Source organism: Rhinoderma darwinii, chromosome 6 (assembly GCF_050947455.1).
Source record: "Rhinoderma darwinii isolate aRhiDar2 chromosome 6, aRhiDar2.hap1, whole genome shotgun sequence".
Classification (NCBI taxonomy): Eukaryota; Metazoa; Chordata; class Amphibia; order Anura; family Rhinodermatidae; genus Rhinoderma; species Rhinoderma darwinii.
This window is the reverse complement of record NC_134692.1, coordinates 10,814,064-10,886,152: the sequence shown is the minus strand read 5'-3', so window position 1 is coordinate 10,886,152 and position 72,089 is coordinate 10,814,064. Positions and strand designations below refer to the sequence as shown.

Sequence of the window (72,089 nt, the reverse complement as noted above, 5' to 3'; positions counted from 1 at the left end):
GAGACTTTGTGATCAGCTTATTATTAAGGGACCCTTATAACAAGTAGGGATTGTCCATAGCGGAGAACCCCTTTAAGTTCTGTTTTACAAGTACTCGAAGTCTCTTTACGTGCAGTCTACAATAGATATCAAGCATTTGTAACAAAAATGGAATAGGATGGTAACGTGTGAACGCCGCTCTGAATTAGATTTTTTTTTTAGACCTCTGTGTAAAATCTGTATCATCCTTCCCAGCAGTCACCAGTTATTTATATTGCTGCCCCTTCAGGTGCCCGGGCCCGTGTTTTACTGCGGCTCCAAACCCCCATAACGCCACCACTGCCGCCTGGATTACCTCTATATTTGGACTCTAACCAATTTCTTCCAGCGCTCTCTGTATACAAAGGGTGAAGGGGGGGGGGGGGGGTTTCCTTTCTTCTTCCTGAAGACAAGTAAAGTTTAGTGTGATAAAAGATGTCGGTGGCGCCCCCTCTGCCAGCGGTGCCCTGTTCTCACGCTGAGAGGATGGGTGTCACAGCAGCTTTTGTAGGGACGGCCTGACGCTGCTGACAGGAGACAATGGCCCCACAACACAACAATTCCGAACATAGGAAAGAAGCTTCTAGAACGAGGAACACGACGACGGCGACACTGGCATCTGGGTGAGAGGGGTAGAGAAGCTCCAACTGGGCCCACAGACAGGTACAAAGGACCCCACTCAAAATATAACCCAAACAGGAGAAAAACAGGTTTTTCTTATTATTTTAAGGTGTGAGCTTTAAAGAGACCCCGCACTGTTTTTTTTTTAATATTCTCCTTTTTGGTTTTTTTGGGGGTGGAGGGGGGGGGGTACATTTTCACAAATTCAGAAATATATAGAGGTCACTACCTTTTGGTGTCACTTTCCTGCTCTTTGTTCTGCAATATCGATTGCTTTTTAGCTCCGCTCCTTTAGGACGCCGCTATGATCAGTGACTCCAGCTTAGTTGCAGTGTCTATTGGAATCTGAGAGAGTCTAAAATCCACCTACTGTCTCAATAAAGGCTCAGTTTACTTCCTTGTCATTCCACCATGCTTTATACTGTAGCTCTGCTTGTTCAGATTAGCAGAAATTCAATCAAATTTATTTTATATAGAATATTGGTCATAACAAAAAGAACTTTATGCCTATAATGACTTGTATTGATTGGAAAAAAGAAAAGCCTGATACACTGTGTTATACCCAGTGCAGGGCCTGATTCAAAAGGCACCAAAGAAAGAATCCATGTGTCATGCTCCGCCCCCCTCAGGCCCTGCAATAAACACAGTGTGTCAGTTTTGCCTGGTGTGTTCCTTTTAAAAGAGGACCTCTCAGCTCTCCTGACCTGTCTGTTTTAGTAACTACATTCCCAACACAACAATTCTAGAGCATCTTTTCTTAGAACGCTGCATTGTGCCATGCCTCTGTTACTCCTCCTGGAAATGTATTAATACATTAGCCTATTGACAATGATGATGGTATCTCTGCACACTTTGACACTGGAAGCACTGATTGGACAGTGTCCAGCCCCATTAGCTAGGGGAATGGTAACCAAGTTATTGATAAATTCCAGGAGGTATAACAGAGGAATGGCACTAATCACCTGAAATTCCTGTGGTCTCAATATGATATGAAGTACAATGACAGTACATCAATACAGGTATCCAGTGCAAGTTCTTTCTCTATTCTAACGTTGCGGTCATTTTGTGGTTTTGCATTTCGACTTCCATGTGTGAATTGACCCTTGGATCTGGAACAGTTAGGCTGGGTTCACACAGAGTTTTTTGACGAGTTTTATAACGCGGAAACCGAAAATGCCGCCCATTGATTTCAATGGGAGGCGAAGGCGGTTTTCTCCCGCGAACGCTAAAACCGGCTCGCGGGAGAAAGTAGGGACATGCCCTATATCCGTGCGGTTACGCCTCTGACCTCCTATTGACATCAATGGGAGGCAGAGAAAGCGTATTTCGCGGCGAAAAACGCAGAGAAAATTTGCGTGCAGGGAGAGGAAAATCTGCCCCAAACTTCCAAACGGAATTTTGAGGCAGATTTTCCGCCTGCAAAAAACTCAGTTTGAACCCGGCCTTAGGATATGTTCACACAGCATATTTTCGACCGTTTTTCAGGTCGTAAACGGTCGAAAAATCGGAACCAGAACACCTCCAAACATCTGCCCATTCATTTCAATGGGAAAAACAGCGTTCTTTTCCGACAGGCTGTGTTTTTACGCGGCCGTTTTGAAAAACGGCCGCGTAAAAAACTGCCGTGAAAAGGAAATGCATGTCACTTCTCGTGACGTTTTTGGAGCCGTTTTTCATTGACTCTATGGAAAACAGCTCCAAAAACGACCGTAAAAAACGCAGCGGCTTAAAAAACGTGTGAAAACAGCTCCGTATTTTTAGACGTTTTTGACTCCGCGTGTGAACATACCCTTACAAATGTTTTTAATTCGTTTCAAAAGAAGGAATCTGGAAAGCCACACTGCCCCAACCTTCAGGGCTAAGAGGATGGGACATGAGATGCATCAGACTGCAGGACAGGAGGGAAGACAGACGGCGGAAATAGCAGTATGGACAGATGAATGGACAGGTGCACGGAACGTGGAGGATCTGAGGGACCTGCTCAACCAGCGAGAGCGAAACGCCAGGTGCCTGACTGTAAATACCAGCTGATTATCATCCAGGAGAAAAAAGGCACTTGGTTGGGAGGGGGTAATCACCGGGTTCTTTGAAGGAGTTAATTACTGTTTGATGTAGCCGAGTTCTGTGAAATCACACCCATCCCTAATATAAGGGACATATATGGTCTGAGCCATTGAGATCAACTTTGTCTAAAGGTAAAGAGAATAAAATGGAGAATGGCGCCGCCCTTGTGGCACTAAATTATGGAGAATCTCTTCCAGCTTTGGTTGTCATAGCTCGAGCTGTTGGTGCAGATTGGGATGTGACCAGTGCTGCTTCTTCCAGTCTTAGGCCTCATGCACACGAACGTATTTTTTTCCTCCCGTAAATACGGGTCCGTTGTCACCAGTATTCCACCCGTATGTACGGACCCGTTTTCTCTGCACTCATCGGCAGCCCCTTTTCTCTATCAGTGCTGGATAGAGAGAAGGGGCAGCCATTTCGAGCAGAGTTTCTGCCACGATTGAAAGTAAAAGAAGTTCATACGTACCGTTGTCTTGGTGACGCGTCCCTCTTTCGGCATCCAGTCCGACCTCCCTGGATGACGCCGCAGTCCATGTGACCGCTGCAGCCTGTGATTGGCTGAATCGGTCACATGGGATGAAACGTCATCACGGGAGGCCGGACTGGAGGAAGAAGCAGGGAGTTCTGGGTAAGGTAACTTTTAATAGTATTAACTCCAGCGGTAGTCACTGTCCCGGGTGCTGAAAGAGTTACTGCCGATCAGTTAACTCTTTCAGCACCCTGGACAGCGACTATCCCCTGACGTCGCCTAGCAACGCTCCCGTAATTACGGGAGCCCCATAGCCCGTGCCGTAATCGCGGCCTGATATAGGACATGTTCTATATTTTTCAACGGCCCGGGCACCTTCCCGTAAGCAAACGGGGAGGTACCCGTGACCAATAGAAGTCTATCGGCCCGTAATTACAGGCGTTTTTACGTTCGTGTGCATGAGGCCTTACGATTGTATAATGAAAAGTTCTACAGATTCCTCATGTACTTAGTGTTTCAATTCATTTTTAAAATCTCTGCTTGCTGTTAGGGTATGTTCACACGCAGAGGTTTCAGACATAACTCGAGCGTTTTACGCCTCAAATTATGCCTGAAAAAACACCCCTAATACGCCTACAAACATCTGCCCATTGCCTGCAATGGGGTTTACGGTGTTCTGTTCCCACGAGCCTTTATTTTACGCGTCGCTGTCAAAATACGGCGCGTAAAATGACGGCTCGTCAAAAGAAGTGCATGTCAGTTCTTGGGACGTTTTTGGAGGCATTTTTCATTGACTCCATTGAAAAACAGCTCCAGAAACGGCCGTAAAAAACGCAGCGAAAAACGCGAGTTGCTACAAAAACGTCTGAAAATCAGGAGCGGTTTTCCCTTGAAAACAGCTCCATGTTTTCAGACGTTTTTGCTCACTGTGTGTGAACGTACCCTTAGTGAAAGGAAACATTGATTAATTCCAGAGGCCGAAAACCGCTGGGTTCACACAGAGATTTTTGCCGAGTTTTTTTACGCGGAAACCACGCCGCAAAACTCGCCAAAAACCGGCCGAAAATGGCTCCCATTGATTTCAATGAGAGGTGGAGAAAGCGTATTTTCCGGCGTTTTATGCCCGCGGTGCTCAAAGGCCGCGGGCGAAAAACGCTGCGAAAATCGGCGTGCAGGCAGAGGAAAATCTGCCTCAAACTTCCAAACAGAATTTTGAGGCAGATTTTCCGCCTGCAAAACACTCCGTGTGAACTCATAAGCTGAAGGTTGTTACAATTGTATCCACTCTAGCCAATACGCAACACAAATTTCTCTCGTTTGCTACAATGTATCAGTGCAGGTAGCATGTATCAGCCTGGACTCCAAGTGTTTCGCTCACGTCATTCAGTTCAAGGACATGATCGCAGCAGCAGCAGCGGGTTATGCTGATGTTGTGGGGGCAGGGATGTGTCCTCTCATGTGATGACATTAGTGAGGACAGGACTGCATGTGACAGGGACAGCGGGTGGAACAAATCAAAAGTTTTACACCAGCTTTCTGGCGTAAAAAAGTTGCAGATTTTGACACGCACCGTAGTTGCGTTAACATTTGTGACTTCATACTTTTCTCAACACTTTTCGAAAGTGGTGCGGAAAAGGGGCGGGGCCTAGGCAAAAGGGAAAAAGCCTCTGCGGGAACTACAAATTTTTTATAATTTACGCCAGGAAACTGGCGTAAATGATAACAGTTATCTATGCCAGCTCCTAGCTGTGGGGTGTAGCAATTTAGAGGCCGATGCTGGGCCTCTGTTTGCCCACACCCCGATTTGACTACAAACCTTCCCCTTCCGACACAATAAAAATAGTTATACTCACCTCACTGCTTCTCTTCTCCTCACCGGGTGCTTCATGCCGTTGCTCATTTAGGTCCTGACACCAGGTAGCGTCAGTACCTATGAGATACAGCACTTAATGTCCTGAGTGCTGCGCCGTCGCATGGATACAGATGCTGCCCGCTGTCAGTACCCTAAACGAGCATGAAGAGGAAGCCGGAGGGGAACTGAGTGAAGAGAAGAGGAGTAGTGAGGTGAGTATGTCGTTTTTTTATTTTATGTGATGGGGGATAAGGCGCAGTCGTTACGCGGCACAGCCGGGCACAATTTTGGCGCACTGCGAGCGGAAAGATGAAACACATTTATTAAGAGACTTTCGAATTGGTAATTAAGACTGACGTATAAAATGTGCCCCAGTCTATGATGTGAGGTGGGGGATGGGGAGAAGTGAGAGGTCACAGACTGAGCCGTACATAGCGGAACGAGTAGGGTTCCCTTTAAACTAGTCGTTCTGGAAGGTTTCCATCAATTCTCCTCTATAACACACTGTTGCATGGGACGCATTGTTAAAGGGTAACTAAACTTTAAAAACTTTTGCCATGTCATAGTGACATGTCAGGCGTTTTGATGGATGGGGGACCGAGCACTGAGACTCCCACCGATCACTAAAACGAAGCGGCAGAATCACTCGGGTGAGCGCTGAGCCACCTAGTTTCTGATCGGCTTTTCTGTTTACGGGCTCGCAGACATTCTATTGAGCGCGTACACCAGTGGCTTGGCTTTCCGAGAAAAGCCGATCAGAGACGAAGCGGTTCAGCGCTCACCCGAGCGATTCTGCTGCTTCGTTTTAGCGATCGGTCTTGGTCTCAGTATTTGGACCCCCACCGATCAAAACTTTTGACATGTCACTATGACATGTCAGAAGTTTTCTGAAAGTTTAGTTACCCTTTAAAAACCAAACATTGTTATCTGGAAACATTTGTGTTGTATTTGAGAAATTTTCTTCCTGATGAAATAATGAAGCAGAAAATGGCAGAAGGAAAACAGAAAGATAATGCGATGGGCTTAATAAAAGTTCATGACACCGCGAGCAACTCAATTACAGTCATGTGACGGCGGACGAGCGATAATCTTCTGAACAATGTCAGACTTGGCTGTTATGTCACCGTGACCATATGATGTGTTCTCTTAGAAGGAGTATAATATTTCATGTAATATCATATACTCGTCTGTATGGACAGAAATGAATGATTTGTGAGGAGCTAGAACCACGTCAGGGGTGCAGAGGGTCGACGTGCCAAGAGAGCCCAAAGCCCCCTCAGCCACAAAAGAAGATACCAGTATTATAAATGGCACATGGTGGGTGGGAGCCTGTTATAGATTTTGCATTGGCAGCAGTGCTAGGAAAGCACCTTGCCACTTCAGCTCCTGTCGGCTGCCCTACGCAATTTTGGAGTCCATTGACTACGGTGTGCCATTCATGTGGGCTACAAAGAAAGCAGAGGGGAGCCTACAGGAGCGGAAGTGGCACAATGCTTTCCGATCGTTCCTCCAAGCACATTGACGATCGTTCCTCCCCGTACATTGACGATCGTTCCTCCCTGTACATTAACGATTGTTCCTCCCCGCACATTGACGATCGTTCCTCCCCGCAAATTGACGATCGTTCCTCCCCGCAAATTGACGATCGTTCCTCCCCGCACATTGACGATCGTTCCTCCCCGCACATTGACGATCGTTCCTCACCGTACATTGACGATCGTTCCTCCCCGTACATTGACCATCGTTCCTCCCCGCACATTGACGATCGTTCCTCCCCGTACATTGACTATCGTTCCTCCCCGTACATTGACGATCGTCGTCCCCCCCGTACATTGACTATCGTCGTCCCCCCCGTACATTGACGATCGTCCTCCCCCCCCCCCCGTACATTGACGATCGTTCCCCCCGTACATTGACGATCGTTCCCCCCCCCCGTACATTGACGATCGCTCCTCCCCGTACAATAACGATCGTTCTTCCCCCTTTATCTTTTCCTCTTCTTTTTCTACAAATCCTAACGTTTGTCAATTCTAAAACATCATTACATTCCAATATTGGAGCAGATTTACTAACTATCCGAAATACAGACCGCTAAGAATTAGGGTATGTTCACGTTGACGTTTTACGCCCCGAATTACGCCTGAAAAAACGCCCCTAATACGCCTACAAACATCTGCCTATTGCTTTCAATGGTGTTCTGTTCCCACGAGCCTTTATTTTACGCGTCGCTGTCAAAATACGGCTCGTAAAATGACGGCTCGTCAAAAGAAGTGCATGTCACTTCTCGGGACGTTTTTGGAGGCGTTTTTCATAGACTCTATTGAAAACAGCTCCAAAAATGGCCGTAAAAAACGCAGCGAAAAACACGAGTTGCTAAAAAACTTCTGAAAATCAGGAGCTGTTATCCCTTGAAAACCGCTCCGTATTTTCAGACGTTTTTGGTCACTGTGTGTGAACATACCCTTAGATTGGATGCGCTAAATTGATCACAGTGGCTAATGCAGGATAATAAATTTGGCGCACACTTCTGTCTAATGTTGTTCCATCTCTTACTTTAGACAACTTTTTATGACAAATTTAGGCGCATCTTAAGCCACGCCCCTTCCCTGCAAGTCACGCCCCTTTTCAGATGAGTCGCAAACGCCTGTTCTTTTTGGCAGATTTCATTGATAAATGTGTCGCAAATGATTTTCGCCAAAAAGATGGTGCAACTTAGGACAGAATTCTGGCGCAGCGCCAATAGTAAATCTGCCCCATTGTTGCCAAGAAGAGCAATGACTGACGCAGCGCACCAGAGGGGCTGAAAACAACGACATTTCCAAACCGTAGTTTATTTTGATGACTTTTCACAACAAGAAAATAACTTACAGTATAATAACAGTATAAGATATCTACCTGTACAGATAACACAATGAGGATATCGTATATACAATGTATCAAGTCGCGTCTTTAGCGGGGGGGGGCTCCCTATAATGTTCAGACCAGGAGAGGTTTGTGGGACTATTCCGGATCATTCATATGTATAATATACAGGAACGTCGGGGCTCTGGGTCCCTCATAGGACAGAATTACAATGTTCCTGCTCCATCTCACGTGGTGCGGTCAGTGAATTCAGCAAAACTTCACGTTTTTGGACTGTTATTAATTATTCATTAAAAACGCCGGTTAATTAGGACATGAATTGCGCAGTGTTGCGGTCTCTGCACTAACGTCCGCGTCCATGATACTTCACTGACACTAATTGTATTTTAATTCCAGATCGTCAGCATTGATATAACTATTAGGATATGTGTGGCGTTCTACCCAAAAGGGTCACCTCTACATTATATCTGATCACCCTTTGCTGAATACGGTATTGTTATCTGTTATCAGCCATAGGGAGAGGCTACGCTGTAGTGTTCTTCGATGGAATAAGTGACGGGACGTTCAGACAACTCATATGTGACTGATATCAGCGGCTCCTCCTTTAACGCTGCAGTTTTGTGAGCTTAGGTTTAGTTGCCCTTTAAGGCTCTGTCCACACTGAGTTTTTTTGCAGGCAGAAGAAATCTGCCTGCTTTTTTTCCCCCGCGTTTTTGACTGTTTTTCGCCCACGGCCATTGAAGGTAATGCAAGGATCGTGGGCAAAAATCACAGCGAAAAATGCTGAGAAATGAGCGCCGCAGGTATTTTCTGCCTCCCATTGATTTCAATAGGTCAGTGGCGGAAACCGCGGCAAAAAAGGACATGCCGCTTTTCGTTCTCGCAAGCGGCCAAAGCCGCCCAGGAAAGGAACACTTCTGCCTCCCATTGAAATGAATGGCGGAAGTTTCGGTAGTTTTTTTGGCGCGGATTCCGAGGCTGTTTCTGCGTCAAAAACGGCGTAAAAAAAACTCCACGTGAACAGACCCTATATCCTAGAGGTAAAACTTATCTTAATTCCTTTGCAGTTTCCAGCGATTTCTTTATGCGATGTTGGGGGCTCTTAATCTGCATGACGCAGACTTACACATAAATCGGGTTTGATAAGTGACAACTAGTTTTGTGAGCCAGAAATAGGGTCAGAATAGTTGTCACTTTTTTTTGTCCCCTTACTGTCCAGCAGGGGGCGACAATGAGCACAGGAGAAAGCTCCTCACAGGGTAAAGAGAGGATGAAATCTGTGCTCCGCCCTGAGGCATGATGGGAGCAACTTTCAAATGATCAAAAAGGGGTTTTATTAATCATAAATCATTGACTAATTGCCTATTAATTAACCCTTTATTACAAAAGCCAAATCCAGCAGCTTACATGTAAAGATTTTAAGTTCTCGATTCACTGACCGTTTTACAAATTGATTTGCCAGATTCGTGATTCCGTTTTGGAGAATTTAAGAGATGAGGGAATTAATTGCTTAACCCATTGTATTCTATGAATGACGTATTAGCCAATCAGGCCACTTGGTAAATTAGGGATCAATTATTCTTTTCTTCTAAAGAGGTTTTGTGTAAATAATCATTAGATAATGGAAAGTTCTGCAACTTTTTAATGTACTTTTGATTTCAATTCCTCATTTTCCAAATGTCTGCTTGCTGTAAGTGAATGGGATCATTCTTGTTTACATCCAGAGGCTGAAAACCTGCGCAGTCCTAATACTAATCACAGCTGAGGGTTTGCTTCAATTATCCAGTCCAGACAATCCTCTGTGAGTTAAATGTATCAGCAGCACAAACCTTTCTCCAGTAACTGATTGTTTGCTACAATGTATCTGCCTGGAGTTCAGCTCCCAGGGAATTGTCTGGACTAAATACAATTGTAGCAAACCCTAAACTGTGAAAAGCACTGGGGCTGTAGAGGTTTTTAGCATCTGGATTTAAACCAGAATTTCTCATTCACTGAGCGCAAGCAGAGATCTTGAAAATGGTGAAGAATCAAAGTTGGAGAACTTTTTATTATACAATGATTTCACTTTATTAACATAAACAAAACAAAGAACTTCAAAACAGACTCTATACAACTTTTTTTAACTTATTTATAGCCCAAATTTGATCAATCAACTCCACATTAGAACATCGCCCGCGTTGTTTTAAGCCTGAAAACATATCACATGGGTCTCAAAGCTGCAAAGACCATCGCCGGGGGCCAGGCAAGTCAAGACTTACCAGCCTGGACTACAAGTCTCAGCATGCTTCTAGCTCAACAACAGCTGGGAAGTCACATGCTATCCTGTAAAATAAATAAAACCGTCACCTATAGACAAACATTATGCTCTAGAAATATTCCTGGTATGCAGCACAGACGATGTGTCATTCCGTCCTTCAGGAAGATGCCATAATGTATACAAGAGTCCTCGGGGGATTCTAGCAGGTGTGAACTTTTTTATTTAATCTCAGGTTTACATGTAATGAGATAGAAATATCCATAGAACGTTCTAGCTGTCAGCCGGAATAATTGTTTATTAAAGTGTATGTGCCAGGTGATATCTTCGGTCTCAAACAATTAACCCTTTGTAATATTGTTACGCTGTATGCTACAGGCACATAAGGCCAGTCTCAAATGACCATAATAAGGTCACATTTTAGGGTCGGTATTGAAGCTGTAACACCCGGACTCCCCAACAGTTCTACTCAACCATAGCAAATGACCACATTTTTTCAGCCGTTTCTTAGTAGTATCTGTTTCTGGGAAAGCTGGAGGGCAATTACTATAGCCATCATTACAGTACCCACATGGGGATTTCACCTAACTTTTCAATACTCCTGAATGGCATATCACCCGATTTTTAAAGTGATATTTTCATAGCTCACATATCCCTGCATAGCTAGGCAGATCTGAAATTCTAGATTCCTGGAAAGTTGAGTGGCTGTCATATTGATGATCACCCAGCTCTACCAGGAACAGATATAACTATTAATATTTTTTTTTTTAACATCTTATATTTATTTGTTTGTCTTTCGTTGGTTTGTTTTAGGGTGGAAATGGTCTATTTAATTTACTTCATGGGATGTTCTCCTGTGTGTTGTAGTATAGGGGATCTGTCAGCTCTCCTGTGTGGTGTAGTATAGAGGATCTGTCAGCTCTCCTGTGTAGTGTAGTATAGAGGAGCTGTCAGTTCTCCTGTGTGGTGTAGTATAGAGGATCTGTCAGCTCTCCTGTGTGGTGTAGTATAGAGGATCTGTCAGCTCTCCTGTGTGGTGTAGTATAGAGGATCTGTCAGCTCTCCTGTGTGGTGTAGTATAGAGGATCTGTCAGCTCTCCTGTGTGGTGTAGTATAGAGGAGCTGTCAGCTCTCCTGTGTGGTGTAGTATAGAGGAGCTGTCAGCTCTCCTGTGTGGTGTAGTATAGAGGAGCTGTCAGCTCTCCTGTGTGGTGTAGTATAGAGGAGCTACCAGCTCTCCTGCTTGGTGTAGTATAGAGGATCTGTCAGCTCTCCTAAGTGGTGTAGTATAGAGGATCTGTCAGCTCTCCTGTGTGGTGTAGTATAGAGGATCTGTCAGCTCTCCTGTGTGGTGTAGTATAGAGGAGCTATCAGCTCTCCTGTGTGGTGTAGTATAGAGGAGCTGTCAGCTCTCCTGTGTGGTGTAGTATAGAGGATCTGTCAGCTCTCCTGTGTGGTGTAGTATAGAGGAGCTATCAGCTCTCCTGTGTGGTGTAGTATAGAGGAGCTGTCAGCTCTCCTGTGTGGTGTAGTATAGAGGAGCTGTCAGCTCTCCTGTGTGGTGTAGTATAGAGGAGCTGTCAGCTCTCCTGTGTGGGGTAGTATAGAGGAGCTGTCAGCTCTCCTGTGTGGTGTACTATAGAGGAGCTGTCAGCTCTCCTGTGTGGTGTACTATAGAGGAGCTGTCAGCTCTCCTGTGTGGTGTAGTATAGAGGAGCTGTCAGCACTCCTGTGTGGTGTACTATAAAGGAGCTGTCAGCTCTCCTGTGTGGTGTAGTATAGAGGAGCTGTCAGCTCTCCTGTGTGGTGTAGTATAGAGGAGCTGTTAGCTCTCCTGTGTGGTGTAGTATAGAGGAGCTGTCAGCTCTCCTGTGTGGTGTAGTATAGAGGATCTGTCGGCTCTCCTGTGTGGTGTAGTATAGAGGAGCTGTCAGCTCTCCTGTGTGGTGTAGTATAGAGGAGCTGTCAGCTCTCCTGTGTGGTGTAGTATAGAGGAGCTGTCAGCTCTCCTGTGTGGTGTAGTATAGAGGATCTGTCAGCTCTCCTGTGTGGTGTAGTATAGAGGAGCTGTCAGCTCTCCTGTGTGGTGTAGTATAGAGGATCTGTCAGTTCTCCTGTGTGGTGTAGTATAGAGGAGCTGTCGGCTCTCCTGTGTGGCGTAGTATAGAGGAGCTGTCGGCTCTCCTGTGTGGCGTAGTATAGAGGAGCTGTCAGTTCTCCTGTGTGGTGTAGTATAGAGGAGCTGTCAGCTCTCCTGTGTGGTGTAGTATAGAGGAGCTGTCAGCTCTCCTGTGTGGTGTAGTATAGAGGATATGTCAGCTCTCCTGTGTGGTGTAGTATGGAGGAGCTGTCAGCTCTCCTGTGTGGTGTAGTATAGAGGAGCTGTCAGCTCTCCTGTGTGGTGTAGTATAGAGGATCTGTCCCCTCTCCTGTGTGGTGTAGTATAGAGGATCTATCAGCTCTCCTGTGTGGTGTAGTATAGAGGAGCTGTCAGTTCTCCTGTGTGGTGTAGTATAGAGGATCTGTCAGTTCTCCTGTGTGGTGTAGTATAGAGGAGCTGTCAGCTCTCCTGTGTGATGCAGTATAGAGGAGCTGTCAGCTCTCCTGTGTGGTGTAGTATAGAGGAGCTGTCAGCTCTCCTGTGTGGTGTAGTATAGAGGATCTGTCCGCTCTCCTGTGTGGTGTAGTATAGAGGAGCTGTCAGCTCTCCTGTGTGGTGTAGTATAGAGGAGCTGTCAGCTCTCCTGTGTGGTGTAGTATAGAGGAGCTGTCAGCTCTCCTGTGTGGTGTAGTATAGAGGAGCTGTCAGCTCTCCTGTGTGGTGTAGTATAGAGGAGCTGTCAGCTCTCCTGACACGTCTGTTTTAGTAAATACCTGCATTCCCCATGAAAAAACTATTCAGAAGCATCTTTTCTTAGAACTGCATTGTGCTATTCCTCTGTTATCCCTCTTGGAAATATATGAGTAATAGACAAATGGGTGTTACTATTCCCCATGGCAATAGAGTATCTCTCTAGAAAGTCTGACTCTGTAAGCAGTGATCGGACAGATTACGTGTCAGCAGAAATCATGATAAGAGGCTATATACGGCATCATTTCCATATATTTATTACGTGTCACCTATGATATCAGTCTGTTATTTTCAATGCAGCAGTAAATCCCATCACGGACACGCCAAGCGCAGCCATGTATTAAATCTGTGACTGATGGGAAGGTCTGTGTGGACTGCGGCGCCACTTCCCGCTCTTTTTCCTCTTTCATGGAGCCCGCTGGCACACTGTGACGGGGTGTTATGTCGTCTTTTTACTTGCACACGCTCACCCATTCTGTGATCTGACACTCCTCGCACACCACGTAACAACACCAGTGGAATTTGCAGTTGCACCTCTCGCTGCGCGTCTGTCGCAGGATATTATGGCCGCGGCCGCAGCACAGGCTCTCGCAGTTGTCCATTCCTGGGCTGGTTTTGTTGCATATCCGGCCCTGTGTCCCCGCTGAGTCTAAAGGGAGCTCCTGCTCACAGAAATCCGGCGACTTCTCAAAATAGACCAAGTCCGTGATCCCGGCTCGTCTCCTGTACGGAGCGTGAGTCTGGTCCAGCTGACCCAGCTGTCCGTTGTTGCGGTTATGGGGCCGGATCATGGTGGCTACTGCAAACCTGTCCTTCAAGAGGGAGCCAATCATCCGAAATTCGGGAGTGACCTGCCAACAGGTCTTCAGCTGGCAGCTGCCGGAAGTGCCGTGACATTTACACTTCCTCTTCATGTTCTCCATCACAACCTGGGAAATGAGTAAAATAAATAAATTATACCAATACAAAGACTCTGTCCAACCTATCTTCTGGCTATTGGACTCTCTGGCCTTCTGTGCTGTAGAGGGTAGCGTCCATGCTTGCTGTCAGTGAATGAATGCATCCAGAGGCTGAGCCTAATTCTTCTCACAGATAACGATTTGTTACAATTGTATCCCGTCTGGACAATCCTCTGTGAGCTAAATACACCTTCAACACCGATTTCTCTCCTGTCCTGATAGTTTGCTACAATGTGTCAGTGCAGGTAAAATGTATCAGTCTGGAGTCCAGCTCACAGAGGATTGTCAAGACTGGATACAATTGTAGGAAACGATTAGCTGGAGGATTAATATGACATTTATACAATATTACAGGACATTTCTCTGGGTAGCCATGACTAATATTGGCTCTGCAGCCAGCAAATGTCAAATCCGGCATCTTTGTAGTAAATCTTTATGATACTTTTGCTATTTTCATTTATTTTTCAGATTGTTTTTTACCATGTGCAGAATTATTTTTTTTTTATACCACATGGAAACTGTCAGTGAGCTGCTGTTGACAGATCTGTTCTTATCAGAGTACATTCACAATTTCTGCTTTTTTGCATTTCTTTGCCACATCATCCAGATGTACAATTGCAGTGGGATTTTATATAACAGTGTGTGGAAAACCTAATAACAGGAGATTATTTTTTACACTGCAGATACTTAAATATGCAATTCACGCTTTGACCTCAAATATAAATGCAGATATTTTAGCTGTTGGTGGGGGATCATCTCACATTCACCTCCCACTCACCATCAGGTAAAGCTTAAAGGCTATATACACCTTTGGAGGGCAATTTTTTTTTTCTTAATAAAAAGGTCAGTCAGTGTGATTGATGCAACTTTCTAAATAGTATTTTTAATTTTGAGATACAGCTGCTTTGTATCCTGTATATATGGCAGTTGTATCTAGTTCAAAATCCTGTATCTGTCAGATCCGCGGGACTGACGGGTCTCTGACACGCAGGATCCACCTATAATCTATCACATCTAAGTTCCATGCAGGACCCGCTTACACTGAACCAGTCTGGTCCACGGGACTGACGGATTCAGGTCATATCGGAAGATACAGCTGCTCTGTATAGAGAATACAGAGCAGCTGTATCTCAAAAAGTAACATTTTTTTTCATAAAAACTAATTTGAAAGTTGCCCCAATCACACTGACCTTTTTATTAAAAAAAAAAAAGTTGCCCTCCAAAGGTGTACACTGCCTTTACTTGAGCATCTTTTGGCACTGGAGGAAGGCATGGTCTCTTAAGAGGTTATTGCATGTAAATAAATTTATGGTGCTTGGCTGGTCCCATAATTACCATATACAGTAGTTGAGAGAGCCGCGCTGACTCTCTCCTGATTCTCTTCCCCCTTACAGGTGCAGAAGCCGAGCTTAAGGGTACGGCCACACGGAGTGGCCCTGAGACGGTCGCAACGCGACTAACAACCGCGCTGCCACTATGTAGGAGCGGCTGCCAAATACCTCGTTAAGGGGTATTCTGGTTACTTGCGCATGCGCACTGCCGCTCCGTTCATTCTCTATGGGAGTGCCGGAGATAGCCGAGTGCAGTGTTCGGCTTTTTCCGGCGCTGCCATAGACAATGAATAGGGGGCAAGTTGTTGTAATTTGCAAACTCATGCGGCCATAAAGGGTGTATTAAATTCATGGCCACACGATTTTGCAGATAAAGGGACGGTTTACCCGCATTATTGTGCGGCCACTAACAGGCTGTTTGATAGCCACACCGAACATGGTGCCGGTGCGGTTTTTAGCCGTGTTGCGACCGTGTCAGGCCCACTCCGTGTGGCCTTAACCTAAAGAGGATCTGTCACATCTCCTGACATGTCTGTTTTAGTAGATACTTGAATTCCTAATTAAATAAAAAAAATGTAACATATTTTCTTATAACTCTGCGTTGTGCCGCTCCTCTGTTATTCCTCCTTGAAATGTATGAATAAATGGACAACTGGATGTTTCCAGTTGGGGGTGTGTCCCTACACAGTCTGACAATGTCCAATCAGTGCTGACAGAGAGTGAGACTGTGTAGGGACACGCCCCTTTGACAAGGAGAATGGTATCACCCAGTTGTCAATTTTTTATTTACATTCCTAGGAGGAATAACTGAGGAATGTCCCATTGCAGAATAGTAATAAAATATGTTCTGGAATTGTTATTTCATGGATAGTTTAAATATTTACTAAAATAGAGGCTGGAATCTTAGCGGTGAAAACCAGACATTTAGGGCTTATCCTACAGATATATAGTAAATGCCATTTGTCAAAATGCCCCATTAATTATAAAATGCACGACAAGGTCTGATTTACTGCAATGGAAGGCATCGACATCTGCCGACTCCACTGTCCATCGTATTATATAGGTGCTTAGGTTAGAAAACACATGTACGTCTAGTCCGTCCTTCCAGAGATCCAGTAGAGGAAGTTCAACAATAAATCCCTGGACGACTGCAGCCAAAAATAGGAGCAGCTCCCCTGCCACAAACCGCTGATTGGGGAGACCCCCTATACTGAACCCCCTTTTTCATAGACTTTTGAAAGGTGAGCTTCTAAACACCAGACACTCAAATGTCTATCAAATTGTCTGTAAGAAGTATTAGGTTATGAATAGTCACATTCACTGACAGCAAGCAGATATTTTGAAAATGGTGAGAATTTGAAACACAAACTATATTAGAAAGTTCCAGAACTTTTCAGTATACAATTATTAAGCAATATCTACCTGAAATTGGAAAAACCCAAATAAAGGGGTATTCCCAACTTAGACAATTATGGCATATGCCACAAATGCCTGATAGATGCGGGTCCCAGCTCTGGGACCCACGCCTATATGGAGAACGGGGGTCACCCAATCCCCTTACTGCCTGGCGAGACGCCTGCTGGCCCCAGATTCCAGGATGGGAGTAGTAGAGAGGGGGCTGCGCATGCGCGCCTTCATATTCTATTATATGGGAGTTAAGGAAAAAGTTGAGCAAGCGCTGCTCGGCTGTTTTTTTTTCTGCCTCCCAGTGATTTCAATGGGAGGTCAGAGGCAGAAACCGCGGCAAGAAAGGACATGCCGCTTTTTTATTTTCCGCCCGGGAAAAAAACGCCTCTGCCTTCCATTAAAATCCATGGGGGTGATTTCGGCTGTTGTTTGGTGCTGATTCCGACGCGGTTTCCTTGACAAAATCAGTGCCAAAAAACTCAGTGTGAACTGACCCTAAGTCGGGAATACCCCTTTAATCTCGATCATTCCATACATCTGCAGTGTTTTCAATGAAGGGTTAATAATATATATTTTTTGCTACAACTGTCAATATGAGACCTGCTGAATAAAAGGAAGGCTTAAAGATTTATGGAAACAGGCCTGGAGCAAATTGGTATGAAAGCTTAAAGCTCTCCTGACAAGTTGTTTTCTGAAAAACGTACGCGCCCCGCAGGTGACGGCGGAGGTCACAGGTAGGTCAAGTAGGAGAAGGGTTAAGGGTCACACTTGAGTTATGATCTGAGTCGGTAGCTCTGGGGCTGCATTTACGGCATGACTGGCGTCTCGTGTTATTAAGTTACTAAACATACATGTAATATGACCAGAAATAAACCACACGCTATATATATATATCTACCACATTGTTCATATTCTTAAAGGAGCAGCTCCCGATTTTTTTATGTCACAGTTTTTCCTCCACTGAAGTAAATGGGGGAAAACCACAAAACAAACTACAAGGCATAAGATGCGTCTAAAATGCACCAAAATCAGTATTTCTGAATTTTCTCCCAAATTAGAACTGCCAGAAAATGATAAAAGTCCCTTTAGTGTACATTAAACAAGAGAAAACCATTTTTGAATATATAACTTCTAGGCTGAGATATGATCACTTGAAGTTACAGGCCCAAAGCCTGAGGCTGCACTACTGAGAGATCCTGATAACGCTTCCTCTTCTGACTTCTGTCCGGTGCGGGAGACCTTGTGTGGATTCAAATCACCAAATACATTGATGTCACTACATATATACACATATCTGCCACTACTGTTGTAGGAGGTAGATATTGATGTAGATGTTGATTTGGATCCACACAAGGTCTCAAAGGCAACGCTGCACCTGACGGAAATCAGAAAGGGACATGATGTTATCAGAATCTCTCGAAAGTGAAGACTCAGGCTTTGGGCCTGTAACTTTAAGTGATCGTATCGTAGATATAAAACACTTTTCATATTTGTAAGGTACCCTAAAGAGCCTTAAAATGTTCTTCTGGTATCTTCACTGGCACATGGTGGCGGGGTCAGAACCCGATCACTGGCACTTGACATTACCTGCATACTTATTAACTCTTGAGACGGGACAATAGGAAGAGTATGAAGGGCACGAAACCACATATAACCCCTTCTGCTCCGCCCATTTATATAGGACACGCCCCCAACCTACGGAATTTGTATAAGAAATAGTGCATATGATCTTCATGACATCCCAAAATGAATACAGACCACAGAAGAGATCCCCTTTAAAAATACAGAGCACCTAAATAAATACAGACCTCAGACGAGACCCCCTAAATAAATACAGACCCCAGACGAGACCCTAAATACAGACAATGGGCAAGACAGGCTAAATATAGACCCAGACCCCCTAAATAAATACATACCTCATGCCGATCCTCACCTCTCCCCGTTCTTGCAGTCCTCTTCATTCCCGGCACCACAGAAGACAAATTGTCTGACCGTCCCCGGCTTCAGGATGATAAATCCGCCATCGCCCAGAAGAGAACGGGGGCTGCATGAACAGGGAGAGGTGAGTATATTTTAAAAAAACGGTGGGGTACCTGGGAGAATTGTCGCCTCTTTCGGGAGTACAGGAGGTCTCCACTTTTTCCAGAAGTCTCCCACATATTGAGGGAGAGTTGGCAAGTATGACAAGATGTTACCATAGTATTACTGACAACAGGGATATCATAGGACCACCGACACTTAGGCCTTGTTCACACGGTGTGTATTCTACCCATTTTTGACGCGTTTTACGCACTAAAAAAACGCATTAAAAACGTGTGCTTTAAACTTCCCATTGACATCATAGGAAAACGCATTGTAGTGCACACGACGTGTTTTTTTTTTAAAAAATCGTGTGATTAAAAAACAAGTCGTGTAAAAAAGAAGCATCAGGTCAATTCTTGGCACGCAAAACGCGCCAAACGCACCTAATTCCAATAGTCAATGGGAGTCCTAATTATGCGCCAAAAAAACGCGTAAAAAAAACGGCTGCACTTTAAAAAGCGCTTTGCAAAAACGTTAGCGTTTTTGACACGTTTACACGTTGTTGTTTTTTTTAACGCCGTGTGAACAAGGCCTTACTGCCAGAAATATATGAAATCCACTTGACATCGGGCTAAGTAGCAAACTTGGCACCACATGTTACAATTGGACGCCAGGGATGTAATCCAATCATTGACACTTGGCACCAGAAACACATCATTGGCATTTAACAAAAGGATATGGACCAAATCATTGGTACCCGGCACCCCATGTCGCCATCATATTTTTGTCACCTACACATGAGACAACCCCTGTCAATTCTGAATATCGCCACCAACCGTCTCTGGTATAAATCGACCCCAACTTGTCTCTGAATGTGGCTACAAGCTAAAATGATTTGGGGATCTCCCCCGTACACTTTGTGCTTCCACAGTTATCATCTCTCTCTGCACAAACTTCCTGCGGATCCATCCTAAAAACAGCGACCGCTCATTGTTCTCCGTGTTTACACAAACGTGGCCGATTACAAGATCAAAGTTACTGCGCAATGTTATTCAGCTGTTTTGTAATGTGATGGGACGTTGCCATTTTGAAAAAATTAAGAAGTCATTTTGGCAGTGACTCTTAATCTGAGAGTAATGGGGAATTAACCAGATGTACAGTATGGGGACATTTTTTATTTTATGCCTTGTATATATTTCAAGGATGAACCATTTTTTTTTAATTAGTTTTTTTTCTCTCCAATGCGTCTAAAATGAAAAATAAAGCAAATATGCAAATAGTCTTGATTAAAAATCTGCCACCGTTTTGTGTATATACCATTAGTACAGACCTATGCGTCTCCATGGTAACAGACTACAAACAGAACCTTTGTAGTCTGATCCTGCAGTCATACGCTCCTCCATCTGTCCCCTTATTGACAATCTTTCAAACGTATGTTAGGAAAAAGTACAAGACAGATGGAAGAGAATAACACAGGACTGCAGAATCCGACTACACAGGGTTTGTTTGTTGTCTGTTACCATGGAGACACATAGGTCTGCATAGGAGCTGTATGCAACAAACAGTAGAATTTTTCTAATGAAGACTCTCTGCAAAGTTGCTTCATTTTTCATTTTAGATGCATTGGAATAATAATAAAAGACCTGATTGCAAAGATTGTAAGCCTAATTGTGTGCCACAGGCGGTTTTACGCTGACGGGTACAATACACTGCAATACAGAAGTATTAGTGATCGAATAGTCAAGCTACATAGTGAGACAAAAAGAAAAAGTCCAAAATAGATCAATAAAGTTTGAAATAAAACAATAAATAATCCCAAGTAAAAAAAAACCCTTACAAAATGCTGTATTATGAAAAAACAAACAAAAAAAAGTTACACATAATTGGTATCGCCACGTCGGTAACGACCCGAACTATAAAACGATTACATTATTTAACCCACATGGAGAACTCCGTAAAAAATAAAATAAATAAAAATGCCAGAATTTCGATAAAGTCAATAATACCAATAAAAACTCCAAAGAGTAGTAAAACATTATAAAAAACTATATAGATCTGGTATCGCTGCAGTCCTAACGACCCGCAGAATAAATGTGTTATTTATACCACACCGTAAATGGTGTAAATTTAGTCGCAAAAAATAATGGCTGTTTTTTCTCCATTACCCCCCAAAAATGAATAAAAGTTAATTATTATGTACCCCAATATGGTGCCATTAAAAATACAACTCCTCCCGTAAAAAACAAGCCCTCACATGGCTATGTCTACAAAAAAATGAAAAAGTTATGGCTTTTGAATTGCAATGATGAAAAAAAATAAAAAAAATTGCAGGGTCATTAAGGCCCAAAGTAGGCTGGTCACTAAAGAGTTAAGGATGTGTACACTTTTGAACTTTTTTTTTTTTTTGCTCCAATGCATCTAAAAAATATTGAAGCAACCAACTATCTGTTCCCCTACCAAATTCTACTAGCAAGAAGTAAAGGAGAAATATGAGAGTATGACTGCAGGATCAGACTACATAAAGTTGGTTTGTAGTCTGTTACCATGGAGACATATAGGTCTATATAGGAGCTGTATACACAAAATGATAGGCGATTTTTAATCAAATCTATTTGCAAAGTTGCTGAATTTATTTTATTTTATTAAAGCAATAAAAGTATTAGTTATGCTGCGCCTTTGTGCTGTCATAGTCATACAGGAATTGCACCCAGGGGTCTAGCTGGAAGCTCCTGGGCCTCAATGCCAAGTCTATAGTTAAGGCATAAATATCCATGACTCTACATGCATTGTATATTCAGAATACATCGGTAAAATAGCTTTGTCAAGCACAATAACATCATTATGTAGATAGCATGATGTCATCACATCTGTCCCGCCTACTTATGACATCACTCTTATGGGCCAGTGCATCCTCCATGCATTGGGGTCCTGTTGTGATTGTGACCTCTGTCACTGCTGCTGGTTGCACCTATGTGAAACTATTTTGAATACTTTTGTGTTCCCTCCGGCTGCTCGGCAGGTCCCTATTGTGCAGCACTCCTCTCGTGCTGGGGGCTGTTCTGTCATCACAGCTGTGGGTTAGGACTGGAGCTCGTACAGGTGATTTGGATAATTACAGAAGATGATTAACATCAAACAAGGCAGCGAGAACCAGAGAGGAGCTGCAATACTTCTGACATAGGAAAGATCAGAGACAAGTTCTCCCCACCCAATACCAGAGTCCAGGACCGCTAGAAAGATGAGAGGTGGGAATAATCCGCGAGGCAGCCTCAGAGGGGTCGGGATCAGAGAGATCAGTTATACGTAGACAAAACAAACTATAGATCCAGGCAGAGCCATGAGCTCCATGATAATAATACAAGACTTCTCATCAGGACCCGCTTACCCAAACTGGAGCAACAGAAGTGTGGAGGGCTGAGCACAATGAATGAGAAACCATCTAACCAAACATAAAACACTACAACTCCCATCGTCACCTGGCCGCTGGATATATCATAATGCAATTGTACTATACTCTACACATAAAATACTATGCCCACAAACGTGACTCGACCACTGGACATGATCATAATACAAATCTATAATACTCTATACATAGAACACTACAACCCCCAACGTGACTCGACCACTGGACATGACCATAATACAAATCTATAATACTCTATACATAGAACACTACAACCCCCAACGTGACTCGACCACTGGACATGATCGTAATACAAATCTATAATACTCTATACATAGAACACTATAACCCCCAACATGACCCAACCACTGGACATGACCATAATACGATTCTATTATACTCTATACATAGAACACTACAACCCCCAACGTTACTCGACCACTGGACATGACCATAATACAAATCTATAATACTCTATACATAGAACACTACAACCCCCAACGTGACTCGACCACTGGACATGACCATAATACGATTCTATTATACTCTATACATAGAACACTACAACCCCCAACGTAACCTGACCATAATACAATTCCATTATACTATAAACATAGAACACTGCAACCCCCAACATGGCCCAACCACTGGACGTGATCATAATATAATGCCATTATCCACTGTGACATAGAACACTACAACCCCCAACATGACTTGACCAGTCGACATGACCATTATACAATTCTATTATACCCTATACATAAAACACTGCAACCCCCAACATGACTGGACATGACTATCAAACAATTTTATTATATTCTATTCATAGAACATTACAAACCCCATCATGACCTGACCACTGGACATGACCATAATAAGATTCTGTTATACTCTATAAATCGAACACTACAACTCCCAACATGATCCGACCACTGGACATGACCATAATACAAGTCTATAATACTTTATACAGAGGACACTACACCTCCCAATATGACCCGACCACTGGACATGATCAGAATACAATGCCAATATTCATTATGACATAGAACACTACAACCCCCAACATGACCTGATCACAGAACATAACCATAATACAATTGTATTATACTCTATACATAGAACACTACAACCCCCAACATGACCCGACCACTGGACGTGGTCATAATACAATTCTATTATACTCCATACATAGAGCACTACAACCCCCAACAACATAGAGCAGTGTTCTCCAACCTGTGGCTCTGTTATAGAATTATGTGATAAAACGTTGGCTTCCTGCAGTCACCACTAGGGGTAGCTTGCTGCAGACTACTTATACATTGAAGTCAATAATAAAACAGTATTCAGTAAGCTCCCCCTAGTGGTGGCCGCAGGCTTCCAGCATTTTATCATTTTTTTCAGACAGGTTTGCAGCTCTGTATCAGAAGAACTGAGCTTTGACCGCTATGAAGATATATTATAAAATGAATCAGCGCAGGATCTTAGACCTTATAATGACACGAGGATAAAGGGTGAAGATTCACTTTTAGGACTTCTCTAGTCCAGGCTGAAGATGCCCAATGTGATCCAGTGCTGGTTCTGCTTCCATCCCCCGATACCTTATATATCCAATGACGATGGTAAAATCACTCACCTGCCGGCCCACCCTGTTGTTGTGCAGCCTCATACGAGCGTGAATGTCCCTGTACAGTTCCCGAGAATCCAAGAACTCCCTGGAGAAGCGTTCTCCATACTCCACATCCGGACTGCATCCTCCCCACTCCCAAGAGTCCTGGGGTCCCGGTGCCTCCGCTGGCATGTTCTCCATTACCCCATGTACCATGCCCTTCCCACGGTTCATGGCTTCCATTTGAAGTCTGTGTAATTTAGCTCTGAAGGCTTCCTCGTCTCCTCTCCTCTTCTCGTCGCAGCCGCACGATTTTAATTTGCCCATGGAACAAGCGTTGGAGACGGCGTGCACCACTCCCGCTGCAGCAATGGCGTATGCATAGGCGCTTTCTCTGAAGCCTGGGGGAGAAAGGAAGAGATCAGTGGAACAATTGTAACAAACCCTCAGAAATATTAGCCTCTGAATAGAATAAGAATGTTCCTATTCACTGACCGCAAGCAGAGATTTTGAAAATGATGAGAAATTTAAACACACAGTATTTTTTAGAAAGTTACAGAACTTTTCATTATATATGGGATCATGTTCCTCCCCTACTGTAAATTATAGGAATATTAAGATTCTTAAAGGGGAAGCTCCTGTTTTAACATCTTCGAACATGTCTCTGAGATTTGTCTGTGACTCCCATGGCTCCTTCGTTTTAGCAATCAGTGGGGGTCACAGGCCCCCACTAATAATAAAATGGGGCTGGAATTTGGTAAATGCTTTTATTAGTGAATGTGCCTCGGGGATGAATAACTTTACATATGAATTCCTTCCCTTATTACACGTCGACATGACATTATATTAACATCTGTCAGCCGCCGCCACGTGATTCCCCTCAGATCTGCAGCTCCGGGCCGAGTCTTAGATTTTTATCTGACGAGGTTCAAGTTGGAGCAGATCGTCTCCAATGTTTCTCCATCTTGCAGCTCATACGTTGTGATGTTTCCGCTCCTGGTTGTATAACGATACCGGAGTGTAATAAGCTGTGGTGGTCTTCCCTCGTCTCGTTTTACCGCCTGATGGTCGGCGCGGCAGAACGTGTTGTTTTTTTTCTTCGGGTTTTGGCAGCGCTTTGGATGACATTCTTTCCATTAATCCTCTTTATCGACTCTTCTGTTTACCAACCTTCCCGTGCAAAGTGATTGGAGAGCGAGCCAAGGCCGTCCTTCCGCATGTTCCCCAGTCTACCGGCCCCAACACGTCTCCCCTATCCAACCAACACATACCCCCCCCTCCTCCTCCATCCAAACTCCACCTAAACTGAGGGTGAACCTGCCTGAAAACCAACCGCGTATCCCAACTTGTCGCAATTCATCCAAACACCTTCTGTCTCCTGGAAAAAATAATAACCTCGTGTGAGGAGTGTAAAGAAAGTAAGGAGATTGCGGAATTTCTGCACATCCATGTCGGAGCCGATTGAAGGTCATATACAAGGTTAATGTATATAATAAAATACATATATACAGATAGTAGAAGATGACAAGGAATTGAATGGACTTCAAGAGCGTTGACCCCCGAAATTAGGAAATCCTCGGTAAATATATGTCCATCTCTTCGGTCTTCTCTGCGTACGCCTAGTATTTGTTGCCAATCAATGTGGGAGACACACATAGAACTCAATCTAGTGGCAAGATACATTACAGATCTATGCTTGATGTCAGTGAATAGGAACGTTCTTGTATACATCCAGACACACACCTACTTCTCACAGTTGAGGGTTGGTTACAGTTGTATCCCATCTGGATTATCCTCTGTAAATTCAACACATCAGCAGCACAAATCTCTCTCCTAGAGAGTTTGTTACAATGTATCAGTCTGGAACCCGGACTGTTTAGCTCACAGAGGATTATCTAGACTAGAAACAAGCGTAGCAAACCATCAGTTGTGAGAAGTATTCGGTCAGGACAGGTTTTTGAGCCTCTGGATGTAAACAAGAATGTTCCCATTCACAAACAGCAAGCAGAGATTTTTAAAATTGTGAGGAATTGAGACACAAAGTATATTAGAAAGTTGCAAAGCTTTTCATTATGCCATCATTAAATAGGGTTCTCCGCTGTGGACAATCTCTAGATTCTGGTCCCTTGATAATAAACTGATCATAAAGTATCACCAGGACCCCCAGCGATCAGCTGTGATCTGTGGGGAAACCTGGCAGTAAGGGTTCAGTTTCCCTGCAGCACCTCTACAGGGGAAATTAAGTATTACACAGTGTCCATTCATATCAATGTGTTGTCTGTGTAATACAGGACAGGACAGGTCCTCTAGAGACGCTCTATGTAACCGCTCTCCAAGAGATTGACTGAGGACCCCCCTTTATTACTCAGAATTCCCTAATAGGGTGTATGACGTTGGGTTTTCTAAACTGGACACCCCCTTTAAGCCTTTTTTACATAAAATGAATAAACCTTTCTGGACTCACACGGTAGAAATCCATTGACTTGTAGGTAATAAATGCGCGGCCGTTCTATGTTGTTGGAGAATTTGTTCCTACGTCTCGGGACCGTCCCCATCTGAGATCACGAGCGGATCTTATACGCAGGATGCGAAGGAACGACTTTCTTCTGTGTGTATAAATATCTGAGCCACAAATTATTCAGCAGCGAGCCACACGCACCGCTGGACTGATGGTGAGGAAGTGGGAAAAAGGGATTAAATATTGAGGAGACCTTGTCACTTCTGATTTGGGCTGATGACCTTACGAGCACATTCTGTACAGAAACCATCGTCCCCAGAGGAGCGCCGAGCCATTACCGAGGACCCACCAGCATCTGTCCGCCGCTAAGTGTGAGCAGGCGGCGAAAGCTAAACGGTGTCTCTGTTCACACCTCTCCGCCTCTCCTCCGCTGACCTCCTCCCTGGAGAGAAGACCTGTTCTCCAGCTCAAGTAATAGCAGATAAAACACTTAAAGGGCAATTCTACCTACTGTCCGAAGATACTTTAAAGCAGAACTCCACTTGTAGTCTTAAAGGGGTTTAACATTGATGGCCTGTCCAGTTGTGAACATTGAAGAGAGGGGCCCCGTAGCAAAGCTCAAAATTGGACCCCCGTTATAGTTCTTATTTTTGCCCTCCTCACCCTTCTAATGACTCCCCGGCCATTTCCTGACCCCTTATTCGCTAACAATGCAGTTTCTTTGGAGAGGAGAATTCAGCAAAGAGGATGGGAGCAACCAGTACTGGCCCCTCTCTCTCCAAGGGCCCCGAAGTAACCACATGGTCTTCTTCTATGGTATGTAGGTCCTTGGGACTCTCCTTAGGATAGGACTTCAATGTTTGATTTGTGGTGGTCGTCCTCCAGGACCGCCACAAATCATCACAATGAGGGGGGCACAAGCTGCTGTGTCTGTGTAAACTGACCCCATCATTGTGCTGATTGGGAGGGGTCCTGAAGGTTGGGCCCCCACCAATCAAATATTGATGGCCTATCTTTAGCAGTCACCAGAGAATGCCTTTATACTGTACATTGTTCATAAATCACTTTTGGGTGATGTTTGCCGGTATTTATTTTCTTCAGTATTGGCTTTTTTTATTTTAGCTTTGCTACTCTGCAATGTCTATTGGAGTCTATGGTGCTTGTTCAGATTGGCTGCTGTGTATAAGCATGAAAGTCAGTACATAGAAATATGATTTTTTTATTACAATGAGGACAGAACTAACTAAACCTCTAGTGAGAAAGAAGATTATCAGGGAACTCTCAATATGGGGGTCCAGAAGATGACCCCTTACATGAAGCTGTAAAATCCTGACTATAAACCACTGGGGGCCTTCAATGGCCAGGAGCTCCCATATAGTAATGGGGTGGGGAGGGGGGATGGGTGAGTTTGGCATGTTTTATTAATTATTTTTTTTTTTTCAGATATACTCTTCTATTTAGCATTATCTTAACTGGATAGACCAACAGTTTTATTTTGAGCTTAAATGGCGATGTTGTATTTCTGTGTATTTTTTATGAACCAAAAAAGTTATATATATATATATATATATGTGTGTGTGTGTGTGTGTGTGTGTTTGTATATATATATGTGTGTGTGTGTGTGTGTGTGTGTGTGTTTGTATATATATATGTGTGTGTGTGTGTGTGTTTGTATATATGTGTGTGTGTGTGTGTTTGTATATATGTGTGTGTGTGTGTGTGTGTGTGTGTGTGTGTGTGTTTGTATATATGTGTGTGTGTGTGTGTGTGTTTGTATATATGTGTGTGTGTGTGTGTGTGTGTGTTTGTATATATGTGTGTGTGTGTGTGTGTGTATATATGTGTGTGTGTTTGTATATATATATGTGTGTGTGTGTGTGTGTGTGTGTGTGTGTATATAATATAATGTATATCACTTCATTGTGCTGCACCTTGTAAACTGGAAAGTGGTTGATTTACAGTAGTAACAAATTAGATTTGCTATAAAACCGACAACTTGGCAGGAAAGTCGAAACACCTAAGAATAACATCCAGAAAGTGCGATGACAAAGTTGTTACACCCAAGAAGTGACACCCACAGCGCAGCGATCTGATTTATACTACAGCTAAGAGAACATACAAATCACTTCTCATATGTGAACAATGGCAAAAAATAGACTGGATACAAGACAATAATACGGACACTTGGGGTACAGGATAACGATACACTGACACTTGGGGTACAGGATTACGATACACTGACACTTGGGGTACAGGATAACGATACACTGACACTTGGGGTACAGGATTACGATACACTGACACTTGGGGTACAGGATAATGATACACTGACACTTGGGGTACAGGATAATGACACACTGACACTTGGGGTACAGGATAATGACACACTGACACTTGGGGTACAGGATAATGACACACTGACACTTGGGGTACAGGATAATGATACACTGACACTTGGGGTACAGGATAATGATACACTGACACTTGGGGTACAGGATAATGACACACACTTGGGGTACAGGATAAGGACACACTGACACTTGGAGGGCTGCTTGTGCGCTCCTGTGGGTCTGTATTGCTGCTCATCCGCTCCTGTGGGTCTGTATTGCTGCTCATCCGCTCCTGTGGGTCTGTATTGCTGCTCGTCCGCTCCTGTGGGTCTGTATTGCTGCACGTCCGCTCCTGTGGGTCTGTATTGCTGCTCATCCACTCCTGTGGGTCTGTATTGCTGCTCATCCGCTCCTGTGGGTCTGTATTGCTGCTCGTCCGCACCTGTGGGTCTGTATTGCTACTCGTCCGCTCCTGTGGGTCTATATTGCTGCTCGTCCGCTCCTGTGGGTCTGTATTGCTACTCGTCCGCTCCTGTGGGTCTGTATTGCTACTCGTCCGCTCCTGTGGGTCTATATTGCTGCTCGTCCGCTCCTGTGGATCTGTATTGCTGCACGTCCGCTCCTGTGGGTCTGTATTGCTGCTCGTCCACTCCTGTGGGTCTGTATTGCTGCTCATCCGCTCCTGTGGGTCTGTATTGCTGCTCGTCCGCTCCTGTGGATCTGTATTGCTGCTCGTCCGCTCCTGTGGGTCTGTATTGCTGCTCATCCGCTCCTGTGGGTCTGTATTGCTGCTCATCCGCTCCTGTGGGTCTGTATTGCTGCTCCTCCGCTCCTGTGGGTCTGTTTTTCTGCTCATCCGCTCCTGTGGATCTGTATTGCTGCTCGTCCGCACCTGTGGATCTGTATTGCTGCTCGTCCGCACCTGTGGATCTGTATTGCTGCTCGTCCGCTCCTGTGGGTCTGTATTGCTGCTCGTCCGCTCCTGTGGATCTGTATTGCTGCACGTCCACTCCTGTGGGTCTGTATTGCTGCTCGTCCGCTCCTGTGGCTCTGTATTGCTGCTCATCCGCTCCTGTGGGTCTGTATTGCTGCTCGTCCGCTCCTGTGGGTCTGTATTGCTGCTCGTCCGCTCCTGTGGGTCTGTATTGCTGCACGTCCGCTCCTGTGGATCTGTATTGCTGCTCGTCCGCTCCTGTGGATCTGTATTGCTGCTCGTCCGCTCCTGTGGGTCTGTATTGCTGCTCGTCCGCTCCTGTGGGTCTGTATTGCTGCTCGTCCGCTCCTGTGGATCTGTATTGCTGCTCGTCCGCTCCTGTGGGTCTGTATTGCTGCTCGTCCGCTCCTGTGGGTCTGTATTGCTGCTCGTCCGCTCCTGCGGGTTTCCGTCACCTTTGGCTCTGATCTTCCCAGTCTAGCTCGCCTTGTAGACAAATCATCACGTCAAAGAATTTTGGAGCTCTTCTAATAAACAAAAAACGATAGTGCACTTTGGGGTCAAGGTCATCCCTGGGGTTACACAGGACATGAGGGAGCGACCTGTGGTCTTTACCTGGGAGCAGACATATCTTTGTTTTTCTTCGTAGAGCAGAGATCAGATTAGAAGACAACAGTCAGATCGCCCTTCAAACGCTGCAGACACAGATGTGCTGTCACCCAGGAATGGAGAGCCGCAGGTCATTCCCATAACTGATAGGTGTGTCTGCTGCACAAGAATGCGCTCCACATGTCACCTAATCCTGTGTCCATCCAGGAGCGCTCAAGAACTGAGGCGTACCTGCAAATCCTGGGCCCCAATGCAAAATCTATAAGAGGGCCCCACATCTACCATGTGCCATTTACAAAACTGATATCTTCTTATATGGCAGAGAGCCCCTTGGGCCCCCTAGGATACTAGGGCCTGGGTGTGACTGCTACCCCTGCACCCCGTATAGCTATGCTCCTGCTCAGGAGTAAGCAAATTATTCATTAATCCGCCGAAAATCAAAAACGTTCCAATAAATAAAGTATTACACAGTCCCTATAATATCAGTGGGCTGTCCATGAAATACAATGTTGCAGAGTTGCGTCATCCTGCAACATTGTCTTTGACATAAATACTGCAGGCAGCAAACAATAAAAGACGCCATCAATGACCATTGCTTTTGCGCAGATCTTCCATTAAACAGGGTAACCTTGACCTAATGCTATAAACGCGTTGCGCTCACCTCTGCTGAACACGGCGCTCTCATACGGAATCTTATTCTTGGTTTCCAGGCTGGAACAATTCCACCGGTGATCTCGGAACTGGTGCTGGCATTCATGGATTGCGATCTGTATTCCCTGGACTGCCGACGCTGCCACATCTGGATGACGCATACAGACATCCATCTGACGCCGAGTCAAGCCCGGTAACGTCAGACAAACCGTATTGGCATTCAGCACCGGTTCCGGTGGTATCTTCAGGCCCAGAATCTCATTGGTCAATGATCTAAAAAATGCCGAAATGGAAGGAGAAGAAGGGTTAGGAATACAGTGTTGCCCAGATTATGAGTTTATATAGCTGTGCTGAGCCGCGCTGTGATTGACAGGCCGTGGCGGTATGCAGGCTTGTCTCACCTGACAGTATTAAACACAAACACCTGGTGGTAAGAATCGAGCCATTGTGTACAAGTCACTGTTGATGGCTTAACAAATGAGGAGATACAGGGGCCTGAATGAGGTCACATGAAATGCGTTGTCTCTTTATTTCACCGTCCGTGATCTTAGCTCCTACTTACCTGGAATGTTTAGTAAATTTCATATCAATCCTGCTCCTTTACCTGTCCCTGCCTGACATTGTGCAGACATCTCTGGCTTTTATCTATACAAGCCCCAAGGTGTCTTCTTCACAAGTGCTGCCTCTGCGCCATTAAAATAATTATGTCTCTTTCAGACGGGATTCTCGGGTTGAAGGAAGTTCGACACGTTATGGTGAAAAATTGCAGGTGCCGGGGAAACACAACAGGGATGTGCCCCCTGGACAATCGCCAGTAATAATATAATATTTTAAATACTTTTCAGGTTGTCGGTGACAGGTCTGTATAGCCTGAAAAAAAAAATTAGAACAAAAATCCCACTTCAAAAAACGAAGAATGGCAGCATTACCCGATAATTATGAATTATTAGTCGTTCTCTTCCATGCTGTCTACAGATCAAGTGTATCTCAGCCTCTCATGTGTTATACTGTCTGCTTGGCCAATGTATCTAAGCCTAGCATGTGTGATACTGTCTGCTTAGCATGTGTATCTAAGCCCATGTGTGGTAGTCTGCTCAGCTTGCGTATCTAAGCCTATCATGTGTAAAACTGCCTGCTGAGCCGATGTATCTAAGCCTATAATATGTGATACTCTATGCTGAACTATGTATCTCAGCTTATCATATCTGATACCGTCTGCTTAGCCAATGTATCTAAGTCTACCATGTGATACTGTGCTGCAGAGCTGATGTATTTAATCCTATCATGTGTCATAATGTGTACTTATCCAATGTATCTAGGCCCCATCATATGTGATATTGTCTGCTGAGCACGTGTATCTGAGCCAATCATGTGTGATACTGTCTGCTGAGCACGTGTATCTGAGCCAATCATGTGTGATACTGTCTGCTGAGCTGATATATCTAAGCCTACCATGTGTGATACTGTCTGCTGAATGATGTATCTAAGCCTATCATATCTGATACTGTCTGCTTAGCCAAAGTATCTAAGCCTGTCATCTGTGATACTGTCTGCTGAGCATGTGTATCTAAGCCTGTCATCTGTGATACTGTCTGCTGAGCATGTGTATCTAAGCCTGTCATCTGTGATACTGTCTGCTGAGCATGTGTTTCTAAACCTCTTGTGTATTATACTGTCTTCTAAGTTGCTGTTTCTAATCATATCATGTGTGATACTGTCTGCTGAGCTGATGTATCTAAGCCTAACATGTGTGATACTGTCTGCTGAGCTGATGTATCTAAGCCTATCATATCTGATAGTATCTGCTTAGCCAATGTATCTAAGCTTATTATGTGAGATAATGTCTGATGATCCAGTGTATCTAAGCCCATAATGTGTGTTATTGTCTGGTTGGCATATGTATATATGTCTATCATATGTGATACTGTCTGCTGAGCCTATGTATCTAAGCCTATGTATGGCACTGTCTGTAGATCTGTTGTATCTGGGCCTATCATGTGTGATACTGTCTGCTGTAGCAGGTGTATCTAAGCCTTCTGTGGATCTTCTATGATGTATCTAAGGACAACATTACAATGCCGGGACCTGCAGCTCGCTGACTGTACAGGATTCGCACTTGACCTGACATGCTCTCCACTCTCACACCTGGCTGCAGCTTGCACTATGATCACCGCTCTCAGTTTACAGGGGTACATGGGATAAGTTTGTACCCCCGGCCATGCTCGCTGTTTTATTGTATTCATGGCCCTTAGATCAAAGTGAGGCCATTCCCCCAGCGGATGAAACAAGAGTCCAGCCAAAAATAGCCAGTGATCCCTCCACGTCCTGTGTTCTTCTGATCAAAGCGAAGCCTCTGATACATTTCCCGTCCGCAATTTACTTGTGACATATTTTATTTACACTTCGTCGTGCCCTCGCCCCTCAGAACGGGCCACAAGTTCACATTTCCAAAGTTAATTTCCATTGTGAGCACCAAACACGTGGAGAGGGGGAGACCTGTGGTCTCTGATGAAAGGAGGTGCAGCCTTGTGGTTCAGGAGCTTCACTTTGATGTGGGTGATGTGTGCAGGTCCTACACGTTCCTGCGCAACCTTCTCCAAAACCGGTTTTGATTGCTTGACCCCCCCATTTAACCCTTGTACTGCCAGAGGGGTGTACAAGGTAATTAAAAGTGCTACTTTCTCCTCTTATTTTGTTGGAATTTCTATCTAAACTAAAGATATTACACCTCAACTTTGCGTTAGTCAACTTCTATTCAGCCCGCTCTTCGTTATCTCGCCACCATCACTAACCCCACACGCGTTATCACATTATCAACTTTATCAGACTACTAAGTGATACTGATTTCAATGGTGACGGATCCGGTGCTCGTGGTTTCCGTTTGTCTCTTTTGTGCACCGGATCCGTCATTTTGCCGGAAGCAATAGCGCAGTGGACTATGACACCGGCCGATTTTCACCGGTGCAGCGAGCGCCGATCAACGGGACAGCTCGTTAATCGGCAGTCATTTGCTCCGGTCACACGGGGCTATGGATGGGGACGAGCGGTCGTTACTATGATCGCTCGTTCCATTACATTATCATCATGTCGGCAGCGCGTCTCCCTGTTTACACACCAAGATGCGCCGCCGACAACGATAATATTTTACTTTTTTAGAACATTACGACCAGCAGATGATCCAGCGTTTGCTCGATAATTTCCCAGTGTAAAACCCCCTTTACTAATAAAATGTGTCTGGTTATTATCGAAGTCACAATTATAGACAAACAAAATGTAACTAATCTAATAACACACAAACACTTGTACTGTTCATGTCTTATATTGACCACATTGAGTAAATAGCCACAGTGCAGATAGAAAAGTAAGTGAACCCTTACATTTAATAACCTGTAGATCCTCCTTTAGTTGCAGTCGCCTCCGCCAAACGTTTCCTGTAGCTGCAAAAAGGAATTGCACAACATTGATGAGGAATTTTGGGCCATTCCTCCCTACAAATGTGTTTCAGTTCATCAATACTTCTAGTACAAGAGTTTGTGTTGTTAGATTGGTTGGATTGTGTTTGTCTATAGATCTACAGTAACAGACGTCTCTTCTCCATAGATCTATAGTAACAGACGTCTCATCCTCATAGATCTACAGTAACAGACGTCTCATCCTCATAGATCTACAGTAACAGACGTCTCCTCCTCATAGATCTACAGTAACAGACGTCTCCTCCTCATAGATCTACAGTAACAGACGTCTCCTCCTCATAGATCTACAGTAACAGACGTCTCTTCCTCATAGATCTACAGTACCAGACGTCTCCTCCTCATAGATCTACAGTAACAGACGTCTCGTCCTCATAGATCTACAGTAACAGACGCCTCCTCCTCATAGATCTACAGTAACAGACGTCTCCTCCTCATAGATCTACAGTAACAGACGTCTCTTCTCCATAGATCTATAGTAACAGACGTCTCATCCCCATAGATCTACAGTAACAGACGTCTCCTCCTCATAGATCTACAGTAACAGACGTCTCCTCCTCATAGATCTACAGTAACAGACGTCTCCTCATAGATCTACAGTAACAGACGTCTCGTCCTCATAGATCTACAGTAACAGACGCCTCCTCATAGATCTACAGTAACAGACGTCTCTTCTCCATAGATCTACAGTAACAGACGTCTCCTCCTCATAGATCTACAGTAACAGACGTCTCCTCCTCATAGATCTACAGTAACAGACGTCTCCTCCTCATAGATCTACAGTAACAGACGTCTCCTCCTCATAGATCTACAGTAACAGACGTCTCTTCTCCATAGATCTACAGTAACAGACGTCTCATCCTCATAGATCTACAGTAACAGACGTCTCCTCCTCATAGATCTACAGTAACAGACGTCTCCTCCTCATAGATCTACAGTAACAGACGTCTCCTCCTCATAGATCTACAGTAACAGACGTCTCCTCCTCATAGATCTACAGTAACAGACGTCTCCTTCTCATAGATCTACAGCAACAGACGTCTCATCCTCATAGATCTACAGTAACAGACGTCTCATCCTCATAGATCTACAGTAACAGACGTCTCATCCTCATAGATCTACAGTAACAGACGTCTCATCCTCATAGATCTACAGTAACAGACGTCTCCGCCTCATAGATCTACAGTAACAGATGTCGTCTCCTCCTCATAGATCTACAGTAATAGACGTCTCCTCCTCATAGATCTACAGCAACGGACGTCTCCTCCTCATAGATCTACAGTAACGGACGTCTCCTCCTCATAGATCTACAGTAACGGACGTCTCATCCTCATAGATCTACAGTAACAGACGTCTCATCCTCATAGATCTACAGTAACAGACGTCTCCGCCTCATAGATCTACAGTAACAGACGTCTCGTCCTCATAGATCTACAGTAACAGACGTCTCGTCCTCATAGATCTACAGTAACAGACGTCGTCTCCTCCTCATAGATCTACAGTAACAGACGTCTCGTCCTCATAGATCTACAGTAACAGACGCCTCCTCCTCATAGATCTACAGTAACAGACGTCTCCTCCTCATAGATCTACAGTAACAGACGTCTCATCCCCATAGATCTACAGTAACAGACGTCTCCTCCTCATAGATCTACAGTAATAGACGTCTCCCCCTCATAGATCTACAGTAACAGACGTCTCCTCCTCATAGATCTACAGTAACAGACGCCTCGTCCTCATAGATCTACAGTAACAGACGTCTCCTCATAGATCTACAGTAACAGACGTCTCCCCCTCATAGATCTACAGTAACAGACGTCTCCTCCTCATAGATCTACAGTAACAGACGTCTCCTCCTCATAGATCTACAGTAACAGACGTCTCCTCCTCATAGATCTACAGTAACAGACGTCTCCCCCTCATAGATCTACAGTAACAGACGTCACCTCCTCATAGATCTACAGTAACAGACGTCTCCTCCTCATAGATCTACAGTAACAGACGTCTCAGCCTCATAGATCTACAGTAACAGACGTCTCCTCCTCATAGATCTACAGTAACAGACGTCTCAGCCTCATAGATCTACAGTAACAGACGTCTCAGCCTCATAGATCTACAGTAACAGACGTCTCCTCCTCATAGATCTACAGTAACAGACGTCTCCTCCTCATAGATCTACAGTAACAGACGCCTCCTCCTCATAGATCTACAGTAACAGACGTCTCGTCCTCATAGATCTACAGTAACAGACGCCTCCTCCTCATAGATCTACAGTAACAGACGTCTCGTCCTCATAGATCTACAGTAACAGACGTCTCGTCCTCATAGATCTACAGTAACAGACGTCTCGTCCTCATAGATCTACAGTAACAGACGTCTCCTCCTCATAGATCTACAGTAACAGACGTCTCCTCCTCATAGATCTACAGTAACAGACGTCTCCTCCTCATAGATCTACAGTAACAGACGTCTCCTCCTCATAGATCTACAGTAACAGACGTCTCGTCCTCATAGATCTACAGTAACAGACGTCTCGTCCTCATAGATCTACAGTAACAGACGTCTCCTCCTCATAGATCTACAGTAACAGACGTCTCATCCCCATAGATCTACAGTAACAGACGTCTCCTCCTCATAGATCTACAGTAACAGACGTCTCGTCCTCATAGATCTACAGTAACAGACGTCTCCTCCTCATAGATCTACAGTAACAGACGTCTCCTCCTCATAGATCTACAGTAACAGACGTCTCATCCCCATAGATCTACAGTAACAGACGTCTCCTCCTCATAGATCTACAGTAACAGACGTCTCCTCCTCATAGATCTACAGTAACAGACGTCTCCTCCTCATAGATCTACAGTAACAGACGTCTCCTCCTCATAGATCTACAGTAACAGACGTCTCGTCCTCATAGATCTACAGTAACAGACGCCTCCTCCTCATAGATCTACAGTAATAGACGCCTCATCCCCATAGATCTACAGTAACAGACGTCTCGTCCTCATAGATCTACAGTAACAGACGTCTCATCCTCATAGATCTACAGTAACAGACGTCTCCTCCTCATAGATCTACAGTAACAGACGTCTCATCCCCATAGATCTACAGTAACAGACGTCTCCTCCTCATAGATCTACAGTAACAGACGTCTCCTCCTCATAGATCTACAGTAACAGACGTCTCCTCCTCATAGATCTACAGTAACAGACGCCTCCTCCTCATAGATCTACAGTAACAGACGTCTCCTCCTCATAGATCTACAGTAACAGACGCCTCATCCCCATAGATCTACAGTAACAGACGTCTCCTCCTCATAGATCTACAGTAACAGACGTCTCGTCCTCATAGATCTACAGTAACAGACGTCTCCTCCTCATAGATCTACAGTAACAGACGTCTCCTCCTCATAGATCTACAGTAACAGACGTCTCATCCCCATAGATCTACAGTAACAGACGTCTCCTCCTCATAGATCTACAGTAACAGACGTCTCCTCCTCATAGATCTACAGTAACAGACGTCTCCTCCTCATAGATCTACAGTAACAGACGCCTCCTCCTCATAGATCTACAGTAACAGACGTCTCGTCCTCATAGATCTACAGTAACAGACGTCTCCTCCTCATAGATCTACAGTAACAGACGTCTCATCCTCATAGATCTACAGTAACAGACGTCTCATCCCCATAGATCTACAGTAACAGACGTCTCCTCCTCATAGATCTACAGTAACAGACGTCTCCTCCTCATAGATCTACAGTAACAGACGTCTCCTCCTCATAGATCTACAGTAACAGACGCCTCCTCCTCATAGATCTACAGTAACAGACGTCTCCTCCTCATAGATCTACAGTAACAGACGCCTCATCCCCATAGATCTACAGTAACAGACGTCTCCTCCTCATAGATCTACAGTAACAGACGTCTCGTCCTCATAGATCTACAGTAACAGACGTCTCCTCCTCATAGATCTACAGTAACAGACGTCTCCTCCTCATAGATCTACAGTAACAGACGTCTCATCCCCATAGATCTACAGTAACAGACGTCTCCTCCTCATAGATCTACAGTAACAGACGTCTCCTCCTCATAGATCTACAGTAACAGACGTCTCCTCCTCATAGATCTACAGTAACAGACGTCTCCTCCTCATAGATCTACAGTAACAGACGTCTCCTCCTCATAGATCTACAGTAACAGACGTCTCATCCCCATAGATCTACAGTAACAGACGTCTCCTCCTCATAGATCTACAGTAACAGACGTCTCCTCCTCATAGATCTACAGTAACAGACGCCTCCTCCTCATAGATCTACAGTAACAGACGTCTCGTCCTCATAGATCTACAGTAACAGACGTCTCCTCCTCATAGATCTACAGTAACAGACGTCTCCTCCTCATAGATCTACAGTAACAGACGTCTCCTCCTCATAGATCTACAGTAACAGACGTCTCCTCCTCATAGATCTACAGTAACAGACGCCTCCTCCTCATAGATCTACAGTAACAGACGTCTCCTCCTCATAGATCTACAGTAACAGACGTCTCGTCCTCATAGATCTACAGTAACAGACGTCTCCTCCTCATAGATCTACAGTAACAGACGTCTCGTCCTCATAGATCTACAGTAACAGACGTCTCTTCCTCATAGCACTGGATACATCAAATTTGCCAACTAGGACTCTATAATACAGGGTGACAATTCCTTTCGGATCGCTCATGTTCAGGGTGCTCCGCTATGTAGCGATAGTTCTGTATATAATTTAGTAATATCTGTAGCTCCTGTAAAACTCTAAACCGCAAAATAAAGAACTGGTATCTGTTGGTCCAGTAAATAACCCATGATATTGACAGAAATGCTACACACTAACAATTATACAGCAAGAGTCCAATAGTCTGACACCCACGAGACAAATTTGATGCCAGTCTATCGAATTTTCAGGATTACAGGACCCCCCAAAACATTGATTCCCAGAATGAAGGGGCCATGGTGCTTGGTAATTTACCAGAACCATTTAAGCATTGGTGGAATGCATGTTATGTGTTCATAGTGTTATGGTGCTATTATGTGGGCACTATATTGTACTATTATGTGTTCACTATATGGTACTATCATGTGGGCACTATATTGTACTCTTATGTGGGCACTATATGGTACTATTATGTGGGCACTTTATGGTACTATCATGTGGGCACTCTATGGCACTATTATGTGGGCACTGTATGGCGCTATTATGTGGGCACTATATGGAACTATTATCTGGGCACTCTATGACACTTATGTGGGCACTATATGGCACTTATGTGGGCACTGTATGATACTATTATGAGGGCACTATATGGCACTATTGTGGGCACTATATGGTACTATTATGTGGACACTATATGACTCTATTATGAGGGCACTATATGGCACTATTATGTGCGCACTATATGGCACTTATGTGGGTACTGTATGATACTATTATGAGGGCACTATTATGTGCGCACTATATGGTAGTATTATGTGGGTACTGTATGATACTATTATGAGGGCACTATATGGCACTATTATGTGGGCACTATATGGTACTATTATGTGGACACTATATGACTCTATTATGAGGGCACTATATGGTACTATTATGTGGGCACTATATGGTACTATTATGTGGGCACTGTATAGCGGTATTATTTTAGCACAGTGGGGTCACAGCGGACACAACTCTTTGACCCTGAATTTCAATATGTAGGAATCAGTTGGGATCATAGATCTTGGTACGCTCAGTTTGTCACTTCTTCCATGTTGTGGGTCAGGGGGACCGAGCATTATATGCGCCTGTACTGAGCCAGTAAATACATAATAAAAACAAACGGGATACCTCACGTGCCGACCTGACTCCCATGTCGCCTTATTTTTCGTTAGGTGATTCAAGACAGGATAAAAGCGTCTGCCCCTCCCCCTCTATAGACACAAGTCATTACCAGGGTCCCGGCTGCTTTTGTCTGTCTATTCATGTACAGTATAAGACAAAATATTTTGTTTAGCAAAAATCTTTCATTTATTTAAAAGGCATTTCAGAACGGCAGCTGTTTCCATGTGTCTTAAAAGCCTTTGTCGAAGTTTCACTTTCATTACATAAAAACATCTATAACTTGAGTACAGGAGAGATAAAGTGCAACGATTCCCATGCCAGGCCGGATGGCGGTCGGTGCCAACCTCTGGCTAAAACATAATTGGGGGCCCCCTCTAGAAAGAGGGAAATAATGAGCAGCCATAGTGCCATACGATCCATACAGTGTCTAGATAATAGCTCCATGCAGCGCACACATAAGTGTCTATACTGTGCAAACATAATATTATCATATAGTGCCTGCAAAATAGTGCCATATAATACTATACAGTCGTTGCAAAATAGTGCCATATAAGACTATACAGTCCTTGCAAAATAGTGCCATATAAGACTATACAGTCCTTGCATAATAGTGCCATATAATACTATACAGTCCCTGCATAATAGTGCCATATAATACTATACAGTCCTTGTAAAATAGTGCCATATAGGACTATACAGTCCTTGCAAAATAGTGCCATATAATACTATACAGTCCTTGCAAAATAGTGCCATATAAGACTATACAGTCCTTGCAAAATAGTGCCATATAAGACTATACAGTCCTTGCAAAATAGTGTAATATAATACTATACAGTACTTGCATAATAGTGCCATATAATACTATACAGTCATTGCATAATAGTGCCATATAATACTATACAGTCATTGCATAATAGTGCCATATAATACTATACAGTGCTTGCATAATAGTGCCATATAATACTATACAGTCCTTGCATAATAGTGCCATATAATGCTATACAGTGCTTGCATAATAGTGCCATATAATACTATACAGTGCTTGCATAATAGTGCCATATAATACTATACAGGGCTTGCAAAATAGTGCCATATAATACTATACAGTCCTTGCCAAATAGTGCCATATAATACTATACAGTCCTTGCATAATAGTGCCATATAATACTATACAGTCCCTGCATAATAGTGCCATATAATACTATACAGTGCTTGCATAATAATGCCATATAATACTATACAGTCCTTGCATGATAGTGCCATATAATACTATACAGTCCTTGCATAATAGTGCCATATAATACTATACAGTCCTTGCATGATAGTACACAATGAACACATATTAGGGCTATACAGTCATACCACTATACAGGGTTAAATAATTGTGCCATTCAGTGCCCATATAGTACTGCCATATAGTGCTTACATAATAGTACCATATAGTGAACACATAAGGGTACCATACGGTGCTAAATTATATTACTATACAACTATTATATTATAATATATTACTATGCAAAGCCAAATATCAACGTCATACAGTGAATAATCTTTAACACCACAAATGGGTTGTGAACTACCAGTGCCCACAGAAGTACTACCCCCCTTATCTTCTATCCCTACCTGGGGTCGTGATGGAGAAAGGGGGACACCGTAATCCACAATAAATAGATGTAGCAGAGCTGAATTAGTTATTGAACAGTTGCTTCTATACACTGTGATGACTCACTGATCTACAGCAATGCATTAGGTGTACATGAACCTCGGGGATAGACTGGGCATAGCAGGATCAGAGGATGATGGGCACCGCAGGATCAGAGGATGATGGGCACCGCAGGATCAGAGGATGATGGGCACCGCAGGATCAGAGGATGATGGGCACTGCAGGATCAGAGGATGATGGGCACCGCAGGATCAGACGATGATGGGCAAAGCAGAATCAGACGATGATGGGCATATCCGGATCAGAGGATGATGGACAAAGCAGAATCAGACGATGATGGGCATATCAGGATCAGAGGATGATGGGCACCGCAGGATCAGACGATGATGGGCATATCAGGATCAGAGGATGATGAGCACCGCAGGATCAGAGGATGATGGGCACCGCAGGATCAGACGATGATGGGCATATCAGGATCAGAGGATGATGAGCACCGCAGGATCAGAGGATGATGGGCACCGCAGGATCAGAGGATGATGGGCACCGCACGATCAGACGATGATGGGCAAAGCAGAATTAGACGATGATGGGCATATCAGGATCAGAGGATGATGGGCACCGCATGATCAGAGGGTGATGGGCATATCAGGATCAGAGGGTGATGGGCACCGCAGGATCAGAGGATGATGGGCACCGCAGGATCAGACGATGATGGGCATATCAGGATCAGAGGGTGATGGGCATATCAGGATCAGAGGATGATGGGCACTGCAGGATCAGAGGATGATGGGCACCGCAGGATCAGAGGATGATGGGCACCGCAGGTTCAGACGATGATGGGCACCACAGGATCAGAGGATGATGGGCAAAACAGGATCAGAGGATGATGGGCACCGCAGGATCAGAGGATGATGGGCAAAACAGGATCAGAGGATGATGGGCACAGCAGGATCAGAGGATGATGGGCACCGCAGGTTGAGACGATGATGGGCACCACAGAATCAGAGGATGATGGGCACTACAGGTTCAGACGATGATGGGCATAGCAGGATCAGAGGATGATGGGCACCGCAGGATCAGAGGATGATGGGCACCGCAGGATGAGAGGAAGATGGGGACCACAGAATCAGAGGCTGATGGGCACTGCAGGTTGAGACGATGATGGGCACCACAGAATCAGAGGATGATGGGCACCACAGGTTCAGACGATGATGGGCATAGCAGGATCAGAGGATGATGGGCACCGCAGGATCAGAGGATGATGGGCACCGCAGGATCAGAGGAAGATGGGGACCATCAGGCCAAGCCATGAATAAGCCCATGTGAAGCTGCAAATATCTGGGTGACAATCAATATGGCTGCCATTACTACTCCACCAGCTCTACCAAACCTCTGCCATTCAGGACTCGAGGAAATCTGAGTGACACTCTGTGAACAAGTTGTACGGGCAGCCGTGGGGGAAAAAAATCATCTGATAATATAATGTCCTCATGAAATGTTAAAGTGGTTTCATGTTAATAAAGTGTAATGATTGTACAATGAAAAGTGCTGCAACTTTCTCATATACTTTGCTATTTTCAAAAGCTCTGCTTGTTTTTAGTGAATAGGAACATTATTGTTTACATAAAAACGCTGAAAACTTGTACATTCTGAATACTTCTCACCACTGAGGGTTTGTTACTATTGTATCCAGTCTAGATAATCCTCTGTGAGCCTGGACTCCAGGCTGATACATTTTACCTGCACTGATACATTGTAACAAACAATCCGGACAGCAGAGAGATTTGCGCTGCTGATGTGTTTAGCTCACAGAGGATTGTCTAGGCTGGATACAATTGTAACAAAGCCTCAGCTGTGAGAAGTGTTAGGTCAGGAGGGGTTTTTTATTAGTGTTTCCAGGTCCTGGTTGTACAGCGCAGTGTATCAGGATCATCCTAAATACCGAGAGGCGACTGTAGAAACTGGTTATGGCGCAGTCTCGGGTTGTATTTTAGAAGATGACAGTTTTACAACTCGCAGTAATTGTCTTGGTTCCCGGTGTGACCAGATCTTCCACATAACCATCATACATTACCTGGACTGAGGCAGAATACAACAACCTGTTGTCAGCGACTAATGTTCAAAGGGTCTCGCCATACAGAACAATGGACCCCGTCATTATATGCTGTCTGCTTCTGGGAAAGCTGGGTGACAATCAATATGGCGACCTTAAAAACGGAAATCGCCCCAATTTCTCACACTCCTAAACAGTAGATCTGCGTAGTTATTCAATAATATAGAGTCAGGGGATATCAAAGCATAACCAGATAGATTTCTCATACAGGATCCTAGGAAAGCTGGGTGATAAACAATATAGTCACAATTACAACACTAATAGGTTATCACCCAGCTTTTTCAGCCCCCTGAATGGTAAGTCTGCCTAGTTATGGAGTCATATGAGAGCAGGGAATGTATCACTGTATAAATAGACACATTTCCCATACAGGATCCTAGGAAAGCTGGGTGATAAACAATACACTCACCATTATAACAACAACAAAGGTTATCACCCAGCTTCCTCAGTCTCCTGAATCGTCAGTCTGCCTAGTTATTGCATTATATGGGAACAGGGAATGTATCAATGCATAACCAGAGAGATTTCTCATACAGGATTCTAGGAAAGCTGGGTTATTAACAATACAGTCACCATTACAACACTCACAAGGGTTATCAGCCAGCTTACTTAGTCTCCTGAATGGTAAGTCTGACAAATGCTGTTATATGGGAACAGGGAATGTATCACTGCATAACTAGACAGATTTCTCATACAGGATCCTAGGAAAGCTGGGTGCTAAAAAAAAATATGGCTTCCTAACAACTTTGAAAAGGGTTGTTCCAGCGGTCTCATATTCTTGATGAATGTTACGTCTGCGGAGGTATTCAGTAATATGAGAGTAAACAAATATATCACTGCATAGATTTCTCATGCAGGAGTCTAGGAAAGCTGGGTGACGTCAATATGGCTGCCATTACAGCTTCTTCACCCAGCTTTCCCAGAACTGTAGATAGATCATTTGCCAAGGATGTATTTCTGCACAATTTCTCAGGAGCTCCCTGAGGGAGAGCGGCCATATTGGTTGTCACCCAGCTTTCCCAGGAACAGATAAACCTATAGAAAAGCTAAATAGAATTTTTGACCAGTAGAATTATTGAAAGTCTAAAGCGCAGCTGGTGAGGAAATGGTTAATGTCGGAAATATCCCAGAAGAGACTTATAATTCCTCCCCATTCGCTGTAATGTGACTTAATCACTTGACTTTTCTTTACTTGTCCTAATGCAATTATATTTACTCCAAAGCGGCGCGCGGTCAAATCACGTCTCCCTGCCCCCACCCGATAATACCGGAACCATACAGGGGTCTTTAATCCGCTGCCTTGGGTTCATCTTTGTCCCCAGGGGCGATAATATAACGCCTGTTATTGTAGCCGAACAGAATTGATACATTATTAATAAATCACTCATTCACTATAATGGGGAAAAAAATTAAATTGCGCAAAAGGTACATTTTACCGACTCCGTTTTTTTATGTACATGATAGTCAATAGGTGGCGAATGCAAAAAAAATTAATGAATTCCGCTAAAATAACTTTCCTCAGAAAGGTGATAGCCGCCATATCTGGAAACGTTACATTGTATCTCAACGTGTAAATGGCGATTTAAGCAGACGGTCGAATTCACAGCATTCTTCTCCACCATCAAGACGTGGACAATTAGTGGTTTGGATCCAGCAAGGTATCTGCGAGGCTTTGAAGTCTGGCCACTGAGAATGCTCACATCAGCGAATCAACATGGCGACTCCGTTATTATTAGAGATGAGCGAATCAATGCGTCCGATTTGCCGATTCGCTTTATTTACCATCACACCGCATACGTAAATCGTTCTGAAAAGGAATTATCGCCATGTGATTGATCATTTCTCCACATCTAGCCGCCCGTTGATTTGCAATCACATGACCACCGATCAGAAGAACGCTTCAATATTGCTTCGTTGTCGGAACGTCGTTTGCGCCTAAATGGGCAATATTTTGCCGGTTGCTACAATTGTAGTATCTGAGAATTGTATCCGATATACAATCCGATTGGTGGAGCAGAAAGCGACTCATGTATCCATCTGTCTGCAACCAAAAAATGGCGCAAATGTGTAAAAAATTATCATTTTGTAATGTTCGCCAATAAATTGCGTAATTTTTATCCCCAAATGCCAATAATGTCATTCGTTCTCATCATTTCTAAAAAGGGGCGTGGTTAGGCAGTCGCCAAAATTGTAAGATATATTGTATCCACTGATGACGCTTGTTGTTTACATCACAATTGGCGCACTGGGATGAAGGCGAGGCGTAATGTAAACGTTTCCCTATTTTCAGGCAGGAACAGATTTATGAAATGGGACGGGACACTAGAAATAGATTTGGAAATAAAAACGAATTTGGATAAATGACCCCTATTGTACTGTCACCATAGACCCCTAGTTATGAGTATGGCGCTAATTATCGCTCGTCCTGGACAATTTATCCACGCGCCAGATTTACGTTTTTCTATATTATTTTCACATTCAACTATGCCCAGTTTTACATGGGACTGCAAATAATTCTGCATTATCTTTACTCAGAGTCATCATGATGCTCAAATGATGCGGCCCCAATATGATATATAAACTCAGCTCTGCTATATCTGTCTTAGTAGAGTCAGATGAAGCAGAGCTGAGTGGCTAATGATGATTTCACATTGAGCATGTGTAGTTTTACATGGGACTGCAGGTAAACCTACGGCATTATCTTTACTCAGAGAGTCATCATGATGCTCAAACGATGCAGCCCCAATAAGATAAATAAACTCAGCTCTGCTATATCTGTGTCTTACTGACCTGACCTGAGTTACTATGAGCAATTTTACATGAGACTGCAGCCAAACCTACTGCAATATGTTAACTCGGAGAGCCATAATGATGCAGCCCCAAAAAGTTAAGTGACAAACTCAGTCCTTCTACATCTATGTCACTTAACAGAGCCAAATAAAGCAGAGCTGAGTGACTCATGATGATTTCCCAGTGTGTTATCTTCCGTTTTACATAGGACTGCATGTAATCCTCCTGCATTATCTTAACTTAGAGAGCCATAAGGATGCTCAACGAATGCAGTTAAACGACAACCTCAGCTCTGCTATGTCTGTGTCACTCCACATCCCATATTTTACATTCGTCAGCAGGCATTACCTCTGCAGAGAGAGAAGCAGTCCCACCAGGATAGTGAAGATGCCAGGAAGGTGCCACGGTGCCATGGTGCCGCTCTATCCGGTGTCTGGGATTCTCCCGTCACCCTTTACCCCTCTCGTCCCTGCTTCCTAATTTCATTGATGTCTCCAAGGTTCATCTCCTGCCGCTGGAGAGAAGTTTTCTAGATGGAGACCTCACACGGATCTGTTGTCTCTTTCTTCTCTGACACTTCCAAGGAGTTTAGTGACAGCAGCGTAGGGATCAGCGGTCCCTGGAGTTCATTCCCAAGGTCCCCTGTCCTGGTCAGTGCCCGGGTCCAAGTTGTACTATCTTTGCTGCTTGCCCTCTAAATCCTTGTATTCCCGTGGAAATCCTCAGGGCACTCTCCGGCGGCGTCTTCCCTTTCTCCCTGGATCCCTCTTTGCTTCTCCTTGTGACTTGTGATCCCCGGTTCCTTAGCTTTGCCCCTTGCACGCTTCTCTCCGCTGTCTATAAGTTGATGATTAGACTCCTGGCTGCAGGGGAGCTGTCACACGCACAACTCTGCGCTCTCCTGCTGTGAGCTGCTCTGATGCTGCCTCATTGCTCTTCCCCTGTGACTCTCCACCTCTTTAAATTACCCTCTCTTCACTGACAGTCACACACTCCCCCCTTCCCCGTCCCTCCCTCCATTACCATCATCTGTTGACAGGAGCAAGAATTCCACTCGCCACACAAGTTATCCCACTTTACGATACCCACCACTTACATAGGATTCCATTAAACAACATTTCCCTGTATAATAAAAAAAAAATGTCAGTAAATATAGTTCCTGAGTCTTCCCCCTGTTTCTTAGTTATAGTTTTACCTGAGAAAGCTGTCTGACAACCAATATTCCCGCCATTACGGTTCTTATAGGGGGTTGTCAACCTGCTTTTTTAGGCTGGGTTCACACGTGGCGGAATTTAACTTGAATTCCGCTGCGGACACTCCGCAGCGTTAATCCGCAGCGGAGCCGTTTCTCCATTGACTTCCACTTCTATTTAGAAGTGTTCGTTTAGACGATGCGTAAAATTCCGCTGTGGAGCATAGGCTGCGGAGCGGAATTTGGTGTCCGCAGCATGCTCTGTCTGTTGCGGACCAGTGGCGGACTGGTTGCGGACTCATTGCGGAAGTTCTCCATTGACTTCAATGGAGATTCTAAATTCCGCAATGAAGTCCGCAGCTGTCATGCACATGTTATGTGTGCTGCGGATGCGTCTTGCTTTTTTGACATGACATTTCTTTATTCTGGCTGGACCTATGTATTTCTAGGTCTACAGCCAGACTGAGGAAGTCAATGGGGCTCCCGTAATTACGGGAGCGTTGCTAGGAGACGTCAGTAAATAGTCACTGTCCAGGGTGCTGAAAGAGTTAAGCGATCGGCAGTAACTGTTTCTGCACCCGGGACAGTGACTACCGATCACAATATACAGCAACCTGTAAAAAAAATAGAAGTTCATACTTACCGAGAACTCCCTGCTTCTGTCTCCAGTCCGGCTTCCCAGGATGACGTTTCAGTCTAAGTGACGGCTGCAGCCAATCACAGGCCAAGCACAGGCTGCAGCGGTCACATGGACTGCCGCGTCATCCAGGGAGGTCGGGCTGGATGCCAAAAGAGGGACACGTCACCAAGACAACGGCCGGTAAGTATGAAATTCTTTTACTTTCACTAGGGAAAGTGCTGGCCCTTCTCTCTATCCTGCACTGATAGAGAGAAGGGAAGCACTTTTTCCACAGTCCGCAGCAGCTAGTCCGCATCAATTTACTGCACATTTTGGGCAGATCCGCAGCGTAATCCGCAATGCGGATTATGTGCGGCATTGATGCGGACAGTTGCGGAGAAAATCCGCCACGTGGGGGCATGCCCTTAGTCTCCCGGTTGATAAATCTGCTTTAAAATGGAACTGCTACCCTATACAGTGAAGGAAATAAGTATTTGATCCCTTGCTGATTTTGTGAGTTTGCCCACTGTCAAAGACATGAACAGTCTAGAATTTTTAGGCTAGGTTAATTTTACCAGTGAGAGATAGATTATATAAAAAAAAAATAAAAAAAATAACATTGTCAAAATAATATATATTTATTTGCATTGTGCACAGAGAAATAAGTATTTGATCCCTTTGGCAAACAAGACTTAATACTTGGTGGCAAAACCCTTGTTGGCAAGCACAGCAGTCAGACGTTTTTTGTAGTTGATGATGAGGGTTGCACACATGTTAGATGGAATTTTGGCCCACTCCTCTTTGCAGATCATCTGTAAATCATTAATATTTCGAGGCTGTCGCTTGGCAACTCGGATCTTCAGCTCCCTCCATAAGTTTTCGATGGGATTAAGGTCTGGAGACTGGCTAGGCCACTCCGTGACCTTAATGTGCTTCTTTTTGAGCCACTCCTTTGTTGCCTTGGCTGTATGTTTCGGGTCATTGTCGTGCTGGAAGACCCAGCCATGAGACATTTTTAATGTCCTGGTGGAGGGAAGGAGGTTGTCACTCAGGATTTGACGGTACATGGCTCCATCCATTCTCCCATTGATGCGGTGAAGTAGTCCTGTGCCCTTAGCAGAGAAACACCCCCAAAACATAATGTTTCCACCTCCATGCTTGACAGTGGGGACGGTATTCTTTGGGCCTTTGGCAGTATTTCTCTTCCTCCAAAAACGGCGAGTTGAGTTAATGCCAAAGAGCTCAATTTTAGTCTCATCTGACCACAGCACCTTCTCCCAATCACTCTCAGAATCATCCAGATGTTCATTTGCAAACTTCAGACGGGCCTGTACATGTGCCTTCTTGAGCAGGGGGACCTTGCGGGCACTGCAGGATTTTAATCCATTACGGCGTAATGTGTTACCAATGGATTTCTTGGTGACTGTGGTCCCAGCTGCCTTGAGATCATTAACAAGTTCCCCCCGTGTAGTTTTCGGCTGAGTTCTCACCTTCCTCAGGATCAAGGATACCCCATGAGGTGAGATTTTGCATGGAGCCCCAGATCGATGTCGATTGACAGTCATTTTGTATGTCTTCCATTTTCTTACTATTGCACCAACAGTTGTCTCCTTGTCACCCAGCGTCTTACTTATGGTTTTGTAGCCCATTCCAGCCTTGTGCAGGTCTATGATCTTGTCCCTGACATCCTTAGAAAGCTCTTTGGTCTTGCCCATGTTGTAGAGGTTAGAGTCAGACTGATCATTGAGTCTGTGGACAGGAGTCTCTTATACAGGTGACCATGTAAGAGCTGTCTATAATGCAGCCACCAAGTTGATTTGGAGCGTGTAACTGGTCTGGAGGAGGCTGAACTCTTAATGGTTGGTAGGGGGTCACATACTTATTTCTCTGTGCACAATGCAAATAAATATATATAATTGTGACAATGTGATTTTCTGTTTTTTTTTAATATAATCTATCTCTCACTGGTAAAATTAACCTAGCCTAAAAATTCTAGACTGTTCATGACTTTGACAGTGGGCAAACTTACAAAATCAGCAAGGGATCAAATACTTATTTCCTCCACTGTAAGTAAATGGATTTGCTTTTAGGAGTCTGGAAAAGTTGTCTGACAACCTATATTCTCACCATTAAGGCTATAGTGGGAGTTGTCAGTCTGCTTTCCTAAACTCCAGGTTGGCAAATCTGCTTTACTAGATGCTCAAATGGTAGTGCAGAGTCTACAAACCCATAAAAAAATGGGTTTGCCATTCGAGAGTCTGGGAAAACTTGTTGACAACTAATATTCCTAACATAATGACTCTCATGGGTGGTTGTCAAACTGCTTCCCTAGACTCACAGTTGGCAAATAGGTTTTGTTAAGCAGAAAAATGGTAGTTTGGGGTCTACTACTCCATAAGCAAAAAGATATGCCATTCAGAAATCCGAGAAAGCTGGCTGACAACCAATATTCCCGTCATTACTGCTCTCAGAGGTTATCACAGTGTTTTCCTTCGCAAATGCAGGAATTGTTACTGCATCAATAGGAAGGTTTACCAATTTGAAGTCTGGGGAAGCTGGGTGACAACCTCTGTGGGAGCTGTAATGGCGGGAATATTGGTTGTCATCCACATATAACTAAGAAAGGGCTGAAAGGAATTTTAAAAAGTTGACAGAAACTCATGACTTATATTTAGTGGTGACATTTTGAGATGGAAATGTCTTTTTTTTTTAATCTACAGCCTAAGGGTGAGGGGATAGCCCATCCATAAAAGTTGCATAGTGGCAGAAGCTTTGCCTCTAAGGTGGGAGCGGTATAGGAGTGAAGATGCGGCAGCTCCTATGGCAAGTTTCATTACTAGAATTTCCCTGTTTAATTATTCATTTAAACAAAATAGACTCCCAAATAAATCTTTTTGTAGCCGCTCAGTTAGCCAAGAAGGGGCCGGGATATGTTCAGGCTGTTGCTTAGCAACACAGAATGCAGCCAGTGAGTGACAACTCCAGATCTCCACAGTCTCACATTCAGTAGGGGGGCTGGGGGTTCGCCATCATACACGGCCCCCGCTGCCAGGGTAAGAGAGATGGTGCGGGTACTCTGGTTAATATTGATTTATACTTGCAACTTTTTGGAAAAGCTGAATTTCCCCTTTAAATAACAGTAAACACTGACAAGCCTTTATTTAATCACAGCGCTGTTACATAATTCCCATGACGGAAATATTCGATGTAGTCAGTTCCGTTTTACCGATGAATCACCTGAAATAACACAGAACACAGAGGTGACGGCCCGTTAGACAGAACAGCCCAAAAATCGAAAGGGGCAGGAACATTAGTGTAGAAATTATCATTTTATTGTGAATAAATTAAACGTAATTTATGTTATTAGGGGAAAGTAACATCTTCTTCACTTTTTCCGCAGCCTGTAGATCCCCTTTCCTGCAGCCGCATTGTAAAATATTCAGAAACCTCCTCAGTATCCAAAAATCCATCTAGTGTAAAACATCAAATAGAAAGGAGGGAGAGGAGGGAAATGCGGCTGCAGCTTCTCTCTCTCTCTCTCTTTCTTTGTCTATAAGATTGCATGACATTAGGGGGGACGGTTCAGCAGGGGAGACATCTGATTGGCTCACAGCACATCTCTGACATCACATCAGGTAGTGCCCGCCCACTCCGGAAGCATGGAGAGAGAAAATGCACAAATCTGACCTGATTAAGACGCCGGTTCGGCGTAGAAACGCGTAGTCCTTTTTATATTTGTTCTAATAAATGTAGTCTTGTTTTGAACTACTGGATTCTCCTGTATTGGATGTTAGCAGCGCTATTTTTTTGAAGCTCCATTTTTTACATATATTTATACCCAGCGGTTCCCCTATTCAGGTGGCCGGTTCTTCTAAGGGTATGTTCACGCGTAAACGCAAAATACATCTGAAATGACATAGCTGTTTTCACGCGAAAACAGCTCCTGAATTTCAGACGTTTTTGCATGTACTCGCGTTTTTCGCGGCGTCCATTACGTTATTGGAGCTGTTCTTCATTGGAGTCAATGAAAAGCGGCTCCAAAAACGTCCCAAGAAGTCTTTTGATAGCGATGCGTAAAATGACACCTCGTGGGAACAGAACATGGTAAAACCCATTGAAAGCAACGGGCAGATGTTTGTAGGCGTAATGGAGCCGTCTTTTCAGGCGTAATTCGAGGCGTAAAACGCCTGAATTACGCCTGAAAGTAGGTCGTCTGAACATACCCTAAGAGTGTGAACTTACCCTTACCCAGCTGCAGCTTCATCCTATACATCTTTACCATTGTTGTGCTTGTTGCAGCACAACTCCATTAGGTGAGCAGTTATCAATTCATATTATCTTGCTCTACCTTTACCAAATGTGACCTGCACCATGTTGGCGCCGTGTGTTTTTTAACTCTCTCTCCAGTTTTAATAAACATGGCCGCCATTACACCCCCTGCAGGGCCCCCAGTGGGACCTGACAAATCTGTCTAAAATGCAGCGGAACAAGAGGTGTTTGCTTACATAAGATTCTCCATTTAGGAGTCAGGGAAAACTGGGTGACTGGGTATCAATTCTTCACCATTTTCAATATGTCTGCTTGCTGTTACCAGTTTCTTGGTGTAAACACAAATTCGCTAAGTTCTCAAAGCTGAGGTTCTCAAATCTATACAATTCTATGTAAGGTTAATAACCTGAACTCCAGGCTGATACATTTTACCTTCACTGATACATTGTAACAAACTATCAGGATAGGAGTGGGATTTGTGCTGCTGATGGGTTTACCTCACAGGGGATTGACTGGACTGGATACAATTATAACAATCTCTTAGATTTAAAGGGTAACTAAACGTTCAACAATCTTCTGACATGTCATAAGTTTTGATTGGTGGGGGTCCGAGCACTGAGACCCCAACCAATCGCTAAAACGAAGCGGCAGAAGTTCTCGTGAGCGCTCAGCTGCTTTGTTTCTGTTGGGCTTTTTCCGGAAATCAATGTTGCGGTGAACGGGCTCAATAAAAAGACATTTATTGAGCCCATACTCCGCTAACATCAGCTTTCCGGAAAAAGCCCAACAGAAACAAAGCAGCTGAGCGCTCACGAGAACTTCTGCCGCTTCGTTTTAGCGATTGGTTGGGGTCTCAGTGCTCGGACCCCCACCAATCAAAACTTATGACATGTCACTATGACATGTCAGAAGTTTGTTGAACGTTTAGTTACACTATAAGAAGTATTGGGTCTCGTCTGGAGGTAAACAAGAATGTTCAAATGCACTCACAGCAAGCAGAGATCTTGAAAATGGTGAAAAACTATTCTATAGGAACAGACTGTTGGAAACAAATGGGTTAATAAAACGACAGTGGGGGTATATATGTATGTATATATGTATGTATGTATGTATATATGTGACAGGGAGGGTATATGTATGTATGTCTGTATGTATGTATGTATGTATGTGACAGGGAGGGTATATGTATGTATGTATGTATGTGACAGGGAGGGTATATATATGTAGGTATGTATGTATGTATATGTATGTATTTATGTATGTGACAGGGAGGGTATATGTATGTATGTATGTATGTATGTGACAGGGAGGGTATATGTATGTATGTATGTGACAGGGAGGGTATATGTATGCATGTATGTATGTATGTATGTGACAGGGAGGGTATATATATGTATGTATGTATGTATGTATGTATGTGACAGGGAGGGTGTATGTATGTATGTATGTGACAGGGAGGGTGTATGTATGTATGTATGTATGTATGTATGTGACAGGGAGGGTATATGTATGTATGTATGTGACAGGGAGGGTATATGTATGTATGTGACAGGGAGGGTGTATGTATGTATGTATGTATGTGACAGGGAGGGTATATGTATGTATGTATGTGACAGGGAGGGTATATGTATGCATGTATGTATGTATGTATGTATGTGACAGGGAGGGTATATATATGTATGTATGTATGTATGTATGTGACAGGGAGGGTGTATGTATGTATGTATGTGACAGGGAGGGTGTATGTATGTATGTATGTATGTATGTATGTGACAGGGAGGGTATATGTATGTATGTATGTGACAGGGAGGGTATATGTATGTATGTGACAGGGAGGGTGTATGTATGTATGTATGTGACAGGGAGGGTATATGTATGTATGTATGTATGTGATAGGGAGGGTATATGTATGTATGTATGTATGTGACAGGGAGGGTATATGTATGTATGTATGTATGTGACAGGGAGGGTATATGTATGTATGTATGTGACAGGGAGGGTATATGTATGTATGTATGTATGTATGTATGTGATAGGGAGGGTATATGTATGTATGTATGTGACAGGGAGGGTATATGTATGTATGTATGTGACAGGGAGGGTATATGTATGTATGTATGTGACAGGGAGGGTATATGTATGTATGTATGTATGTGATAGGGAGGGTATATGTATGTATGTATGTGACAGGGAGGGTATATGTATGTATGTATGTATGTATGTATGTGATAGGGAGGGTATATGTATGTATGTATGTGATAGGGAGGGTATATGTATGTATGTATGTGACAGGGAGGGTGTATGTATGTATGTATGTGACAGGGAGGGTATATGTATGTATGTATGTATGTATGTATGTGATAGGGAGGGTATATGTATGTATGTATGTGATAGGGAGGGTATATGTATGTATGTATGTGACAGGGAGGGTATATGTATGTATGTATGTGACAGGGAGGGTATATGTATGTATGTATGTGACAGGGAGGGTATATGTATGTATGTATGTATGTATGTGATAGGGAGGGTATATGTATGTATGTATGTATGTATGTGACAGGGAGGGTATAGGAACAGGAGGAGAAAGTCTCAGGATGGGTTCCGCTTGTTTGTCATGGATAATTTCCTAAGAATTCACAGCTAGACATGTATGGATGCAGGACCTGCACGCGGAGATTCCTGTTAACATTTTCACTGCTGGAGTTGTTCTAACATGAGCCAGATTATTACCCAGAAGTCTATGCGGCGAGGAAGTAAAGATCCTGCGTAGATTTTTTAGTCATTTGACATAAATTTGCAGCCGACCAGAAAGAATACATGATACATTGTTTATTTCTATTTTCTGTAAATAAATCTTACTTTCTGTGCACTGAAAAGTTCTACAAATTTCTAATAGACTTTGTGGTCCAATTTCTCACCATTTTCAAAATCTCTGCTTGCTGTGAATGAGAACATTCTTGTTTAGTTCTAAAGGCTGGGCTGGGTTTGAATCGTCTAGACAATCCTCTGTCAGCAGCACAAGTATCTGTTCTGCCCTGACAGTTTGTTACAATGTATCAGTGCAGGTAAAATGATGTCAGGCTGAAGATCTTGCAGCAGTTGATTAGACCAGAGTAGACATCAGTACGAGAAAAAATTGCAATGATAGCCATGTTAATTAAAGGGGTTGTCCAGATTAGAGAACCCAATGTCATATACCCTATTAGGGAATTCTGGGGTAATATCGGTGGGGGTCCTCTGTTCAGGATCCTCAGCCCTTGGTCAGAGCGGAAAGCGGTTACATAGAGCGTCTCTCTCCTCTGGAGGACCTGTCCTGTATTACACAGACAACACATTGATATGGATGGGCACTGTGTAATACTTAGTTTCCCCTCTGGAGGCGCTGCAGGGAAATTGTACACTTACTGCCCGATTACAGCTGATCGCTGGGGTTTCCAGCAGGGGGACTCTTTGTGATCAGCTTATTGTCAAGGGGCCCTTCTAACAAGTAGAGATTGTCCAAAGTGTTGAACCCTCTCCTTTATATATAAAAAAAGTTATATTTTCTCAGATGATTTTGAATGTATTAATAGTTATATTAAACAAGAAACAATTTTATAAGTTTTTTATTTTGTGCTCTGATCACATATTCCGGGGTAGTTTCTATTCAGTAGGTCACATACTTCTTGTCTGCAGCCTGAAGCTCTTGTCCTTCTCCTGTCGAGTCCACGTTTTCCTGTGATGCAGCCGTTCACTGACAGCAAGTGCTCATAAATCATGCTCCTCAATGCAAATATGCTTTTATCTGCGTCAACAACATAATAGGAATTTCAGTAACAATGTAACGCACCAGGCTGGTGTGTAATACGCGCTGTGTCATTGTAGAGATCTGTGATGTATGATGAAAGAGCTCCAGAACTGCAGCACAATGTGTAATTACAGATTTCCTACTGATCTGCGCTCCCAGCACTAATTACACAGAGACCTTCACATATTTCCTATCATGTAGAGTTAAAGTGATGCCACCGCCACAATCCAAGAAATCAGCAGCATAAAAGATCTGCAGCAACTTTCTAATATCGAAATAAAGCATCGGAGCCTCATCAAGTATATTACCGAGCACTGTTCCCCATTGTTTCCCTGTTCCCCCACATGCATAAGTGTAAAAACCTCCACCACCTGTTGTCACCACTAGAGGGCGAGCTGTATGCATTTCTTATTCTAGTCAATGGGAGCCATACACAGCTGCATACAGGACTCCCCCTAGTGGTGACAACAGGAAGCAGATTTTTACAAGTATCTAGAGTGTGTAAGGCTACATTCAATCTCGGACATCCCCCATAGACTGAAGCGCCAAAAAAATAGGACATGTCCTATATTTCCAGGGACCCTTCACACGCTCTGTTGAAACAAAGGTTGTGCGAACGGCCCCATTAAAATACATGAGCCCGTGTGATCGCCGTTTTATACACTCGTCTGAATGAGTGCTAAGTGTATGTAGGGGGGGGGGGGTCAGGGCAAGATTCTCTGTACTAAGAAAACATCCCCCCTCACTGAGCGGTCCATCAGTTCACCGGACTTAGTAACTTGTATGCTTGAAGGAGTCTGGGGGCTTGTCTTTTTGAGCCCTCCCAGACCTGCTGAATGGTAAGGGTAAATTCAGACAGGGCGGATACGCTGCGTAAAAGCACACAACGAGCCCGCCCTGGGAGCCGCAGGGAATCCCGGCCGCCGCAGCGGTCACATGGGATGAAACGTCTTCTCAGGACGCCGGCCTCAACGAAGACACACAGACTTCTTGGTAAGTATAAGATTTTATTTTTTTCCGAGTTGCGTTTTTTCCGCTCATCATTTACGCAGCGTTGGATGAGATTTCTTCAAATCTCATCCTCTCCGCCGCTACTGTAACATGTTGCGGATTTTCCGCAACTAAATCCTAAAGGGGACTCACTGAGGGGAAGGGAAGCATTAGGCTGTGTTCACACTGAGTTTTTTGCAGGAGAAAAATTCTGCCACAAAATTCAGTTTGGGATTTTGAGGCAGATTTTGACCTTCCTGCACGGCGTTTGCCACGATTTTTGCCGCGTTTTTCACTCGCGCCCATTGAGTGCTACGGGCAAAAACCTCCGCGAAATACGCTTTCTCTGCCTCCTATTGATGTCGATGGGAGGTCAGAGGTGTAACCGCACGAAGGTAGGGCATGTCCCTTCTTTCTCCCGCGAGGCGCTTTTACTGCTCGCGGGAGAAAACCGCCCCCGCCTCCCATTGAAATCAATGGGAGGCATTTTCGGCCGGTTTTTGACGAGTTTTGCGGAGCGGTTTCCGCGCCCAAAAACTCGTCAAAATACTCTGTGTGAACAGGGCCTTAGGGTATGTTCACACGGCCTATTTTCGGTCATTTTTCGGCCCGCAAACGCCCCGAAAAATCAGAAACACAGAGCATTTTTCGCTGCGTTTTTTTACGCGCAAAAAAAGGGCCCCGAAAAAGAAGTGCCGCACACTTCTTGGGACGTTTTTGGAGCCTTTTTCCATAGACTCTATTGAAAAAAGCTCCAAAAAACGGCCGTGAAAAACGCAGCGAAAATCGCGAGTGGCACAAAAAACGTCTGAAAATCAGGAGCTGTTTTCTCTTAAAAACAGCTCCGTATTTTGAGACGTTTTTGACTCTGCGTGTGAACATCGCCTTATACAGTGAAGGAAATAAGTATTTGATCCCTTGCTGATTTTGTAAGTTTGCCCACTGTCAAAGACATGAACAGAATTTTTAGGCTAGGTTAATTTTACGGAAAATCACATAGTCAAAATTATATATATTTATTTGCATTGTGCACAGAGAAATAAGTATTTGATCCCTTTGGCAAACAAGACTTAATACTTGGTGGCAAAACCCTTGTTGGCAAGCACAGCAGTCAGACGTTTTTTGTAGTTGATGATGAGGTTTGCACACATGTTAGATGGAATTTTGGCCCACTCCTCTTTGCAGATCATCTGTAAATCATTAAGATTTCGAGGCTGTCGCTTGGCAACTCGGATCTTCAGCTCCCTCCATAAGTTTTCGATGGGATTAAGGTCTGGAGACTGGCTAGGCCACTCCATGACCTTAATGTGCTTCTTTTTGAGCCACTCCTTTGTTGCCTTGGCTGTATGTTTCGGGTCATTGTCGTGCTGGAAGACCCAGCCACGAGCCATTTTTAATGTCCTGGTGGAGGGAAGGAGATTGTCACTCAGGATTTGACGGTACATGGCTCCATCCATTCTCCCATTGATGCGGTGAAGTAGTCCTGTGCCCTTAGCAGAGAAACACCCCCAAAACATAATGTTTCCACCTCCATGCTTGACAGTGGGGACGGTGTTCTTTGGGTCATAGGCAGCATTTCTCTTCCTCCAAACACGGCGAGTTGAGTTAATGCCAAAGAGCTCAATTTTAGTCTCATCTGACCACAGCACCTTCTCCCAATCACTCTCAGAATCATCCAGATGTTCATTTGCAAACTTCAGACGGGCCTGTACATGTGCCTTCTTGAGCAGGGGGACCTTGCGGGCACTGCAGGATTTTAATCCATTACAGCGTAATGTGTTACCAATGGTTTTCTTGGTGACTGTGGTCCCAGCTGCCTTGAGATCATTAACAAGTTCCCCCCGTGTAGTTTTCGGCTGAGCTCTCACCTTCCTCAGGATCAAGGATACCCCACGAGGTGAGATTTTGCATGGAGCCCCAGATCGATGTCGATTGACAGTCATTTTGTATGTCTTCCATTTTCTTACTATTGCACCAACAGTTGTCTCCTTCTCACCCAGCGTCTTACTTATGGTTTTGTAGCCCATTCCAGCCTTGTGCAGGTCTATGATCTTGTCCCTGACATCCTTAGAAAGCTCTTTGGTCTTGCCCATGTTGTAGAGGTTAGAGTCAGACTGATCATTGAGTTTGTGGACAGGAGTCTTTTATACAGGTGACCATGTAAGAGCTGTCTATAATGCAGGCACCAAGTTGATTTGGAGCGTGTAACTGGTCTGGAGGAGGCTGAACTCTTAATGGTTGGTAGGGGGTCACATACTTATTTCTCTGTGCACAATGCAAATAAATATATATCATTTTGACAATGTGATTTTCTGTTTTTTTTATATAATCTATCTCTCACTGGTAAAATTAACCTAGCCTCAAAATTCTAGAATGTTCATGTCTTTGACAGTGGGCAAACTTACAAAATCAGCAAGGGATCAAATACTTATTTCCTTCACTGTATATGCAGTTCGCACTTCCATGTGAAGACGGATCAAGTGTCTCAGTTGGGGATTGAGGCCTCATGCACACGACCGTTGACCGGGCCGAAAACTACGGATCGTGGTGTTTGTTTTTGGGTCCGTAATGCCTTCTTTTTGCTTCTGCAACCATTCAATATGTCTGTATATTACAGCAGTGTTGTTTCTGTGTGTCATCCGTATTTCGCGGTCCGCACCCACAGGAAGGTCACGTGATCTGATTTCCCAGATATTTCTTAGCAACCTATCCGCAAAATGCGGACTGCGCGCTGATGGCTTCCGCATGCTGTCCGTTATCTTTGCGTACCCATAGACTTGTATGGCGGCACGGGTCCGCAAAAACAGACAGGGACAAGACTTGTTCCATAATTTGCCGGTAGAACAACGGATTCACAAAAAACACTGAAGTGTGCATGGCGCCCTAGAAATTAATGGGTCTGTGTGCTATCCGCATTTTTTACAGATAGCAGAAAAACACGGTCGTTTGCTAAGAGAATCCTGGTCCTAAATCAAGGTGGAGAGGGGGCCTTCCTCTGTAAGCTAAATATTTAATAGTTTGTTACAATGTATCAGTCTGGAGTTTAGGCAGTTTAGCTCACAGATCATTGTCTATACTGGATACAATTGCATCAAACCCACATCTGTGAGATAGATCTTCAGCCTCTGGATGTAAAAAAAACAATGTTCCTATTTACTGACAGCAAGCAGAGATCCTGAAAACAGAGAGGAATTCAAGCACAAAATATATTATTCTCTTATTTTGCTTTTCAGTTACATGTTCTTCTGTTTTTTTGTTGGTGAGCAGTGCATTGTGGGAGCTCAGAGGACATTTAGGGTATGTTCACACGCAAAAGGCAAAATTACGAAAACAGCTCCTGATTTTCAGACGTTTTTGTAGCAACTCGCTTTTTTATGGACGTTATTGGAGCGGTTTTTCAATGGAGTCAATGAAAAACGGCTCCAAAAACGTCCCAAGAAGTGACATGCACTTCTTTTTCGTGAGCGTCTTTTTACGCGCCGTATTTTGACAGCGACGCGTAAAATTACACCTCGTGGGAACAGAACATCGTAAATCCCATTGCAGGCAATGGGCAGATGTTTGTAGGAGTAATGGAGCCGTTTTTTCAAGCGTAATTCGAGGCGTAAAACGCCCGAATTACGTCTGAAAACACGGCGTCTGAACATACCCTTACAGTGAGAACTAAGCTGTTAGGTCACATGTCTGACAATAGGGTGGAGCTAAGCTACAGTCTGTTTCCAAGGGCAACCAGCAGAATTCTGAAAACCGCTTTGGATGTGGCTGGAGAGATGAAATAACACCAAAGGTAATGCATAAAACGCAAAAAAAAAGTATTCCAAAGTAATTTAACGTTTTATTTCAAAAGCAAAATTACCCTTTACTTAGACGTCGTGTGGACGCAAAGAGGCAAAACCAGGAAACTGGTAGCAGGTGGATTATATATTGTGTGCTCCGATGTTTGATGTGTTTTAGACACTTTTTATGCCGTCTCCAACAGGTTTGAAGATTGTCCAGAAAAGGGGCGTGGCTATGAGTTGTAAAATGCGCCAAATTTATTACAGATATATTTGCGCAAAATACAGCAGCTATGAGGAAGAGAACTGCGTCTTAAACTACATTCGCCATCTTGAAAAATTTGGTACAATTTGCGCCATTTCCTGGACGCTTAAATTAATGTATCTTATGACAGAATTGTTACGTCTACCCCTCTGTGTTTACTTGAAATCAATAACGGAAAGGTCTGACAGAACCCACGAACGCAACCCCGACGCAGATGTGAAAGAAGCCTCCGATAGTAAGAATATATCACATGATAATCTGCTCACGAACGTAGAAGAAACGGCTATAGTCAGATTGCATCAAAAGTAAAAACCTCATTATCAAGGAATCCCCCTAGTGGCCATAGTGAAAACTGCAGCTTGCGGCTTACTAATATACATTCTTTCAAATCCTCACTATTTTCAAGATCTCTGCTTGCTGACAGTGAATGGAAACATTGAAGTTTACATCCAGTGGCTGAAAACCTGTGCAGACCTTATTTCACACAGTTGAGGGTTTGCTACAATTGTTTTCAGTCAGGACAGGCCTATGTCTTCTGAACAGGCTGGACTCTAGGCTGATATATTTGAGATTGTGCTGCTAACGTGTTCAGATCACAGAGGGTTAAACGCTCTTCGGTCTAATAGATTGCAGATTTTACGCACTTGATCCATTTCATTAAGAAGAAAAGACATAAAACATATTTTTTTTGTATGCTGGGATTTTTAGTTCCACAGCTATTCAATTCAATGTACTGTTCAAATAAAAGGAGCGTAATGTGTATTATTTGTCAAATTGAAGTTTCATTGTATTAATATTGTTTTCATAATTTAAAGGTACATTCACCTTCAAAATGGCATCTTCTGCATCTCATTGATCTGAAACACCCAAAGATGGCCGAAAAGAAGGGGTTGCAGCATCCGAACAAGTGTCATATTCCATGGTGTTACATCAACTTCACATCTATCAGCAGTCCCACTGAAATCACTAAGCCTAGTTCACACAGAGTTTTTTGGCGCTGTTTTTGACGCGAAAACCGCGCCAAGAAATGTCCGTTATCACCTCCCATTGATTTAAATGAGAGGAGGAGGCGCGTCGTGCTCTTTCTTTGGGCGTTTCCGTCTCTGACCTCCCATTGACATCAATGGGAGGCAGGGAAAGCGGTTTTCTCCGCAGAGTTTTTTGCCCGCACCGCTCAATGGCCGCAGCCGAAATACGCTGCAAAAAAAGTGGCAAAGAGAGTGTAGGCAGGTCAAAATCTGCCTCAAAATTCCTGAAGAAATTGTTCCTACTGCGGCCATCACACGGCCGGGCATCCCTGTCGTGTGAATAGGGCCTAAGGGTGCACATCCTCTGTAATTTGTGACATGTAGCAGATAGGTAAGTGACAACCAATATGGCGTCACAACGTTGTCACTCGGCTTTCCTAAAACTCTAAGGCCGCATACACACGAACGTGCTTTTGCGGCCACAATTCCCACGAAAATCCACGGGAGAATTGCGGCCCCATTCATTCCTATGGGGCCATGCACACGACCGTGGTTTCTACTGTCCGTGCATGGCCCAGGAGCCCGGACCGCAGAAAGAACGGACATGTCTTATTACCGCCGTGTTCTGCGGTCCAGGCTCATAGGAAATAATGGACGCGGCCATGTGTAGGACCCGCGATTTACGGGCGGCTCGTGGCTGATACTCCGTGGGCGGCCGACCCGAAAATCACGGCCGTGCACATGGCTACGGTCATGTGCATGAGGCCTAAAAAGCTTCCTAATTATGCAAACATCCCCCATTTCATATGTCTCAGGAACCATGGAAAGCTGGATTATCCCCCCCCCCCCCTGTAATGGCAGCCATATTGGTTGTCACCCAGAAACAGATACAACTAAGGAACAGCTGAATAAGAAGAAAATCTGTCGCCTCTCCTGACATGTTTATTTTAGTAAATATTTGCATTCCCCATGAAATAACAATTCTGGAGCATTTTATCTTAAAACTACATTGTGCCGTTCCTCTGTTATCCCTCCTAGAAATGTATGAATAAATTGGGTGTTACCCTTCCTCTTGTCAAAAGGGGCGTGTCCCTACACAGTCTCATTCTGTCAGCACTGATTAGTCAGTGTCAGTCTGTATTAGGACACCCCCCCCCAACGGGTAACACCCACTTGTCATTTTATTCATACGTTTCTAGGAGGAACAACAGAGGAACGGCGCAACGCAGAATTCTAAGAAAAGATTTGTTAGAATTATTTACCAGACAGACGTGTCAGGAGAGGTGACGGCTCCTCTTTAAATGTTTAGGGTTGTGCGGCGGTCCCTGACAAGTCCCTGAGCGGTGCTGGGAGTTCTGGGTGTTATATAATGTTTGTTCTGCTATTCGAGCCCTCGGTTCTTCCCTCCGTTCCATGGCTGAGCAGATGCCGGGATCTGGCAGTAATTTCACTGTCGGGGGAAGCCGCCAGCGTGTTTGAAGTCACATAATAGCAGGCTTTTCATTGGTCGTTGGGTGATAGTCTCAGCAAAAACCGATGGCTACTTATTATCTCTGGTGAGTGGGACGGATGCCAAACTAACCCCAAATATTCCCTTCTCCTCAGATTCCTGCCCTCATGAGGTCTCTGTTATGTTCCCCTGTCCCAGTCCATCCCATAATAATCCCATCCAGATAATAAAAGCAGCGAAACGACCGCGAAGATGAGATTGTCCACCAGTTTCTAGACTTGACCTCTGACCATTTCCAGGAAGAATTTTACATAAATATCTGCTGAATATTGACATATTCTAGATTGGTTCTGATGATCCATTAGGTTATAGTGTATCTAAGCCTATCATGTGTGGTACTGTCTGCTGAGCCCAGGAGTGGAGCTAGGGGGGGGGGGGGGCATGTGCCCTGGGTCTTCAGTGCCAGGGGGTGCCACGCTTACTTGGCCAGGTAATGTACATACAGAGCTAAGGCAAAAACCTGAATCTTTGCCCCAAGTGAAGGAAAGTCTAACCAATACTATGGCCGAGCCGGTGTATCTAATCCTATTACGTGTGATACTGACTGCTGAGTTCATGTATCTTCGCTTATGATATGTGAAGGTCTCAGAGAACCGCACAGCACTACATTCCCTGTGTAATATAACTAAATACCATTATAAAATAAGAAATATTCCCCTGATACAGTGTATCTAAGCCTATTATGTGTGATACTGTCTGTTGAGTTGTGTATCTAAGCCTAATATGTGTGATACGTTCTGCGGAGCTGTGTATCTAAACCTAATATGTTTGATACTGTCTGCTGAGCTGTGTATCTAAGCCTATTATGTGTGATGCTGTCTGCCGAGCTCTGTATCTAAGCCCATAATGTGTGGTACTGTCTGCGCTCTATCCAAGCCTATCGTGTTCTAGTGTCTGCTGAGCCTGTGTATCTAAGTCTATCATGTGTCACACTGTTTACTAAGCTGGTGTATCTAATCCTATCATGTGTGATACTGTCTGCTGAACTGTTGTATCTAAGCCTATCACGTGTGATCCAGTCTGCGCTCTATCTAAGCCTATCGTGTGATACTGTCTAATGAGCCAATGTATCTAAGCCTATCACATGTGATACCGTCTCTGGAAGCAGTGTATCTAATTTGCTAAGGTATGATACTGTCTCAAAGAACCCCAGTGCACTACACTATATAGCAGAACTGTCATAGAATTTCTTAAAGGAATTGTCTGGTTTAAAAAACCTAATTTGAAATACCCAATTTAGAAATTGGGAGTTTATAGAGGGGATTTCCATTCAAGACCCTAATAGTCATAGTAAACAGCAGCAAAAAACAGGGACTCTGACTCTGGAGGACCCGGCATGTATTACACATACAGCTCACGTGTAATGCTCCATTTGTCCTTTGGTGACGCTGCAGGGAATTTGCGGCCAGGTTCCGCCACATATCACAGCTGATTGCTGGGGGTCCTTGCAGGACAACTCCCTGTAATCATCTTATATTCAGGGGGTCCTACAACAAGGATTGTCCAAAGATTGTCATTATATTTGTGTTAGTTACCTGCTAGTCTCCTCTGCTGGTTTAGTTGCATTTAGTTTATAATCATCCTGTCCTTTCTCTAAGGGAAATCATCTCTCCATATACTGATGTCCTGCTGAGCTTGTGCTTATACGCAGCAGCCAATCTGAACAAGCAGAGCTGCAGTGTAGAGCATTAGGGACAGAGTAGCAGCCTGAACCTCTGATGAGACAGGAGGTGGATTTCATGCTACCTCAGACTCCAACAGACAATGCAGCTAAGAGAGAGTCACTGATCACAGTAGCGCCCTGATGGAGTAACCCTAATAGAGTCCAAAAGTCAGCCACACATGAAAGTAACTTAAATAGAATGATCTGATCCTCAACTGGAGATCGCCTTTAAATGCTTACAAATTATTCACCTACATGTTTAATAGGATAAATGACGCCAAGTCCGCGGAGCTCGTCAGGAGTCGTCCTGTGAATCCTCCATGTGCTTTATGGATTTAGTCGTAGGGTTCCAGCCACACAGCTGTGTTAGCGGGGATGTGTCTGCAGCAGATGCCCTGACCACAATTATAGGGACATCCATACTCACACACTTCAGCATCTGTCATCGAAATCTCTGCAGTCAAAAATAACCTTCAAGAATTGGGGGGAACCTTACAGAACCGCAGAGCAGAAGAACCATGAGCCACCCAACAGACCTGTACTGAGCGAATGGCAGAAGAATGGACTCCGTCTGTCACATACAAACAGGGGATAAAGTCATAGAGCCAAACAATAATATAGAGAGTAATAAAAGTGCTGCTGAGCCAGGACAGGCAAGAATTCAATATTCTCTTTACCTTAGAAAAAGCATTCTCCTGTGCTCAGTGTCGCCCCCGGCGGGGTAGAAGGGGGAGAAGAAAAGTGACAATTGTTCAGAAAACATTACTGACTCTCAAAAGTGGTTGTCACATTTCAAGGTCATTCAACAGAATGCTAAGCTAAATATTTTACTATAACAGCAGATTATTAGGATACTGCCCCCTATGTACCAGAATATAACTACTATAATACTGCCCCTATATACAAGAATATAACTACTATAATACTGCCCCCTATATACAAGAATATAACTACTATAATACTGCCCCCTATATACAAGAATATAACTACTATAATACTGCCCCCTATATACAAGAATATAACTACTATAATACTGCCCCTATATACAAGAATATAACTACTATAATACTGCCCCCTATATACAAGAATATAACAACTATAATACTGCCCCTATATACAAGAATATAACTACTATAATACTGCCCCTATATACAAGAATATAACTACTATAATACTGCCCCTATATACAAGAATATAACTACTATAATACTGCTCCCTATATACAAGAATATAACTACTATAATACTGCTCCTATATACAAGAATATAACTACTATAATACTGCCCCCTATATACAAGAATATAACAACTATAATACTGCCCCTATATACAAGAATATAACTACTATAATACTGCCCTCTATATACAAGAATATAACTACTATAATACTGCCCCTATATACAAGAATATAACTACTATAATACTGCCCTCTATATACAAGAATATAACTACTATAATACTGCCCCTATATACAAGAATATAACTACTATAATACTGCCCCCTATATACAAGAATATAACTACTATAATACTGCCCCCATATACAAGAATATAACTACTATAATACTGCCTCCTATATACAAGAATATAACTACTATAATACTGCCCCCTATATACAAGAATATAACTACTATAATACTGCCCTCTATATACAAGAATATAACTACTATAATACTGCCCCAATAAATGTACAAGAATATAACTACTATAATACTGCCCCTATATACAAGAATATAACTACTATAATACTGCCCCCTATATACAAGAATATAACTACTATAATACTGCCCCCATATACAAGAATATAACTACTATAATACTGCCTCCTATATACAAGAATATAACTACTATAATACTGCCCCCTATATACAAGAATATAACTACTATAATACTGTACTTATATACAAGAATATAACTACTATAATACTGCTCCCTATATACAAGAATATAACTACTATAATACTGCCCCCTATATACAAGAATATAACTACTATAATACTGCCCCTATATACAAGAATATAACTACTATAATACTGTACTTATATACAAGAATATAACTACTATAATACTGCTCCTATATACAAGAATATAACTACTATAATACTGCCCCTATATACAAGAATATAACTACTATAATACTGCTCCTATATAAAATAATATAACTACTATAATACTGCTCCTATATACAAGAATATAACTACTATAATACTGCTCCTATATACAAGAATATAACTACTATAATACTGCTACTATGTACAAGAATATAACTACTATAATACTGCTCCTATATACAAGAATATGACTACTATAATACTGCTCCTATATACAAAAATATAACTACTATAATACTGCTCCTATATACAAGAATATAACTACTATAATACTGCTCCTATATACAAGAATATGACTACTATAATACTGCTCCTATATACAAGAATATAACTACTATAATACTGCTCCCTATATACAAGAATATAACTACTATAATACTGCTCCTATATACAAGAATATAACTACTATAATACTGCTCCCTATATACAAGAATATAACTACTATAATACTGCTACTATGTACAAGAATATAACTACTATAATACTGCTCCTATGTACAAGAATATGACTACTATAATACTGCTCCTATGTACAAGAATATAACTACTATAATACTGCCCCTATATACAAGACTATAACTACTATAATACTGCCCCCTATATACAAGAATATAACTACTATAATACTGCCCCCTATATACAAGAATATAACTACTATAATACTGCTCCTATATACAAGAATATAACTACTATAATACTGCCCCTATATACAAGAATATAACTACTATAATACTGCTCCTATATACAAGAATATAACTACTATAATACTGCTCCTATATACAAGAATATAACTACTATAATACTGCCCCTATATACAAGAATATAACCACTATAATACTGCTCCCTATATACAAGAATATAACTACTATAATACTGCTCCTATATACAAGAATATAACTTCCCTTCTCTCTATCAGTGCAGGATAGAGAGAAGGGACAGCACTTTCCCTAGTAAAAGTAAAAGAATTTCATACTTACCGGCCATTGTCTTGGTGACGCGTCCCTCTTTCGGCATCCAGCCCGACCTCCCTGGATGACGCGGCAGTCCATGTGACCGCTGCAGCCTGTGATTGGCTGCAGCCGTCACTTAGACTGAAACGTCATCCTGGGAAGCCGGACTGGAGACAGAAGCAGGGAGTTCTCGGTAAGTATGAACTTCTATTTTTTTTACAGGTTGCTGTATATTGGGATCGGTAGTCACTGTCCAGGGTGCAGAAACAGTTACTGCCGATCGCTTAACTCTTTCAGCAAACTGGACAGTGACTATTTACTGACGTCTCCTAGCAACGCTCCCGTAATTACGGGAGCCCCATTGACTTCCTCAGTCTGGCTGTAGACCTAGAAATACATAGGTCCAGTCAGAATGAAGAAATGTCATGTCAAAATAGCAAGACGCATCCGCAGCACACATAACATGTGCATGACAGCTGCGGACTTCATTGCGGAATTTAGAATCTCCATTGAAGTCAATGGAGAACTTCCGCAATGAGTCCGCAACCAGTCCGCCACTGGTCCGCAACATCCATTGTATGCTGCGGACACCAAATTCCGCACCGCAGCCTATGCTCCGCAGCGGAATTTTCAGCCACGTCTAAACGAAGCCTACTAAAAAGAAGTGGAAGGCAATGGAGAAACGGCTCCGCTGCGGATTAACGCTGCGGAATGTCCGCAGCGGAATTCAAGAGCAATTCCGCCACGTGGGGCTTTGCCCTAATGCTGCCCCTATATACAAGAATATAACTACTATAATACTGTCCCCTACATGCAAGAATATAACTAGTATAATACTGCTCCTATATACAAGAATATAACTACTATAATACTGCCCCCTATATACAAGAATATAACTACTATAATACTGCCCCTATATACAAGAATATAACTACTATAATACTGCCCCCATATACAAGACTATAATTACTATAATACTGCCCCTATATACAAGAATATAACTACTATAATACTGCCCCCTATATACAAGAATATAACTACTATAATACTGCCCCTATGTACAAGAATATAAATACTATAATACTGCCCCCTATATACAAGAATATAACTACTATAATGCTGCCTCCTATATACAAGAATAGAACTACTATAATACTGCTCCTATATACAAGAATAGAACTACTATAATACTGCTCCTATATACAAGAATATAACTACTATAATACTGCTCCTATATACAAGAATATAACTACTATAATACTGCCCCCTATATACAAGAATATAACTACTATAATACTGCCCCCTATATACAAGAATATAACTACTATAATACTGCCCCCTATATACAAGAATATAACTACTATAATACTGCCCTCTATATACAAGAATATAACTATTATAATACTGCCCCCTATATACAAGAATATAACTACTATAATACTGCCCCCTATATACAAGAATATAACCACTATATACTGCACTCTATATACAAGAATATAACTACTATAATACTGCTCCTATATACAAGAATATAACTACTATAATACTGCCCCCTATATACAAGAATATAACTACTATAATACTGCCCCTATGTACAAGCATATAACTACTATAATACTGCCCCATATACAAGAATATAACTACTATAATAGTGCCCCCTATATACAAGAATATAACTACTATAATATTGTCCCTATATACAAGAATATAACTACTATAATACTGCTCCTATATACAAGAATATAACTACTATAATACTGTCCATATATACAAGAATATAACTACTATAATACTGCTCCTATATACAAGAATATAACTACTATAATACTGCTCCTATATACAAGAATATAACTACTATAATACTGCTCCTATATACAAGAATACAACTACTATTATACTGCCCCCTATATACAAGAATATAACTACTATAATACTGCCCTCTATATACAAGAATATAACTATTATAATACTGCCCCCTATATACAAGAATATAACTACTATAATACTGCCCCCTATGTACAAGAATATAACTACTATAATACTGTCCATATATACAAGAATATAACTACTATAATACTGCTCCTATATACAATAATATAACTACTATAATACTGCCCCCTATATACAAGAATATAACTACTATAATACTGCCCCCTATATACAAGAATATAACTACTATAATACTGCCCCCTATATACAAGAATATAACTACTATAATACTGCCCTCTATATACAAGAATATAACTATTATAATACTGCCCCCTATATACAAGAATATAACTACTATAATACTGCCCCCTATATACAAGAATATAACCACTATATACTGCACTCTATATACAAGAATATAACTACTATAATACTGCTCCTATATACAAGAATATAACTACTATAATACTGCCCCCTATATACAAGAATATAACTACTATAATACTGCCCCTATGTACAAGCATATAACTACTATAATACTGCCCCATATACAAGAATATAACTACTATAATAGTGCCCCCTATATACAAGAATATAACTACTATAATACTGTCCCTATATACAAGAATATAACTACTATAATACTGCTATATACAAGAATATAACTACTATAATACTGTCCATATATACAAGAATATAACTACTATAATACTGCTCCTATATACAAGAATATAACTACTATAATACTGCTCCTATATACAAGAATATAACTACTATAATACTGCTCCTATATACAAGAATACAACTACTATTATACTGCCCCCTATATACAAGAATATAACTACTATAATACTGCCCTCTATATACAAGAATATAACTATTATAATACTGCCCCCTATATACAAGAATATAACTACTATAATACTGCCCCCTATGTACAAGAATATAACTACTATAATACTGCCCCTATGTACAAGCATATAACTACTATAATACTGCCCCATATACAAGAATATAACTACTATAATACTGCCTCCTATGTACAAGAATATAACTACTATAATACTGCCCCTATGTACAAGCATATAACTACTATAATACTGCCCCATATACAAGAATATAACTACTATAATAGTGCCCCCTATATACAAGAATATAACTACTATAATACTTTCCCTATATACAAGAATATAACTACTATAATACTGCTCCTATATACAAGAATATAACTACTATAATACTGTCCATATATACAAGAATATAACTACTATAATACTGTCCATATATACAAGAATATAACTACTATAATACTGTCCCTATATACAAGAATATAACTACTATAATACTGCTCCTATATACAAGAATATAACTACTATAATACTGCTCCTATATACAAGAATATAACTACTATAATACTGCTCCTATATACAAGAATATAACTACTATAATACTGCTCCTATATA

At 43.1% G+C, this 72,089-nt stretch overlaps 1 protein-coding gene across 1 annotated transcript; it reads right to left on the bottom strand.

Moving 5' to 3' along the window:
* Window positions 1-13,225: 13,225 nt before the first annotated feature.
* WNT10A (Wnt family member 10A) lies at window positions 13,226-47,530 on the bottom strand. The gene is made up of 4 exons (XM_075829112.1): window positions 46,949-47,530; window positions 30,718-30,980; window positions 23,753-24,126; window positions 13,226-13,920 (listed from the first exon to the last, which is right to left on the bottom strand). The coding sequence occupies exons 1-4, from the start codon at window positions 47,011-47,013 to the stop codon at window positions 13,444-13,446; spliced, it is 1,179 nt and encodes a 392-aa protein (XP_075685227.1). The 5' UTR covers window positions 47,014-47,530; the 3' UTR covers window positions 13,226-13,443.
* Window positions 47,531-72,089: the final 24,559 nt, after the last annotated feature.

Bases quoted from the DNA above. Each gene is read 5' to 3' on its own strand.
- WNT10A (XM_075829112.1), bottom strand. From the start codon at position 47,013: ATGGCACCGTGGCACCTTCCTGGCATCTTCACTATCCTGGTGGGACTG. The intron at 24,127-30,717 runs GTGAGCGCAACG...TTTCTCCCCCAG, and splicing joins GAGCGCCGTGTTCAGCAGAG to GCTTCAGAGAAAGCGCCTAT. The intron at 13,921-23,752 runs GTGAGTGATTTT...CTCATTTCCCAG, and splicing joins ACAACAGGGTGGGCCGGCAG to GTTGTGATGGAGAACATGAA.